Genomic DNA, 72089 nt, shown 5'->3' on the forward strand with positions numbered 1-72089 from the left:
TGGACAATTGAGATCAGCCTGTTTGGTTGGATATTAAAGGCAACAGTGTACAGGAGTTCTCTTTTCCCAGCTAACACATATCCTTCATTCAATCTTATCAAAATGAAATACTTGGTCATTTTTATCACTTGCTGCCTGAAATTGTTTGTCTGCCTTCATAGCAACGTTGACTAAGGAGAGGAGAAGGACGTTGGTTCGTGGGAACTGCCTCAGTGCATCAAGGCTGACTGGACTTTGAATAATGGCGCCAAAAATGGAGGCGCCCGCATGTGTAATATACGCAAAATGAATTTCACTGTGCAGTTGCATATGTGACAGATAAAGCACTATTGACTATTTCAAAAGAGACTGCAAATTTATTTTGGACACAAACATTTTTCTCTATTTTATTAAAATGTACATATTGAACAAACAGATGTTACATTCTTCTCTTAACGCCAGGCAGGTTCTTGCTGCCAACCAGAAAAGCTAACATTGACCTGATTCTGACCCTTGTATTCCCCTCTCCTAGCTCTCATTCCCCAGCTCTCCCACAGCCCACTGTCTCCACCCTCTTCCTTTCTTCTTCACCCCCCCCCCCACATCAGTCTGAAGAAGGGTCTCGACCCGAAACGACAACTATTCCTTCGCTCCATAGATGCTGCCTCACCCGCTGAGTTTCTCCAGCATTTTTGTCTGACCCTTGTATTGTTCGACTCACACCAGAAATTAATTTCTAAGAGGATTTAACTAATTCATTACACAGCACACACTCAAATTCAATTTGTGCTTTTTTTCCCCCCCACCAAAATCAATTCTACCATGTAGCAATAATGATGCACAACATCTACCTAGGACAAGGAGTTGCAAAGAGAGCAAACGGCATCCTTGGGCAATAAAGAATTAGCAACAATTCTCCATATTTTGAGGCCTATCATAGGCACAGATTTTCCCAGCATATTTCAGGTCAACTGCAGGTGGTTCACGGTTCTCTGCACATGTGCTGGGGTTTGCAACTTCCTCAGAAATTAAATCATGCGCCACAGGAATCAGTTCCTCATATTTAATCACAACAGATACAGTGTCCTCCTCAATCTTCTCCACAAGTGGGTTGATGGCCTTTACAATAAGTATCTGGGAAACAAAAGTCACATTTTTAAGGCAGAGATGGATAGATTCTTGATTAGTACGGGTGTGTGGGGTTGTGGATAGAAGGCAGGAGAATGGGGTTAGGAGAGAGAGATGGATCAGCCATGATTGAATGGCAGTGTAGACTTGATGGGCCAAATGGCCTAATTCTGCTCCAAACCCTTATGACCTTTTAATTCAGAATAGAGCAGTGAGATATTCAGTACCATCATACGTGTGAGGATTGACTAAACAACTATATGGTAACACTGCTGTGTAACATCTATGGAGTTATTTATAAACAAGTTCCACCCAATATTATGAGATTTCTTCCATGACAGATTGACCTTCAGTCTTCTACAGTGGTGAAATTTCCAGAGAAATGTAATAATCTTTTGATCAGTATGCAGAAACAGAATTTTGCTGTACCTTGGTACACATAATTAAGAACTATTGAACATTGAATTAAAGTATAAGTGTGCACTGTTTATTAAGTGCACATTTATACTTTAATTACATTCCTGTGAAAATGCCAGTGCTTTTGAAGACTGCAGAAGGTTAATCCGCCATAATATAGGTAGGAATTTAAATCCATTGAGACTGCTCTGGATTATCTCAAATATCTGAGGGTTATCTCAAATATCCATTATTCTTTTCACAACTCAATGGAATCCATGTTGACTGAGAACAGTCATGACTGCCAAATGCACCCAGCCTAAGAAAATGCTTGGTGCATTGCAGGTCTCCAAGCAGTCAATTTGCAAAGTCAAGGAATGTCCAGCTAGAACTTTACAAAGAGGTTTGCTTAGAACCCATCCTTTTCAACCACATTTGAATATTTCTGCATCCAACCCTCTGGCAGTATCGGATAGGTGATAATTGAGATTTTTTAAAGGACAAGCAGAAATAGACCATTGTCTATTTACTCCAGTGGAAGCTCAGATCTAATGCAAGGTCAAGATATTTCCATCATGGCTCTGAATGTCAATACGCAAAGAAATCTCTTTGGATGGCAGTTTTAAGAATAAGGGGTAAGCCATTTAGAACGGAGATGAGGAAACACTTTTTCACACAGAGAGTTTGTGAGTCTGTGGAATCCTCTGCCTCAGAGGGCAGTGGAGGTCAGTTCTCTGGATACTTTCAAGAGAGAGCTAGATAGGGCTCTTAAAGATAGCAGAGTCAGGGGATATGGGGAGAAGGCAGGAACGAGGTACTGATTGTGGATGATCAGCCATGATCACATTGAACGGTGGTGCTGGCTCGAAGGGCCAAATGGCCTACTCCTGCTATTGTCTAATTTTCATTATCCCAACACTGCCACTTCACCCATACCCTTGACAATGCTCTTGCCCTTGGCAGTTAGCCAAATTGATCCAACTTCTCCAGTTGAGATGCTGTTTAGTCATATATTGGACCATCTGGACTCTGTGCTGTAATTTGTTGAAATACAGCCATCTTCCATTACCCATGTAGTAGCCGCACAAAACACAAGTTGGAAAAATAATAGTAGAATTGATTAGTAAGGGTTATGGGGAGAAGGCAGGAGAATGGAGAGAATGAGGGAAAGATGGATCAGCCATGATTGAATGGTGGAGTAGACTTGATGGACAAAATGGCCTTATTCTGCTCCGAGCACCTAAGAACACTTAAGTGCGATAACTTGATGGATTGGTGCAATATTACATATTTTTGTTGTTTTAACTAATTCAAAATGTTTAATATTCTGGGTTGCAATAGATTTCAGTAAGGATACTCTTGTTAAAGCACAGGCTGAAAACCTTCTGTCTGACATGTATAAAAGGGAATTGCTCCCTGAACTTCAATTTTCCCACTTCCTTCTTCCCCTTTATTTCTGGTGCTGATTTACGTGCACTTTGCTGTGTAACAGTCTTTCAAGGTGAATCCACACATGTTTGAAAGCAACACGTGTGCGCAGAATTCTTCATATCAGGACAAAATCCTTTTGCACCTGCTGCACAACTCCTACAGTTATGTATAATTTGAAGCATCGAACATATTGAGAAACATATACCGACATAGTCGACATAGATAAATCACTATTTAACCTCTAATTCGAGAGCAGCTGGTTCCTTCCTGTGGCTGAACATTGCAGAATCTCACCCAATTGCATATGGGGGATGTTCTCCTTCCTGTTATTAGTCACAGTGTCAGTGTTTTTCTGCTTTGTACTGACTTCCAAATTTACATAAAAAGCAGAGTTGGTAAAGTCAATTTACAGCAGATCAATGGCTTAGGTGCAGACTAAAATAATGTAATGTGATCATGAATAATGCAGACACTCCAACTGTCCCCCGAGGCCTTTAATTTTTAATTTGCAGAACAACTTACCAATGATTTTGGCAATACCAACTTCTTCTTTGAAAGCTTCCAGAGAATGCTAACACTTGCAAGCCCCAAGATAAATCCAACCACAGCAAAAAGGACAATTAATGTATCTAGATGGGGGGGAAAAAACAAGTGGATTATCACTCACTGTGAGAAATTTTCTGAAAATAAAATTGGAATAGCACTGTCATTGTATTTAAAATGTAATGTAAAATACTGCAGAGTCTGAAGAAGTGTCTCGACCTGAAACGTCACCCAATCCTTTTGTCAAGAAATGATGCCTGTCCTGCCGAATTACTCCAGCATTTTGTGTCTATCTTCAGTGTAAACCAGCATCTGCAGTTCCTTCCTACACACGGCATAATACTGTTACGCAAGAATAATTTAATTTGAATCTATGTCACAGAACTTGTTGCAATATGGCACTTCCGTCAGATCATGGGTAGAAATTAATGAGTGTATCTAAAACCACTTCCAAATCTAAGTGGAAGCGCTGGACTGGTGGTGGAATCTTGAGCAGAAAACTGCTGGCGGAACTCAGCAAGCCAGGCAACTTCTATGGTGGGAAATGAATTGGGTTGGGATCATTTTTCAGACTGGAGAAGAGTCCTGACCCAAAACCTGTCTGTTCATTTTCCTCCACAAATGCAGCCTCGCCTGCTGAAGTCCTCCACAGGTTGAGGAAGTTTAGTGTGTATAATATTAAATTAAATTAAAATAAATATATATGCTGTACTGTATATCATACGTAATTGGAAATATAAACTATATGGTGCTGAAACATACTTAGATGCTTAGATGGTAAAGTGCAAGCATTTATCATTCAGAACTGCAAGCAAATGTAGGATTTGAAATATGCACGTGCATCTGAATTTGGGAGTCTCATATTCCACGAGTACGTCTGTCGGTGGACACAAAATGCCGTAGTAACTCAGCAGTCGAGCAGCATTTCGGGAGAAAAGGTCTCTCGATGTGAAGGGTCTCGACCCGAAACGTCACCTATTTCGTTTCTCCAGACAAGCTGCCTGACTTGCTGAGTCACCCTAGCATTTTCATAAGCAAGTGATAGGAGCAGAATTAGGCCATTCGGCCCACCAAGTCTACTCCGCCATTCAATCATGGCTGATCTATCTTTCCCTCTTAACCCCATTCTCCCGCCTTCTCCCCATAACCTCTGATACCTGTACTAATCAAGAATCTATCTATGTCTTGAAATTGTCCATTTACTTGGCCTCCACTGCCTTCTGTGGCAATGAATTCAATAGATTCGCCACCCTCTGATGAAAGAAATTCCTCATCTCCTTCCTAAAGCAATGTTCTTTTATTCTGAGGCTATGACCACATGGTAGGCTCTTCTGGAATGCTATATCGCATGGGATCCAAGGAGAGATAGATGAATCGACAGAAAATTGGCTCAATGGAAGGAAGCAGAGGGTAATGGTGGAAGGTTGCTTCTCAGACTGGAGGCCTGTGACTAGTGGTGTGGCTCGGGGTTCGGTGCTGGGCCTGTTACTGTTTGTCATCTGCATCAATGATTTGGATGAGAACATACAGAGCAAGTTTAGCAAGTTTGCTGATGATACAAAAGTTAGTGGTTTTGCAGACAGTGAAGATAGTTGTGAACGACTGCAGCAGGATCTGGATTGATTGGCCAGGTGGGCGGAGGAATGGTTGATGGAATTTAATATAGAGAAGTGTGAGGTGTTGCATTTTGTGACTTCGAACAAGGGCAGGACCTACACAGTAAATAGTAGGCCTGTGGGTAGTGCTGTAGAGCAGAGGGTTCTAGGAATACAGGTGCATGGTTCCTTGAAGGTCGAGTCGCAGGTAGATAAGGTGGTCAAAAAGGCTTTTGGTACTTTGGCCTTCATCTAGAGTATTGAGTATAGAAGTTGGGAGGTCATGTTGCAGTTGTATAAGACGTTGGTGAGACCGCATTTAGGATATTGTGTTCGGTTCTGGGCACCATGATATAGGAAAGATATTGCCAAGCTTGAAAGGGTTCAGAAAAGATTCACGAGGATGTTGCCAGGACTAGAGAGTGTGAGCTATAGGTAGAGGTTGAGTAGGCTGGGCCATATGTGAGGGAAGGCCCTATAGGGGAGGTATATAAAATCATGAGGAATAGATTGGGTAGATGTGTAGAGTCTTTTGCCCAAAGTAGGGTATCGAGGACCAGAGGACATAGGTTCAAGGTGAAGGGTGGTGGGTGTATGGAACAAACTGCCAGGGGAGGTAGTTGAGGCTTGGATTATCCCATCGTTTAAGAAACAGTTAGACAGAAACATGGATAGGACAGGCTTGGAGGGACATGGACCAAGTGCAGGCAAGTGGGACTAGTGTAGCAGTGACATTGCTGGCCAGTGTGGGCGAGTTGGGCCGAAGGGCCTGTTTCCACAATGTATCACTCTATGACTACGACTCTATGACCTCTGGTCCCAGACTCTCCCACTAGTGGAAACATCCTCTCCACATCCACTCTTTCCAGGCCTTTCACTACTTGGTAGGTTTCAATGAGGTACCCCCTCATCCTTCTAAACTCCAATGAATAGAGGTCCCATGCCGTCAAACAATTTTGTGTCTATCTTCAGTGTAAACCTGCATCTGCAGTTTCTTCCTATACCTAGTAAGTGTGTTAGTTGGTTCTGCCGTGGAGGCCAGTGACAGAGCACAAACCTACCCTGTTACTCCACAGCTTGATAGGTTTCTAAGCAGTATGCGGGGTTCTGCTCATATATCCTATGCCAAGTTAATTAGACAGCATTTGTAACCTATCAATGCATTTGCACTCATTTCATTGACATTTTACAACTGAATCAGAAATAAAGTTGATGTGTGATAATTATTTTTATGAAATCAAAACAGGTCAGATGTTTTCACAGAATCAAGATGAATGGTTACATGGATTAACATAATAATGAGCAACCAATACATTCTGTTTTATTTAATTTTTATATTTATATGTGCTTTGTTTACATCTACTTTGTTCAGGCATTTATTCATGTCAAGATATCATCTGTGAGATGCAAAAGGTTAAAAATAATTACTTTGACTACCATTGAAAAGATCTTTGTTGACAAATGGGAGTATTTAAATATCCATTAATAAACTGGATCTGCGGGTGAAACAGGTTGTTCAGGTGATTGCCATTTTACAATGACACCTGAATAGTGGCAGCATACGGTGTAATACAGAGTGCTATTCTAAATATGCAATATTTATAACCATGTTACCTTGTACATTCAAAGACTGAACTCGGAAGCATCTTTGACTTGACCACTCTGCTTTCATTTTCCATTTTTCTGAATTCACTTGAGCAATCACGCATAAGGTAACTCTCGATTGTCTTACACGAAGTTTCAATCTTGATCTCTTTATAGAGCAATTTTCCTTTTGTTTTAGGTAGTAAAATAAAAGGGGTGAGATTACAAGGTAGTTCAATTTAATGTTTAATGTAAACTAAAATGTATCCGATATTTATATGTTCCAGTTAGTCTGTTCTTAATCAAAGTGTCCCATTATATAAAATTATAGAATAGTATGCTGGTAAACAAACCAAAGATTACAGTCAAATGTGCAAACCTGAAACAAAACAGAAAATGGTTGAAATTCACAGATGGTCAGTGAGGGAGGGAGGGGAGAGAGAGTGAGTGTGAGAGAGAGAGAGAGGGAGGGAGAGAGAGAGAGAGAGAGAGAGAGAGAGAGAGAGAGAGAGAGAGAGAGAGAGAGAGAGAGAGAGAGAGAGAGAGAGATAGATATTCAGATTAAATCCCTTTCATTAACAGTGGTAACAAATAACTGTACAATTTCGAACATAGTCGATTGTTCCATGGTACTTCACAGGAATGCCGCTCATATCAAAATTAACACAGAATCAATTCAGATATCAGAATAGATGCCCAAAATTTTGATCTTGATCCTGTGCACAAGATGGAAGCCCCACCGACATCGAAAGGCAGATTGGTACAACAAGGGAATCTATGAGTTTGGTTGTTATGCCCCTGTCCCGCTTAGGAAACCTGAACGGAAACCTCTGGAGACTTTGCGCCCCACCCAAGGTTTTCGTGCGGTTCCCGGAGGTTTTTTGTCAGTCTCCCTACCTGCTTCCACTACCTGCAACCTCCGGCAACCTCCGGGAACCGCACGGAAACCTTGGGTGGGGCGCAAAGTCTCCAGAGGTTTCCGTTCAGGTTTCCTAAGTGGGACAGGGGCATTAGTCAGCATATAACACTGCAATAGAGAGGTAATGACAATTGGTGTACACGAGGCCAGAGGCAGAATATTGGAGGCTTTGTAGGTACAGGAAGTGACAGAGATAACTACAGAGTAACAGGCAGCTTGGACTAGTGTAGATGGGACGATGTGGGCAAGTTGGGCCGAAGGGCCTATTTCCATGTTGTATGACACAATAATGAACAATAAAGCTAGGGAAAGATTTTAAAATGAGAATGTAAATTTTAAAATGAAACTGTTGCTGAACTGGGATCAAACTATGTTAGTTAACACAGGTTTTGAATAAAAAGAACTTGGTGAAAACTGGATGTGGATAAAAGACTTCCAAATGAGTTCAAGTTTAAAGATGTTGGAAAGGGCATTGCTAACTTTGTATTATTAGCAAACTTGTCAGAAGACAGTTTATGAAACTCATCGTAGATTATAAATATTTGAGACTCCAGAAATGACCTTAATGACATCCACTAGTTACTGATTCAAATCTGAAGATGAGCTGTTTGTCTTTGTTCCATTTTTTCTGTTTGTTAACCAATCCTCTATCCATTCTATATATCACACCTCTTATGTGAGCTTGTAGAATACTTTCTGGAAATCCAATTACGTAACATCTACTGGTTCCCCTATCAATATTGCATATTACATCGACAAAAAGATGTGTAAACCGGACATTTATTGACAAAGATGTGATGGTGCAATGTAACTGGCATTTTAATGGAAGTAATAAGGAAACACAAGATGGATCTACAACAGATATAAATGAGAATAGCAAAATCATTATCTGATTTTATTGTATGTAGAAGGTCATAATGTGCTTGTTCCAAGAATTAAAGTGCTGATTCTGGAGTTTATATTGTAGCAGGCAGAATAAACATAGAAACATAGAAAACAGGTGCAGGAGGCCATTCGGCCCTTCAAGCCACACCTCCATTCATTGTGATCATGGCTGATCATCTCCTTTCAATAACCCGTGCCTGCCTTATCCCCATATCCCTTGACTCCACTAGCTCCTAGAGCTCTATCTAACTCTCTCTTAAATCCATCCAGTGACTTGGCCTCCACTGCCCTCTGTGGCAGGGAATTCCATAAATTCACAACTCTTTGGGTGAAAACGTTTTTTCTCACCTCAGTCTTAAATGACCTCCCCTTTATTCTAAGACTGTGCCCCCTGGTTCTGGACTCACCCAACATTGGGAACATTTTTCCTGCATCTAGCTTGTCCAGTCCTTTTATAATTTTATATGTTTCTATAGGATTCCCCCTCATCCTTCTAAACTCCAGTGAATACAAGCCTAGTCTTTTCAATCGAATATAATGGTAAGGGCAGAGAAATATAGTAACATGTGACTGGATGTTGTGGGGTATGAATGCTTGCGGGTTGAATGTTGATGTATTGCAAAAAAATCATTCATTCTGTGTTGAATCTCCCTAATTTCAAAGACAACCTTGTGAGCATTGACTTAAGCCTGAAAAAAATTCAGATGAATTAGAAATTTATTTCAAAGGGGCATTTGCAACCCAGGACAGTGGGAGGAGGGGGGGTGGGGGGGGGGGGGGGGAGAGAGATATCTCAGGTTTGCACTGCGCTGCACTGACATAGGAAACAGCCAGAGAAAGCAGAGGTGATGTCGGGTAGCTGAGGAGAGGACTAAGGCGTAGCTAAAGGAAAGGTTCCTTTCTACTGCTGAACGATAAAGGGAAGATGCATTTGGTAATGGTATCCAACTGGTAAAGACGTCATTGAACGCAAAGACTAGTGAAATGAATGTCATAATCAATAACCTTGGGGAATTTTTTATGAATGTAGCTGGTTGATGGATTGGAATATTCACAAAAAGTAGAAACTGAATCTATAATAGCTTTTTAAAAAGATTGTGGAGATCATTTTAATATTTCAATTAAAAAAATGGTCTAAACATAATGGTATACATTTTTTAAATAAATCTGCTTCAGTTATCTGGTTATGTACTGTTAATCACACAAACTTTAAGAACATAATAAGAAGCAGAACACAATTATAATTAACCTTGCTCAACAGAAGCAGTGAATTTGCATTTGCTAATTGATGCATATCAACACTTAGTTAAGGCATGAAATTATTTAATAGTACATACCAATATATTGTGTCCTTCCTGTCCAACACAAATGTTACATTTAAAGTCTTTGTTTACATTCAAGCCGGCCTCTGTTCTTGTTTCAATATGAGGAAAAATGCATCGTAGAGTAACATTTTGGCCATGGACTATGATGTTAACAGTTGGAGCACTTAATGTCCCTGTGTAAAATAAGGTACCAATGTGATTGAGCAATTTTCATAAGCCTTTTAAGTCTATGTTTAGCCCAGAAATTACAGCTCATAATAAGTAGCACAGGCTCTTTGTGATCTCTGAAGTGATAGACCCCATGATATTATTTCTAAAAGGAGCAGGGGAGTGATCCCTGGGGAGTAGAAGGAAAGATGGACTGGTTTTGGGGCTGGTAGGACCGCTGGCCTTGACCCCTACTCGTCCTCCGAAGATCGGAGAACTGGAGAGGAGGGAGCCGGCAACAGCGGATGCCACCAACATGTTCCTACTTGTGTTATTAATGCTGCACGTTTTCATTACATTCTTGGTATTCTCGCCGTATCGGACGATAATTAATGAGGGAGGAATATTATGTTTTCTCTGCTGCAATATGCCCAACATGCAGGGTGCCACAAAAATATAACGGGACCTCCAAAAATGGGACATTTATCTGTAAAAACTTGTTGGCAATTGTTCTGTTCCCAGTGGCAGCTGCCTGCCGCGTGCCTTTGCCATGTGAAAGCACAGTGCTTATTGCAGACATTCAAAACTGTGCACAGCAGATATATGTTGCAATCTCTGCTTGAATAGTAGACCCTTGTCTTGCCGTGGTACGAGGACAATCGGCAAGGGCAGAGGGATGAACCTGCACATACTGACGCCATAGCCTCATATTCCACCCTTCCACCCAAATTGTCTCTCAGCTCCATGGCAGTTGTTGCTGTAGCTGCTGTGGAGAGAGGCTCTTCGAGGCCGTGATCATTGTCCAAGCTTCCTTGCAGCAAAGACCCTCAGCAGGCTGGAAATGCAGCAATCTCTAACAATAGCTTAAAATAAGGCGCTCCCAATTTCAGGACCTTTTGGAGATCTACTCATCAGATGTTAGTGAAAAGTTACGGGATATTTTTAGGAAATATTTTTATGGCACCTGGGAGTTTAAAGCAACTGGTATAAAGTATGATGCAACAGAGCAAATATTCCTGGTCTATTGAACAAATCAGAGAACCATACTGCTGAGAAACAGGCCCTTGAGTCCTACGCATCCAGGAAAGGTAGGGAAGGGAGAGGGAGGGAGAGGAGAGAGAAAGTGGTCGAATATTGCGGTGGGGGAACAGGTGAGTGATGCAATATTGCGTTGGGGGTCTGCACTTGGTCTAGTGTTTTACTAAAGTTGAAAGGGATGTGAGAGGAGAAGTGAGATTGGTGGAGAAGGATTTGGAGTCTGCATAGACACAATGGGTGAACAATCTACTTCTGTGCTCAATGACTATAAAAGTCACCCCGCCAAGTTCTGTTAAGTGACAATATTAACTTACCATTCTCTTTAAACGAGAACCTGGCAGTCGAAGCAAACTGTGACTCGTGATAATGTGTAACCGCCTTGACTTTTGCATAGTAAGAACTTAATGCACTCAGGTTCACGCTGAAGGCTTCTGTGACATCACAGGAATATGATTGAATGTTTGAGCATGGTGAAAACAGCTGCGAGAGTGCAGTTCTGCAAACACAGAAACAGCAGCAGTCATTTCTGATTGACTTGCCGAAGCAAAAGTTTTGTGAAGCAGTTTTAAGCAGTTACAAATGCAAAACAATACACACCGGTAATTCATGGTTTCAACAGTAAACTTTGTTGCATTATGCGGCTTGTCTACATGAGCCCATGTTAAAATGGTCTTAAAATCGGAAGATGTTAAAGAGAGGTTCACTGGTGGAGGATGCTCATGATAACCTGCAAAATAAATAACATGAAAGTGTAAGGAAAATGAAAGAATACAGATTCTTGCATGTGCAACATTTTTTTGACAATGTTTCCACTTTTTTCAACAAAATTGGTTATTTTAGCTTAGTTTTTTTAGTTTAGCCACCAAATTCAAGTGCAGTTTCATGCCATTTCAAGCAGGGTGCAAGGCCACCAAATTCAAGTGCAGTTTCCTGCCATTTCAAGCAGGGTGCAAGGCCACCAAATTCAAGTGCAGTTTCATGCCACTTCAAGCAGGGTGCAAGACAATCAAATTCAAGTGCAGTTTCGTACCACTTCAAGCCGAGTGCCAGGCCATCAAATTCAAATAAACACTAATAACCCCACTACATTGTACGATGAGTTAAAAAAACCATGCCGACCTCGGAAAGTTTATACTCATACTCGCGGAAAGTTTTTCCGCGATCTTGCTGAGGCTGCGAGTATGCGGGAACTTCCCTCGAGCATGAAGGAGAGTTCCAGTGTCCTCATAGGACCTCCTAGGACCACGTGTCAATCATGCTGCGAGTTTGAGTCGAGGTCAAACTCTTCTAAACTCGCAGATTAGGTCGCCGCAGTGGGACAGCCCCGTAAATTGTTGGCTTTTGGAATTGTGGGCAAATGGCAATCTCATCTGAAGACTAAGGAAAGTTATTCAAATACTAAGCTTGTGTGTAAAATAGCAAGAACTTACATTTGAATATTAGGTTTGTATTTTCTGAAAATACAGTGTGGAAACTGGCCCTTTGGCCCACCAAATCCATGCCGACAAATGATCACCCGTACACTAATTCTATCGTATACACTAGGGGCAATTTACAGAAGCCAATTAACCTACAAACCTGCATTTCTTTGGTAGGTGAGAGGAAACCGGAGCACTCGGAGTCACAGCGGTCACAGGGAGAACATATAAATTCCATACAGACAGCACCCGTAGTCAGGATCGAACCTGGGTCTCCTGCGCTGGAAGGCAGCAACAATAATGCTGCGCCACTATGTCGCAGCTTATGACATCTTTGAAAACAGCTTAGACCATATCTAGCCCTTAACATTACTGTAGCCATTAATTTTAAATGGGGGAAAATGATGGTGAAAGTGCACAATTAAAGGATAACTTTAATCAGGGGTGTCAAGGCTTATGGGGCGAAGGCAGGAGAATGATGTTTGGAGCGTGAGATAGATCAGCCATGATTGAATGGTGGAGAAGACTTGATCGGCCGAATGGCCTAATTCCTCTCCTATCACTTATGACCGTTTGACCTTATGGACTGCAAATGAAGCAATCTGTTGGTATCTCATCTAGCAATACAGATCAGAATGCATTCAAAGCAAAAAAAAAGAAACCATGCTGATCCTGGAAATATGATGCAAAAACAGTAAATAGAAGAAATATTCAGTGTTTATAATATAAGAAATAGAAACAGGAGAAAGCTGTTGTTCTCCACAGTCATTTGTGGCAATGAATTCCACAGATTCACCACCCTCTGACTAAAGAAATTCCTCCTCATCTCCTTTCTAAAGGTACGTCCTTTTATTCTGAGTCTATGCCCTATGGTCCTAAACTTCCCTGACCATAGGATTGTATAAAGAGAAATACTTATGTTATACTTTATCCTGTATCTATACAGATACAGGATAAAGAGTGGATGGTTTGATTGTAAAAGTCAAGTTCAAGTTCACATTTATTTCTCACATGCACCAATGAATTGAAAAATGTGAAAACTAATGCAAAAAACAACACCAAGTGGCACACTATGGTGATAGATGTGGCCCGCTATCAGAACAAGGTTGCCGACTCCTGTTCTCGGACTCTATGACTCTAAAACAACCCTGGACTCAACTGTCTGCAAAGAATTACATTTATAAAGAAATCTTATGCATTTTGAAGAGACCTTCATTTAAATTATTTTATTCTGCTGAACACTGGTATTAAAAAATCTGAAAAAAATGAGTCCTATTATATCAACTTAATTAAGCTGAAAGCGTATGCTTTTCTCAAAGGAATGAAAAATCCCATGCTCTGCTGGACATCCTGTCAAAACAGCACATTGGAAAGTCCCTACCAACGGAAAAGGGTGCTGGATACTGTCCCAAGGATTAGCATGCAGCAGCTCTTAATGCTTCTTTGTACATAACCATACAAATATCAAGCAGGACACATCCCACCCTGCCAACCACCTTTTTACTCTGCTACCCTCTGGGAGGCGATTCAGGACTGAAGGCTCGCACCGGTAGACTAAAAAATAGTTTCTACCCATGTGCGATAAAAGAGCTAAATTCCAACTGAGAACGCTGGGGAAGCAAAATGTAATTCCAAGAAATGCCGCCAAATTATTTTAAATTCTTTTAAATTCTTTTAAAATACCTATTTATTATTTACTAATAAGTGTACATATGTGTTAATGGTTGTCGTGTTTGTATTTTTTTAATCGGAGGAGATGTAATGGAATTTTGTTGCACAGTATTGTGCAATGACAATAAACGTATTCATTCATTCATTCATTCATTGGCAGGCTGATCCAGAAATTATGTTGTGGAAAAGCGTAGGACATACACACAGCACAAAGATACAATCCTAACTCCCATTCATCTTCCTCTGTCAGCTTCCTTTGTTGAAGAAAGAATATGCGGTAGTGGAGGAGTAATATTGATGCATTTTTGGACCAAAAAGTAAAGAACACACACGTGAGTTTATTTTTCTATAAACCTTGATATCATTGATTTAGCAATTGGATTTGGGATATTTATATTTGTCAGAGAAACTGGATAGGGCTCTTAAAAATAGCGGAGTCAGGGGATATGGGGAAAAGGCAGGAACGGGGTACTGATTGGGGATGATCAGCCATGATCATATTGAATGGCGGTGCTGACTCGAAGGGCCAAATGGCCTACTCCTGCACCTATTGTCTATTGTCTAAACATCCAGCAGAAAAAAGATAGCCATTCAACCCACTGACGACAAGCCACCCATTGACTGAGCCTATATATAATCTTAGGTACACAAAATTGCTGGGGAAACTCAGCGGGTGCAGCAGCATCTATGGAGCGAAGGAAATAGGCGACGTTTCGGGCCGAAACCCTTCTTCAGACTGATGGGGGGTGGGGGGGGGGGAAGAAAGAAGGAAAAGGGGAGGAGGAGGAGGAGCCCGAGGGCGGGCGGATGGGAGGGTGGGAGGAGACAGCTAGAGGGTTAAGGAAGGGGAGGAGACAGCAAGGGCTAGCCAAATTGGGAGAATTCAATGTTAATGCCATAAGGACGCAAGGTCCCCAGATGGAATATGAGGTGCTGTTCCTCCAATTTCCACTGTTGCTCACTCTGGCAATGGAGGAGACCCAGGACAGAGAGGTCGGAATCGGAATGGGGGGGGGTGAGTTGAAGTGCTGAGCCACCGGGAGTTCAGGTAGGTTATTGCGGACTGAGCGGAGGTGTTCGGCGAAGCGATTGCCCAACCTACGCTTGGTCTCACCGATGTAAATCAGCTGACATCTAGAGCAGCGGATGCAGTCTCTGCATTATATATATTATATATAATCTTATTTCTTTTAATCACCCCACATTCTCAACTTCAGATTCTACCTTCAGATTCTCACTCACCAGGGGCAATTTACAGTGGTCAAATATGCAATTCCTTCCTACATACAGTATTCCGTCTTTTCCACTGCAAAATCTCTTCAAGGTATGTCTACTTTGAAGAAGTTCTCCTCCTCTCTCCGATGAGAGTTCAGCAACATCCTCTCCTGCTGCTCCCCGTCTGTGATGCCTCCTGCTCTCTGACTCTATGACTACGTTTTATCTCTCTACATCATCGTCTATATCTCTTGTTTCCCTTATCCCTAACCAGTCTGAAGAATGGCCTTGACCCAAAATGTCACCCATTCCTTCTCTCCAGAGATGCTGCCTGTCCCGCTGAGTTACTCCAGCTTTTTGTGTCTATCTTCGTTCAAATAAACTACATGGCTTTGGAAGGTGATATAAATTTGGACCACCTATATGCAATGACAAGGAGAATGTGCATACTCCACAACGACAGTTCTTAAGATCAGAATTTGATTTGCGTCCCTGCCACTATGAGGTAGCAGCTCTACTAGCTGCCATATTGTGCCGAATTGTATCTTTGTGTCATGATAAAACTGAGTGACAGAGATAGGGTGGTACAATAGTGCATGGGGAACTAGGAATGAATTTGCTGCTACCCATGTCATTTATTTATTCATATAAAGCTGGCTGAAAGGGACTCTCTATGTTTCAGCCTCCATTCCTCTTCTTCTTGTTGTTCTTCATGTGTGTCCCTTCGGCTGCATTAAGTGGGGAGGTGCCAGAGGCTAAGTATCATGATGGTGAGGTTATGCAGCATTCGGGAAATCACCTCGCCGAGAGGGAGAACATAGGAGGACCCGACGTGGGGTCCCGACCGAGGACTAAGGGGGGCCACAAATGGAATGTGTTAAAAACGGTTTGTGTTAAAATGGGATACTTGTACCGGCCCCCCTTTATGTGGCGAGCCTTTGTATACCTTGGATATGCAAAACAAAGAATATCTCTGTGACTTGTCACATGTGACTATAAAGTATCATTCATTCATCTCACGTTTGAGTTCTGTACGACTTTCTTGACAGGGGCCAGCCAGTTTTACCGTTGCTTTGGGATTGCATTGATGCATTCAATTTTCTGTGGCCTTTCTGTGGTTCTTGTTATGTGCCTGCTATGAACATTTGTGTCTTGAGACAGGTTACGGTGGCTAACACTTGCTTCCTGGTAGCCACTATGGTTTGAAGTGGTGGTTAAAGTACAGTTGGCACATAACACTGACGCAGAATGAAAGCAATGTGATTACTACCGGAAAACTAGCACTTACCCAAGTGTCACTGTGGTCACACACCAATGGTGTGTTGAGAGTGAAACCGTTTATGGATTAAATATATGATGGTGTCATCTAGAGGCTAATACCGATGCAGATAATCAAAAGTACTCTACAACATGGGGAATACTGCAAACCTCGCAAATCTCTCACACGGTCCGTACATTACCTTTCTTTGTTCATAAATTCTAGGAGCAGAATTAGGCTATTCAGCCCATCAGGTCTACTCCACCATTCAATCATGGCTGATCTATCGTTCCGTCTCAACCCCATTCTCCTGCCTTCTCCCCATAACCCCTTACTAATTAGTAATCAAGAATATAACTTCCTAATCAAGAATCTGTCAATCTCCGCCTTAAAACTATCTGTTGACGGCATCCACAGCCATCTGTGGCAATGAATTCCACAGATTCACCACCCTCTGACTAAAGACATTCCTCCTCATCTCTTTTCTTTGCACAGAAAACTTTTGTGACCTACTTCTGTGTTTAACGGCACTGGGCCTGCACTTGCTGGAGCTTAGAAGAATGAGGGGGGACCTAATTGAAACATACAGAATAGTGAAAGGCTTGGATAGAGTGGATGTGGAGAGGATGTTTCCACTAGTGGGAGAGTCTAGGACCAGAGATCATAGCCTCAGAATTAAAGGATGTTTCTATAGGAAGGAGATGAGGAGAAATTTCTTTAGACAGAGGGTGGTGAATCTGTGGAATTATTTGCCACAGAAGGCTGTGGAGGCCGTCAATGGATATTTCTAAGGCAGAGATAGATAGATTCTTGATTAGTACGGGTGTCAGGGGTTAAGGGAGAAGGCAAGAGAATGGGGTTAGGAGGGGGAGATAGATCAGTCATGCTTGACTGGCGGAGTAGAATTGATGGGCCGAATGACAATTACATTAATGAATAAATAACCATCTCCTGATTGGCCTTCTTCCCTGAGTAGTCAGCAAATAATGTGAAAGTGCACTCAAATCTGAATGCTTTTTCCAAGGGAAGTTGTCGGCTCACTCAAACATAGACCATGAACATAAAAGCTTTTAGGAGCAAGGGGGATGTGAGCATGGAATAAAAGTGATTTGTTTATTTTATTGATAGGTACTCATTTTAATTAACACAACTGAAAATGACTAGAGGTGATCACAAAAATATGCATTTTTATCTTCGGGTGCTGTCTGTACAGAGTATGGCCATTTTCCCTGGGGGATTTCCTCAGTTTCCTACCACACTCCAAAGATATACAGGTTTGTAGGTTAATTGGCTTGGGTTTGTAAACTTGGTATAAGTGTAAATTGTTCCTAGTGTATGTAGGCTTGTGTTAATGTTCGGGGATCGCTGGTTGGTGCGGACTCGGTGGGCCCCTGTGAGTAACCTGGTTTTGAATACTTTCATTCACTTTTGAAACTACAGGAAACATTTACTTGTTTCACTGGTGTACATTAGTCAGTTTCAGGTGTGTCTTCATTTTAATTTTTTTAACAGATGACATTTTGTGCCTCATTCCCCATCAAAGGAAAAAAATTTGAGGCACAATCGGTGATAAAAAGGCAGTGATGATTAATTTGGTATCTGGCTGCGATCAGTTATGTGGGTGGATATTTTGAAACAAGCATAAAACATCACGGAAACTTGAACGACACAGTCTTTTGAGGTTCCGTGATCTTTACTGCTAGTTTGTATGGTTTGGGGTAAATAGCTTTGGAAAAAATAATGTAGCTATCTGATGGAAGCCCCATCTCTGGTAGTTTTCAGTGAGCAGGCAGAACCCAGAATGTCAACACTAAGGAAACTAGGTTAAGATATTTTTTCTTTTTTTAAAAATATTTATTAATACAATTTTCCAATACTGTATGCACAATGCTCACATGTCACACTCTACAGGCCAAACCGTGCCATTACATTACATTACGACAGCTTGACATCTATTTTCCATTGCATATATTCCTTGAATGAACAGTCTGAAGGATTATTACACAGATGTGGCAGAGATAGCTAGATTCTTGATTAGTACGGGTATTAGGGGTAATGGGGAGAAGGCAGGAGAATGGGGTTAGGAGAGAAAGATTAGCCGTGATTGAATGGCGGAGTAGACTTGATGGACCGAATGGCCTAATTCTCCTCTTATCACATGAACATGTCAGGCTCTCAGTGTGCAAAGCTAGGAAGGCAAAAAGGGGTGACTTTTCTCATAAAACCATCAAAATTCAATGAGTCTCTCAGCATTTATTCCTGAATCATGGAACATGCTAGTCCTGTGTCACACAGCTGGTTAGTTTTAAAGATACAGCGTGGATACAGGCCCATCGGCCCATCGAGTCCGCACCGACCAGTGATCCCCGCACATTAACACAAGCCTACACACACTAAGGACAATTTACACTTATACGAAGTTTACAAACCCAAGCCAATTAACTGACAAACCTTTATATCTTTGGAATGTTGGAGGAAACCGAAGATCTTGGTGAAAACCTACGCGGTCACAGGGAAAATGTCCAAACTCTGTACAGACAGCACCCGTAGTCAGAATCTAACCCAGGACTCCGGCGCTGCAAGCGCTGTAAAGCAGCAACTCTACCGCTGTAACTCTACCGCCCGTGTTCCTGAAGGACTTATACAAATAATGTTTCAACACTTTCCAGACCATCTCAGCATTGGCGGAAAACCCGGGGGGGCGCCAGGGGGGACGTGTCCCCCTCACGTTACAAGCTTTAAATCTAATTCAGGCCGCACGGCTGAAGCTTCCGATGCCTCGCGTGTGTGCGCATGTGCGCGCAGCCGCCAAGAAATAGTCCCCCCCCCCCCCGACCCATGGTCCCCTCCATGTTTTGAAAGCGGATTCCATCTCTGCATCTCAGCAAGTGTGCTTTCAAGAGGCGGATGAACGAAGGTCTCATTCTCAGCAGAGCCCTGTCTGGTGATCATTGTTCAGAGCTAATGATACTTCAGCTGTCCCTGAAGAGTCTGATAGGAAGGAACCTTCTCACTACCAGTTGAGAAGGGACGTGGGCTTGCTGTTGCAAGCTCTTGAGGTCAGCATTGAGAGAGCGCAGGTATTCATCTATAGACTGACAGTGGATTCAAACGGAACAGAGTAAAGCTGTCGATGTTCAGGCATGTTTTCACTTGAGCACCTCCGCTGCCTGGAATCATTATACGGCATCCTGCCTGATGGATTTAGTCATAGGGCTATATAACATGGAATCCGGCCCTTCAACTCAAATTTGTCCATGCTGACCAAGTTATGCCAAAGTCTTACTACATTGTTCTGTACAAACAGTACTTTCCTGTTTCAGCTCTTCCTTATATGGAGTGTACCAGCAGTATCAATGTGACTTTGGAATGAGCAGCTACATCATAAGAATAGGTGAAACCATAGTCCGCTAATCCTGCAGTGGAAAATGACTGGTATTTTTGTTTTAACTAATACCTCCATGACTGAAGGAAGCATGACAAAGCCAGATCTGCAACAACTTATTCATCTCAGGACACTTAATCAATGTAAACTCTAAGATTATCAACCCAGATTTTTTTCTATTGTTTATGTCATCAGTGTTGGACTTGAACCAGTAAACACGTGCCTCAGAAACAAGACCAATGTCAATGGAGACGCGGCTGACACTTCTATATGCTCCTTCCCATGGACCCACAATAATCTCTAAAAGTAGCACTTTAAATTTGATGGTGCGCAGAAATTCATCTGAAGTCAGAACGTTAATATGAAGAAGAACTGTGGAGTTCCGCCTGTAATGCGGTTAGATTAAATAATACATTTTTGATTCAATTTTCACACCTAGCTTCTGCACGAGTATCACTTACAGGTTTTATTCCCTTAAATATGAACAAAGTGCTGGAGTAACTCAGCGGATCAGGCAGCGTCTCTGGAGAACATGGAAAGGTGACGCTTTGGGGTGGGACCCAAAACATCACCTATCCTGTTCTCCAGGAATGCTGCCTGACCCGCTGAGTTACACCAACACTTTGTGTCTTTTTTCTGATTTAATGCATTGTCTACATGACCACACTATTCTGGAGCCTATATTTACAACTACCACCAATGTTTTCAACCCCTAGCCGTTCATAATTTCTGCCAAAACTGATTTTACTTCCCCGTTATTTAAGATAAATACTTCTTACCTCCTGTTTTTAATCTATTCTTCCATATCAGAGCTGTCTCATTTCCTTCATCACTTCCCTCCTAAAAGTTAACAATTCTGAAATAATTGCTTCCTAACCTTGCACATGTCTGCAATGGTTATTGAACAGTATCCATTTATTCCAATTTGAGTCATTAATTCAGCCATTTGTTGTGTGCATTCAGATAAAGAACCCTTCAATTTTATCTTTTTTACCATTTTCCCTGGACCATCAATTTCGCAGATGCTGTCGTTCAGATGCAACATTAAACCAAGCCTGGCCCTGTGGCCGAGGGATGATGTAATTGAACACATAGTGCTATTTCAAAGAAAGCTAAGGGAGTTTTTCCAAGTATCTTAGAGAATATTCTGCCTTGAAACAAAAGCACTAAAAGCATTATTATCTGATCATTACACAGTGTTGGTAGTGGGAACTTGCTGTGTGAAAAATGATATCATAGTTTGTATTTTAAATCAGTGAATATACCTCCAAAGGATTCTTTGTAAAGTGCATTGGAATAACATAGCCCTCGTGTTTTGTTAAGCATATATTGTGTGCCTTTCATTACCTCAGTTCACCCCAAATTGTTTTAAAGGCAACAAAGCACTTTGAAGCCAAGACACAGTTGCAACATAGAAACATAGACAATTGGTGCAAGAGTAGGCTATTCGGCCCTTCCAGCCAGCACCGCCATTCAATATGATCATGGCTGATCATCCAAAATCAGTACCCCCTTCCTGCATTTTCCCCATATCCCTTGATTCCGTTAGCCCGAAGAGCTAAATCTAACTCTCTCTTAGAGAGTGAATTGGCCTCCACTGCCTTCTGTGGCAGAGAATATGACTTTGAAATAAATGTAACTGCAGTTTTTGGAAATCAGAAATAAAAACAATAAATATTAGAAATAGTCATCAGGGCAGGGAGAATTTGTGGAAAGAGAAAGGGTTAATGCTTCATTGTTTATCTCTCATCAGAATCTATTTTTAACTAAGAAAGTCCTGCTTATGGATCTCTGGGAGGAGATAGACATGGGCATGAAGGGCAATGGGAGTGGAGGTCGCGGACCAGGGGAATTTAAATCAATAACTTATTTGGGGGGATGGAGAGGGGGGGGGGGGGGGGGGAAGACAGTGGTCCGATGCCCAGTAGCAGGGCCATGAAGGGGAGAGGGTGGGATAAGATATCAAAGAAATGGCATTCTTTGAGTCAAACCATCGCGTTGATTTTGCAGATTTTGATGACATTCTTGAGATTGTCCTACTGAGAAGAGTGCTGTGAGTTCAGAGGACAGTGAGCTTGAAAAGGAGCCATGGTCAATGTTAGACCAGTGATCAGCAAACAATAGACATAACAAAGACAATAGGCTGAATGTAGGGGTCCAGGGCGATTGTGAATTTTGAACAGGATAATGAGTCCATGGTCAAGTGTGAAGACTCCTAGCCAATGAAGTGTGGAGATGAAGCTAGTGGGAGAAGAGCTATTCATTGAGAAGGCTTCTGGTTAAAAAAAACATTGACCTGAGATATTAACTCTGCACTCCATCCACAGATGCTGCCTGATGTGTTGAGTATTTCCTGCATTCCAGCATAATAATATAATATTTTATGGTTAACTTGATGGGTTAACATCAACCAGAAGAGGGAGGCACCTGGTTTTCATAAATAGTGCTGCAGAGTTGGAATAAAGTTCTGCTTAGCATCTTATGCTCAGGACTGCAAGTGTCCAACAATGTGACCCATCCTTGGACTTTGATTCGAGATAAACTACTCAAATCTAAGCAGAGGATATTGAACTCAGAACGTTCATTCTTAATGTAATAATATTTTGAGAAAGTCAAGAATAACATCTAAGCAACGTCTGAAGTGGAAGTAGTCTCGTTAAAGTAAAATTCCCTGGCATTATTTCAGTTCTACTGTCAAGCTGGTGGGTTTAGAATTGAAGAAACTCTAAGAAACAATAGGAGCTGAGACTATCTTCTTTTGACTCAAGATTAACAACCAAATTACAACATGTTACAATATTGTATCACACATGTGACTCATTTACGGAAATTTACCACTGATTTCCCTGTAAAAAGGAAGTCTTGCATCTACTCAACAGCTGCAGGTACAATGTATTGATTTGCTACCTCAGATAGATGTTAACTATCTGGTTCTCTGGTGTACTTTCTTGTTCTGAGAAACATCCTGTCTCATTCTTCCAGTGCAACACTTTTGATTATTCTGATAGAAACATTAAATAAAACTGAACTATATCCAAAATCAATGTGATTTCTTCCATGTTATTTTGTTGTTTAGGTATTTTCAATGTTCTCATTAGTCAGAGTATTGATTATAAAATGCTGCACCCGTTGAGTTTCTCCAGCAATTTTGTCTACCTATTGATTATAAAAGTTGGGAGGGTGTGTTGCAGTTATATACAGTGGCTTGCAAAAGTATTCATACCCCTTGAACTTTTCCACATTTTGTCATGTTACAACCACAAACGTAAATGCATTTTATTGGGATTTTATGTGATAGACCAACACAAAGTGGTGCATCATTGTGAAGTGGAAGGAAAATGATACATGGTTTTCAAATTTTTTTACAAATAAAAAACTGAAAAGTGTGGCATGCAAAAGTATTCAGCCCCCCTGAGTCAATACTTTGTAGAACCACCTTTCGCTGCAATTACAGCTGCAAGTCTTTTGGGGTATGTCTCTACCAGCTTTGCACATCTAGAGACTGAAATTTTTGCCCATTCTTCTTTGCAAAATAGCTCAAGCTCAGTTAGATTGGATGCGTCTGTGAACAGCAATTTTCAATTCTTGCCAGAGATTCTCAATTGGATTTAGGTCTGGACTTTGACTGGGCCATTCTAACACATGAATATGCTTTGATCTAAACCATTCCATTGTAGCTCTGGCTGTATGTTTAGGGTCGTTGTCCTGCTGGAAGGTGAACCTCCGCCCCAGTCTCAAGTCTTTTGCAGACTCTAACAGGTTTTCTTCAAAGATTGCCCTGTATTTGGCTCCATCCATCTTCCCATCAACTCTGACCAGCTTCCCTGTCCCTGCTGAAGAAAAGCATCCCCACAGCATGATGCTGCCACCACCATGTTTCACAGTGGGGATGGTGTGTTCAGGGTGATGTGCAGTGTTAGTTTTCCGCCACACATAGCGTTTTGCATTTAGGCCAAAAACTTCAATTTTGGTCTCATCTGACCAGAGCACCTTCCTCCACATGTTTGCTGTGTCCCCCACATGGCTTGTGGCAAACTGCAAACGGGACTTCTTATGGCTTTTTTTCAACAATGGCTTTCTTCTTGCCACTCTTCCATAAAGGCCCGATTTGTGGAGTGCACGACTAGTAGTTGTCCTGTGGACAGATTCTCCCACCTGAGCTGTGGATCTCTGCAGCTCCTCCAGAGTTACCATGGGCCTCTTGGCTGCTTCTCTGATCAATGCTCTCCTTGCCCGGCCTGTCAGTTTAGGTGGACGGCCATGTCTTGGTAGGTTTGCAGTTGTGCCATACTCTTTCCATTTTCGGATGATGGATTGAACAGTGCTCCGTGAGATGTTCAAAGCTTGGGATATTTTTTTATAACCTAACCCTGCTTTAAACTTCTCCTCAACTTTATCCCTGACCTGTCTGGTGTGTTCCTTGGGCTTCATGATGCTGTTTGTTCACTAATGTTCTCTAACAAACCTCTGAGGCCTTCACAGAACAGCTGTATTTATACTGAGATTAAATTACACACAAGTGGACTCTATTTACTAATTAGGTGACTTCTGAAGGCAATTGGTTGCACTGGATTTTATTTAGGGGTATCAGAGTAAAGGGGGCTGAATACTTTTGCATGCCACACTTTTCAGTTTTTTATTTGTAAAAAAATTTGAAAACCATGTATCATTTTCCTTCCACTTCACAATTATGCGCCACTTTGTGTTGGTCTATCACATAATACATTTACGTTTGTGGTTGTAACGTGACAAAATGTGGAAAAGTTCAAGGGGTATGAATACTTTTGCAAGCCACTGTATAAGACGTTGGCGAGGCAGCATTTCAAGTACTATGTTTAAGAATGAACTGCAGATGCTGGAAAATCGAAGGTCAACAAAAATGCTGGAGAAACTCAGTTTCAGGTCGAGACCCTTCTTCAGATTTAAAGTATTACTAGACCAAGTGCAGAACCGTTGGGTCTGTTCCCCCAACGTGCGGTTGCGGGGGGGCGGGGGCGACATGTGGCGTCACACACACTAACTAGCACCCCGCACACACACTAACTACCCCCCTTGATATTATATTAATATTATTAATTTGCTCCTTTTACCCCATAACCACCCTATCCACTGACGTATAGCCCCCAACTCGCAGGCTCGTCTAGAGAGGGGGGCATAGAGAGTGAGGGCAGAGAGAGAATGTGGAGAGACAGAGAGAGAGGGGCAGAGACAGAAGGGCAAGAGACAGAGGGAGAGGGGGGTGGAGAGGATGGGTGGGTGAGGGAGGGAGGGTGGGGAGGAGGGGAGATGGGGAGAGAGTGAGGAGGGGGAGGGGGAGATGGGGAGGGAGTGGGGAGGGGGAGATGGGGAGAGAGTGGGGAGGGGGAGGAGAGGGGGGAAGGGAGAGAGAGGGGGATGAGGATGGGGAGGGGAGGAGAGTGGGAAGGGTGAAGGGGAGACAGTGGTAGGGGGAAGGGGGTGGTAGAGGGGGGAAGGTTGGGTGAGGGGGGTAGAGAGCGGTGGGGGAAGGGTAGGGGAGAGGAGAGGTGAAGATGGGGAGAGGAGCAGGGTGGGGGAGGAGGGGGAGAGTGGAGAGGGGAGAGGAGAGGGGGAGGGGAGAGGTGGAGAGAGAGAGGAGAGGGAGAGAGTGAGACACGATTCCCCACGCACAAAACCATGCTGTGATATTGATTCTGAAATGAGATCGCCATGATCTTATTGAATGGCAGAGCGGGCTCAAAGATTCAGTGTGGATACAGGCCCTTCAGTCCACCGAGTCCACACCGACCAGTGATCCCCGTGCACTAGTACTATCCTATACACTAGCGATAATTTACAGAAGCCAATTAACCTACAAACCTGCATGTCTTTGGAATGTGGGAAACCGGAGTACCTGGAGAAAACCCTGTTAAATCTTCCCCTCTCACTAAACTCATGTTCCCTGATTCATGATTCTCCGACCATGGGTAAAAGACTATACATTCACCCTATGTTTACCCCTCATGATTTTACACACTAATTAGGCCATAAGGTCATGTGATATTAGGCCATTCGGCCTATCATGTTTACTCCGCCATTTGATCATGGCTGATCTATCTCTCCCTCTTAACCCCATTCTCCTGCCTTTTCCCCATAACCTCTGACATCTGTACTCATCAAGAATTCCTGCATTTTCCTGCGTATGGTGTGCAGAACTTGTAATAACTAAGCATGCAGCCGTGCAATGATCCGGTGTTAACAGACAGTTCTTAAAGGGGACCTTTTTACTGAAGGATACTGCTGCTGAAAGTAATTTTGAGTGCTCCTGTCGAGTTGGCTGGAAGGAAAGTTCAGTTGGGAAGGAAGTGAATGTCATTGTTCACGTATCAAGCTTGCTCAACGTTGTTAAGTTTCCACCAGGTATTTCTGGTTTATGGTAATTGGTGTAATTCAGCAAAACCATATCAGCCACAATCTTACAGTATCTATCAGATCCATGCTTCCTGCTGTTTATTTAAAACAGGAAGTGGGTTTACAGTTGCAAGCACATTGAGTGCATTTAATATCGACACAGTACTTAATGGGTACTTAACGGATGGTATTGTTATGGTGGGCCAAAATGATCGTTTGGCTGTTGTATGAGTTTATGATGCCGTCTCAATTTCACCACAATTAAAGAGGAATTTTTATAAATATGTACTGCAGACTACATAGTACCCAAAACTAATAATGCGAGTTTTGGTGACTAAAACACATTGTCACACAGAAAACAAAATGGATTTTTGGCATTTTAATCTTGCACTGTGGCTAAAAATATAACATAATCAGTTATAATGGTAAAAGTACAGCCTATAATAAAATGGCATGAAAAAATTAAACATACATTGCGTTAAATAAAACTGAATTTGAGTGGTTGTTAAAAGATGATGTGAAAGTTGAAAGTTGAAAGTCGAGAGGCAAAGGAGATAATGAAACTGGAACATAAATACATAAAAAATAGAAATGTGAGTAGGCAATGTGGTCCAAGAATACATGGATAGGAAAGGTTTAGAGGGATATGGTCCAAAAGCAGCCGTATGAGACAAAGCCTAGGTGAGGCATCTTCATCTTGGTCGGCTTGGACGAATTGGGCCGAAGGGTCTGTTTCCATGCTGTATGACTCTACATCTCCATAGTGAATAGGAAACCAAGTAGCAGTGTTATCAGGAGAAGCAGACATGGGTTACTTACACATCTTTAGTTACTCAGAAAAGTGGTGGATGATTATCCACAAAAACATGACTGAGCAGAATTGTTGAGAATTTTGCAGCTTCTAAACGTTATTCACAGCAAATGGGGGGGAGCAACATTAGAAATGATCAAAAATGATAAATTTGTTGCAAATAATTTCTAATTATTTAGCTTGACTTGCACATTAACCTTGATTGATACATGCACATCTAGCTCCCTTTGAAAAGCAATCAATAGTTAATCTCTTACCGCTGAATTTCTGTTTTGTTATGTTCACCAAAGCGGATGACCTCACATTTTTCCACATAATATTCCACCTGCCATTTTCCCACCCATTCATTCACTCCACTTATCCATATCCTCTGAAAATCGCTTCTATGTAATAGAGTCCTTACGAGTTGGGAGAAAATATAATCAATGAAGCTGTGGAATTTTAGTTTAGTTTAGTTTAGAGATACAGTGCGGAAACAGGCCCTTTGGCCCACCGGATCCGTGCCGACCAGCGATCTCCGCACATTAACGCTATCCTACACTCACAAGGGACAATTTTTACATTTACCAAGCCAATTAACCTACAAACCTGTACGTCTTTGGAGTGTGGGAGGAAACCGAAGATCTCGGGGAAAAACTATGCAGATCACGGGGAGAATGTACAAACTCCGTACAGACAGCACTCCGTAGTCAGGATCGAACCCGGGTCTCCGGCGCTGCATTCGCTGTAAGGCAGCAACTCTATCGCTGCGCCACCGTGACCGCCTTCGGATTGCATTGGTTATTGGGTGACAACCTGTGCCGGCAATGCAAATTTTGAAAACTTGGAAGGGTGATATCTGAAACATAAACTGTGAAGGCAGAGAGGGGGGAAAAGTTGATGAAATCTGCCAGATCATGCATAAAAGAGAATGCAGGACAGAGGTGAAGAATAATGAATTTGTAGGATCTAGCATAGAACTGGACAGTGTTCTGCGTATCTTATGGAAAAATTACTTTGCTCAAATCTATAGAGGTTCCCACGGCAGCACTATTCATTTGGAAGAAGTTGGAAGGATGAAAGTAACGTTTGGTCAATCTATGACAATTCATGATCAGAATGTGGTGATGGTGGATATCGGACCAGGAAAGAAATGATAGGTAGACACAAAATGCTGGAGTAACTCAGCGAGTGAGGCAGCATCTCTGGAGAGACGAAATGGGCGACATTTCGGGTCGAGACTCTTCTTCAGTAACAGGTTAGGTTGGGAGTTGAGGGAGATATGCTTAAGTAAATGAGAGTGGTAGAAAGAGGTGGAATGGTGGTGCCGTGGTTAAGTTGCTGCCTTACAGCGCCAGAGACACGGGTTCGATTCTGACTATGGTGCTGTCTTTACAGTGTTTGTACCTTCTCCCCATGACTGTGTGGGTTTTCTCTGATGCTCCGATTTCCTCCCACACTCCAAAGACCTATATGTTTGTAGGTTAATTGGCTTTGGTAGGATAGTCCGGTGGTCAATTCTATTTTTCTCTTGAAAATGTTTCGAGGTGAAATAGCAAGAAGGAGGGTAAAGGAAGAAATGTAACCTCGGATCCACCAGACCAGTGAGGCAGATCCTGGCCAGAGGAGTGGGAATAAAAGTGAGAGTAATGAAAGGGCTTATGGAGGTGAGGCATCAGGGGACAACGATAAGACTTTGGCTAAGAAATTACCACATGAATTGAAAAAAAAGAGAAAAGGAAGTTATTGGAAGGAATGATAGTGACAGGAAAGTTGAAAGATAATAGGCTTGGTGGGCAAAAGTTTTAAATATTGCAACGCTAGCCAAAGTGAACGAGGATGTTGCCAGGTTGCCGGGAATCTTTTACAGGGATGTTGCCAGGACTAGAGGGTCTGAGCTATAGGCAGAGGTTGAATAGGCTGGGACTCTATTCCTTGGGAGTTCAGGAGGATTAGGGGTGATCTTATAGAGATGTATAAGGTCTTGAGAGAATAGATCGGGTAGATGCAGAGTCTAGAGCAGGTGAATCGAGGACCAGGCAACAAGATGAAATGGAAAAGATTTCAACTTTTTCATACAAAGAGTAGTGGGTGTATGGAACAAGCTGCCAGAGGAGGTCGTTGAGGCAGGGGCTATCCTGACATTTAATAAACAGTTAGACTGGTACATGGGATAGGGCAGGTTTGGGGGGGGCGATATGGACCGAATGCCAGCATGTGGGACTAGTGTAGCTGGGACATGTTGGCCGGTGTGGGCAAGTTGGGCTGTATCATTCTATAACTATGACTATGAACATTACCTGTGCTCAGACATGCATAACATGTGTCAATGCAAGAAAAGAATCACCTAAAATGCTTTTGTTTAGAAATATTGCTTCTGGCATGTCTTTTGAAATAAAATATCAGAATAATGCTGCCCAATGCATTCTCTGACATTTTCTATCATGGTGCTGAAATATTAAGTTATTTTAACTATGTGTCTGCATGCACTACGTAATATCCCGACGATAAATGATCATGTTTTAATTTACAATATTTGAGCAGATTGATTACTGTTTCCAAATAACATTACGGAGACTTGAATGGAGAGAATTAAATGTCCCGGTAACAGACCCAAACATTGCAGCTGTGCAGAAATGTCGCCATCTGATGATTATAATTGTCACTGCTCCATTGTACAGTGGAGTTCCCAATCCGTCTCATGTCTGTAAATACACGTTGAAAGCCCATTGGGAATCGGCGGAATTTGATTATCAGCAAAACGTTGCTTTTTCAAGAAAATGTGTTTTCACCAATTAATTTGCAATGCTACAGAATGTAAAGGGATAGTTATGAATGGAGGGGGCGGGGGGGGGGGGGGGGGGGATAAATTGCAACAACAAGGAACTGGAGATGCTGGTTTATACCAAAGATAAATAAACACAAAATGCCTGAGTAACTCAGCAGGTCAGGCAGCATCTCTGGAGAAAATAGGTAGGTGACATTGTGGGTCGGGACCCTTCTTCAGATCAAAAATTAAATTGCTTTCCTTTCACAACAAAAGCTTTTCGCAACTGAACTCAAACTAAACTGAAACTCGTTTAAATAGACACATAATTTTGAGTCGAGACCCTTCTTCAGACTGAGACTCAAGGGAGAGGGAGACTAGAGATGGAATATGAGATATTTCACACCTTACCCTTACTGACCCACTGAGTTACTCCAGCATTCTGTGTAAACAGCATCTGCAGTTCCTTCTAATGCACTGCTTTCCCTCTTACAGCCAAAGAGGATACAGATAACAGATAATCCTCCGACATTTTCGCCACCTCATTGGTTCTTGGTTTCTTGGTCCTCCAAAATATTCCAAATGGAATTTAAACTGGAGGTGATCCCTCCAACGGGATCCCACCACTGGCCACATCTTCCCATCTCCTCCCCTTTCGGCTTTCCGCAGAGACCGGTCCCTTCATAACTCCCTGGTCAATTCGTCCCTTCCCACCCAAACCACCCCCTCCCCTGGTGCTTTCCCTTGCAACTGCAGGAAATGGACACTTGTTGCTTTACCTTCTCCCTTGACTCCATCCAAGGACCTAAGCAGTCTTTCCAGGTGAGGCAGAGGTTCACCTGCATCTTCTCCAACCTCATCTATTGCATCCGCTGCTCTAGGTGTCAACTGCTCTACATCGGTGAGACTGATCGCTTTGTCCAACACCTCCACACAGTTTGCCTTAACCAACCTGATCTCCCGGTGGCTCAGCACTTCAACTCCCCTTCCCATTCCGAATCCGACCATTCTGTCCTGGGCCTCCTCCAAGGTCAGAGTGAGTCCCACCACAAATTGGAGGAGCAGCACCTCATATTTTGCTTGGGTAGTTTACACCCCAACGGTATGACATTGACTTTTCCAATTTCAGGTAGTCCTTGCTTTCTCCCTCCTTCCCCTCCCCTTCCCAGCTCTCCCACAGCCCAGTATCTCCACCTCTTCCTTTCTTCTTCCCCCCCCCCCCCACCCGCACATTAGTCTGAAGAAGGGTCTCGACCTGAAACGTCACCCGAAAAGGCTCCATAGATGCTGCCTCACCCGCTGAGTTTCTCCAGCATTTTTGTCTACCAGGAATGAGTAGGTTAACCTATGATGAGCGTTTGTCAGTACTTGCTGGAGTTTAGAAGAATGATTTTAGAAGAACCTCATTGAAACGTACAGAATAGTGAAAGTCCTAGATAGAGTGGATGTGGAGAGGATGTTTCCACTAATGGGAGAGTCTAGCACTAGAGGTCATAGAAATAAGGACATGCTTTTAGGAAGATGCGGAGGAATTTCTTTAGTCAGAGGGTGGTGAATCTGTGAAGTTCTTTGACACAGAAGGCTGTGGAGGCCAAGTCAGTGGATATATTTAAGGCAGCAATTCTTGATTAATACGGGTGTCAGAGGTTATGGGGAGAAGGCAAGTGAATGGCGTTAAGAGGGAGAGACAGATCAGCCATGATTTAATGGCGGAGTAGACTTGATGAGCCGAATGGTCTAATTCTGCTCCTATCACTCACATGAAAATGCTAGGGTGACTCAGCAGGTATCTCTTAAGAACTGCTTAATGCAGTTACGGGTAGAATGCACAAACTCTGTACAGACTGCACCCGTAGTCGGGATTGAACCTGGGTTAAACAACAACTACCGCTGTGCCACCGTGCCGCCCAACAAACACAAGGCCCAAACTAATTTTTTCTCTTCTCTGTTCAAATGCCAACATATCATTTGATGTAGAAACAAAGAATGGCTGATGCTGGTTTATACCAAGATAGACACAAAGTGCTGGAGTAACTCAGCAGGTCAGGCAGCGTCTCTGGAGAAAAAAGGATGGGTGATCTTTGATTGGACGTTACTGACTTTATCACGCGCTAAACTTTATTCACGTTATTCCGTTTATCGTGTATCTGTACACTGTCAATAGCTCGATTGTAATCTTGTATTGTCTTTTCACTGACTGGTTAGCACGCACAAAAGGTTCTCACTGTACCTCGTACACGTGACAATAAATAAACTAAGCTAAAACTAAACTAATTTAATATCATGGGAACAATCAGAGTTTCATTATAAGGCCCATATATGGTTGAAAACATCAGCTAAAATTTGTCCAGAATTTCTAGTTTCAGATCAATAACCAGATGCTTGGTCTGCTGAGTATTTTCAATACTTTCTGTTTTTATTTTTAGAAATAGTTGTTACTGTGTTTCATTTCAAGAAGAAGTGCTTGCAAATTAGCAAGACTGAAATACCTGCTTTAGGCCCTTTTATTTTAAACTGCCAGTGGGACATCAACCGCCTCAACTTTTCCACTCCCCTTTCTCACTCTAACTTCCCCTCCCCCGAACACCCACCCCTCCACTCACTCTGCAACAACCCCGACTGGGTGATCAAACCTGCCGAAAAGGGAGGTGCCGTGGTAGTGTGGCGCGCTGACCTCTGAGGCCAGGCGCCAACTGTCAGACACCTACTTATCCTTGGACCATGACCCCACAGACGAGCACCAGGCCATTATCTCAAACACCATCACTGGCTTCATCACTTCCGGCTCCCTGCCCTCCCAATACTCCAACTTCATCAGGAAGAAGGGTTTCGGCCCGAAACGTTGCCTTTTTCCTTCGCTCCATAGATGCTGCTGCACCCGCTGAGTTTCTCCAGCTTTTTTGTGTAACTCCAACTTCATCGTTCCCCAGCCCCGCACGGCCCGTTTTAACCTTTTCCCCAAAATCCACAAACCTGACTGTCCTGGCAGATCCATTGTTTCTGCTTGTTCTTGTCCCACCAAACTTATTTCCACATACCTCGACCAGCCTATCCCCCCTGGTCAAATCCCTCCCTACCTATGTCCAAGACACCTCACACACTCATCGTCTCCTCCATTACTTAAACCCAGCTCTCACACAACATTCTGTCTCTGCCTCTTCCTTTCTTCTTCCCACCCCCACATCAGTCTGAAGAAGGGTCTCGACCCGAAATGTCATCCATTCCTTTGCTCCATAGATGCTGCCACACCCGCTGAGTTTCTCCAGCATCTTTGTCTACCTTTGATTTTCCCAGCATCTGCAGTTCTTTCTTAAGCAAGACTGAAAGAACCTGATGATACATCATCAACCTGTAATGCTCATTTGTGTTTCTTTGTGTACATTTCCTAGCGCATCAGGAACAAAGTGACTATATAGGTGCTGCAAATAATTGGGCAAATTGATCATCGGCTTCAATTGCTAGGAAGTTGGCATCTAAATATTGGTAAGTATTTCGTTTTTAGTTTAGTTTGGAGATACAGAGCAGAAACAGGCGCCGCACACTTTAACACTATCCTACACACTAGGGACAATTTACAAGTTTACCAAAGCCAATTAACATACAACCTGTACGCCCTCGAGTGTGGGAGGAAACCGGAGATCTCGGAGAAAACCCATGCAGGTCACATGGGAGAACGTACAAACTCTGTACAGACAGCACCCATGGTCAGGATCGAACCCGCAGTTTCTGGCGCAGTAAGGCATTAACTCTACCGCTGCACCACCGTGCTGCCTGTGTCATTAGCATGCTGATTCCTCCAGTTCTTTGACCACAAATGTTAACTCTGTTTCCACAGCAATTGTCTGACCCACTGACTCTTTCCAGCACTTTTTGCCTTTACACTGATTTCAATAACTCGTTTCACACACACCATTTCTTAACAACTGGGAGGCGGTGCTCTGACTCTCAGTGGCTGGCTCTTCCTCAAAACTACAATTTCATCAACCCACAGGCAGTTGTGCCATTGCCATTACTTGGATTTGGTTCCATTGAGGAGGCCTTTTTTTGGTATTTATAGAGGTAAAGTGAAGAATGCAGTTAAGCCAGAGATGGTACAATAAACATTCACGTGACTATTGTTTGGACTGGAAGTCTTGAGTTATAATGAGAGATTGAATAGGCTGGAACACTTTTCCCGACTCTGCGTCCAGAAAGCAGCCAACATAATCAAATATCTTTCCCACCCGGGCCATTCAATCTTCATCTGCTTTTTTTTGCCTTCCATCACAACGATGTGATGGATGTTTGTGTAAACTGTGTTGTGTCTCGGGTCTTTTTGTTTTGTAATGTATGGCTGCAGAAACGACATTTCGTTTGGACCTCAAGGGGTCCAAATGACAATAAATTGAATTGTAATTGTATTGTTGTATTGTATCCCGCTCCTGTTGGCCAGAAGAAGCAGAAGCATGAAAGCATGCAAGGCCAGACCCAGGAATAGCTTCTTCCCCTCAGTTATCAGACATTTGAATGATCACTCCATAGGCTAGGGTACACTGATTCTCCTTTACCCCATTGGACTTTGTCTGTGAAACTGTTGCACTACGATGCCTAGAACTAAGGGTGGCATGGTGTCGCAGCGGTAAAGTTGATGCCTTACAGCGCCAGATAGTCTGTGGGCCGAGGTGCTTTTTCGTTTAAGTTCATGACTCAAATCACGTAACTACCTGAATTTTTAACATATTGTGTAAAAATGTTATATAAATCATAACTGAAACTCGTCAAGAACAAAACCTGCACATATTTTTAAAATATGAGAAAAAACTCAAATTTTCTGAGTAGTAATTGTCCAATCAATGCATGTTTGACATTGCGTCAGGCGCCAATTGACCAATCATGCACTTTGTTTCATGGTAGCTAGCAGCGAGCACGCTGGGATCATGCCTACCTCCTAATTACATCAAAACAATAGCAAGGTTTCGAAGGAATAAAGGTAATGCTAACCTTGCTGATAATGTTGTTTTACAATTGATGTATCTTTGTAAAGTTATGATTTGAACTGTTAAATACAAATTATAAATGACAAATACTAGGGTTAGGATCAGGATTAGGGTCAGTCAGTTGGTCGGTCAGTCAAGTCGGTCAGTCAGTGAGGTCAGAAGTTGGTCAGTCAGTCGATCAGTCAGGCTGTCGGTAGGCCAGTGAGTGCTGTGCAGGATTGGTCGGGCTGTCGGGCCGCCGGTGGGTGCTGCGAGTGGTCGGTCGGGCTGCCGGTGGGTGCTGTGAGTGGTCGGTTGGGCCGCCGGTGGGTGCTGTGAGTGGTCGGTCGGGCTGACGGAGCCGGTGCTGTGAGTGGTCGGTCGGGCTGATGGAGCCGGTGCTGTGAGTGGTCGGTCGGGCCGCCGGTGGGTGCTGTGAGTGGTCGGTTGGGCTGACGGAGCCGGTGCTGTGCAGGATTGGTCGGGCTGTCGGGCCGCCGGTGGGTGCTGTGAAGGGTCGGCCGGGCTGCCGGTGGGTGCTGCGAGTGGTCGGTCGGGCTGACGGAGCCGGTGCTGAAGGCGGCCCGGGCGGCGTGCAGGGCAGGCTTGCTCCCCGCTATCATCACCATGATGATCCGGAAGGGCATGCTGGGCGAGGTGGACGCGCTGAGAGGCCACACTTACGGAGCCCACAGCCGGTCCCAAAGCGGCTCCTGCTCCAGCCGTGGGCAGCTCTGGAAGGGTGGGGGGGGGGTGAGTTAAGGTTAGGGTTAAGCATTTTCCTGTCAGTGGAAGATGCCTTAGCCTTCCCCCAGCCTGGCACTGCCCCAGTCCCACTATGGCCGTGACCCCCACTCTGCACACTGCCAGTCATGGGGTTCAGTAAACGGGGCAACCCACAGGAACTGCCCTCATCCATTAATTAGGGGGGTTCAGGAGCCAGACCTCTGCGGCAGTCTCATTCTAAATACACACTCACAATTATGGTTTAAATAGACAGCAGCATGGAATTAGGCTCCCCATGGAGTAATATGAGAATTGAACGCTAGATGGCGCTTACATTTTCAATCTCACTTTCTAATTAGCGTAATTAATTAATGTGCAACTTTTGGCACTGACTAGTTATGACTTCCTTCTCAATTATATGTTATCTAAATCTGTGCAAAATTTCAAGTAGTTCCCAGACATGGGTCACGAAAGTTAAATTCGAGACACATTTTCGATGCTCGGCCCTCAGCCTAAGAGACCCGGGTTCAATACTAACTACGGGTGCTGTCTGTATGGAGTTTGCACGTTCTCCCCGTGACCTGCGTGGGTATTCTCCAGGTACTCCAGTTTCCTCCCTCACTCCACAGACGTACAGGTTTGTAGGGTAATTGGGTTGGTAAATTTGTAAATTGTCCCTGGTGTGTGTGGGATAGTGTTAGTGTGTGGGGATCGCTGGTCGGCGTGAACTTGGTGGGCCGAAGGCCCTGTTTCTGCACTGTCTAATCTAAACTAAACTAAATTCTGCTCTCTGTATCTTTGCCTTCATTCTATCAATTGTACTTGAGTTTGCCTTGATTGTATTTATTGTATTGTTTGATTGTATTATTTGATTTGATTGGATAGCATGCAAAAAAAAGCTTTTCTTTGTACCTCGGTCAGTACATGTGACATTAATAAACCTAAACCAAAGAAGGAGCTGAGATTTATAAAATTATGATGGTCATAGAAAAGGTTGATGGTCGCAATGTTTTCCCAAATCGGCAGGATCTAAGGCCAGGGAGCCTCGGCTTAGTACAAGAGAGGGAAGATTTAAAGAGGATTTGAGGGGCAGGTTTTACACACCTGGATGTTGGGTACAGGGTATGAGCTGCCAGAGTGCATACATATATCTCTGAATTCTCCTAAATCATATCTGCCAGTTTTATGTCACGTCCACTTTTTGCCCTACTGATTTTCATCCTCTATCCCCGGTACTCCTCAGGGATGCACAATTCCATTGCCTCTCCTAACCCCTGCCTCCTTTTTCTTGTCCAGAGCCTCATTCTTTTCTCATCATCTATGTGTCCTTATTCCTACGTGCCGTGCCCTTTGCTCAACAGGAACATGCATGCGTTGAATACTCGTTATCACACATTTAAAAGCATCCCACATTCCTTTTGTCCACAAACAACCTACTACAGTCAACTTTTGCCAGTTCACATCTAATACCATCAAAGTTGGCCTTGCCCCAATTTAAACTTGACATCCATAACTATTTTAAAGCTAATAGAATGGTGGTCACTGGACAAAAAGGTTTGTCCACTGACACTTTTGTCACTTGCCCTTCCTAATTCCCTCAGCATTGGTCATGCTTTGTCCTCTGTCCTGTAGATCTCCCTACACGCCTGAGGAAACTTTCCTGAAAATCCCTCCCCTTGGCATTATGGCAGTCCCAGTGTGTAACCCCTACTCCGACAACACCATTGTAGCTGCCTGCAATCTCTTGGCATATTTATGCTCCCATTGAATTTGGAGGCATATAGTCCAATCCCAACAAGCTAAGGCGTGAATCAGGAATATGATAGTTGTAAGTAAGTAACTGTTCCTCTACTTTTAACTGCAATACATTTTTAGTTTTGTTTACTGTCACGGGTACAGAGGTACAGTGAAAAGCTTCTGTTTGCGTGCTATCCAGTCAAACGAAAGACTATACATGAATACAGTCAAGCTGTTCACAGTGCACAGATAAAGGAGAAAAGGTACAACATTTAGTTTATGCTACAGATATAGCTCGGAAACAGATCCTTTGTCCCACCGAGTCCGTGTCAACCGGCGATTATCCCATGCACTAACACGATCCTACAAACTAGGGACAATTTGCAATTTTTACCAAATACAATTAACCTACAAACCTGTATGTCTTTAGAGCGTTGGAGGAAACCGGAGCACCCGGAGAAAACCCACGCGGTCACGGGGAGAAGGTACAAACTCGGTACAGACAGTACCCTTAGTCAGGATCGAACCAGGTCTTACATGGCGCTGTAAGACAGCAGATGTACCGCTGCGCCACTGTTCCGCCTCAGTGCAAGATATAACATTGAAGTTGGATAAAATCCAATTAAAGATAATGCAGAGGTCTCCAATGAGGTAGATAGTAGGTCAGGACAGCTTTCCAGCTGATAAGAGTTGCCTGATAACAGCCGGGAAGAAACCGCCCCTGAATCTGGAGATATGCACTTTCAAACCTCTTGAGTGAAGGGGGGAGTGATGCGGCTTTTACACGGGGCGACTTGACGCAAGAGTTAACCAGAGTTCAACATCGTGGGAACCTCGTGCGATAACAGTGCGGCATTCGTGGACCACCGTGGACCACCGTAGCGCTAACGGCAGGTCATCGTGTAACTTGGTCACTCGGGAGAAAATTCAAGAAAATTGGAATTTCTCCAAGAGTGACTTGTACACTTGTGGTTGAGTATTGCAACATTATATGAACGTAGTGGCCAGTGCGATATCCGTGCGATATCCGTAATAACTCTTGCGGGTACCGTGGGAACTCCTGCGAACGGTGAACCCGGAAGCTGGACAGAGGGGACAGAAGGTGATTAAAAAAGGTGGTCTCAAAAGGACACATGGGAACATGTGTCCTTCGAGGACGTCCCACCTAATTGTCATTGTTGGATAATCTTTTTAACAGGAACACTTGCAGAGATGGCTCCCAGAAAATCTCAAAGGAAGGGGGAAAAGCGGGTCAGAGATGTTTTTGCCATGCAGGAGAATGAGGAGGAGACGCAGCAAGAGAGACAGGTGGAGAGGCAACAGGAGATGCCACAGATAACACTGCCTGTGGGCTCCTTGGAGCAGGGAGAGGGTGAGCAAGGTGCAATTCAGATTGCCTCCCCAGTAGCCGTTGTAGGAATAGCCTCTACAGACGCTTATGTAAAGGGAAGATGGCAGAAGGTAAAGCCATATAACTTCACCAGGGAACAAGAGGGGGAACTTGTAGAATGGTTCCAATTTAACGAGATTCTGTACGATAAATCCAGAGAGGATTATAGAAACAGGGAGAGGAAAAGGAACCTGCTGGAGACGAAGGCTGCCGAGTTTCCCGAGTGCTCATGTGAGTTTATATAACGATATATAAGTTCATCAAGAGGAGAACCATTTAATGTTATCCAAGATTTTAAAACATACATTGCTATTGATGTAAAAGTTCTGTGTTTGCAGTAAACTTAAACTTCTCTTATAAGTCTGTCTGTCTGCCCTGCAGCTGCAAAGTAAAAAAGTCGCAGACAGCTTTTACACCCTCTGTGTTTGAAGTTTAAAGAGCCATAAAAAGAATTATGCATGAGGGCAGGCAATTCTCACTTGTAATGCTTGCCTTTAAAAAGGCCATCTGTATTTACCAACTTGTGCTCAGGTATCCAAGAAGCACAAGAAATAGCACATTAAATGCGGAGGGCAGGCTCTATTTACTGTTCAGAACTTTTAATATAACGGAATACATCCAATGCTTGAAGTTCTATTTAATTCCACCACTCTACGTCTCCAAATGAGCCGATTCAACCAAGGGAGGATATATATAGTGTGTGAAAAAAAAAGTTACATCATTTGTGTCACGTGTAGTTCACGATGTTCATTCAAGATTTAACGCGACTGCTCGGGAAACGGCCAAGTAACTCGCACGAATAACATAAATGCCGAGTACCGTGGGAACTCTTTATCTACTGCCGTTATATCGTGCGAGACTCGTGCTGGACCACGACCTCTTCACTCTGGTGACATCTTGCGTCAACTCGCCCCGTGAAAAGGGGGTTTGACCGGGGGGGGGAGTGACCGGGATGAGTCTCGTTATTCTTCGGAATCCAAGGAGAAGTACGTTGAAAGCCGATTCACTAGAAAATCCTTTCAATTTCGTTTCACATCGACGCACGGCCAATTTACCCAAAAACTGAATGAAATGCTTACTTTTTCCGCGTCCGAATAATTTGCACAGATAAAGCAGTCAAACTGAGATCAAAATGTAACTCACACAGTGGACCAGTGTGCAACCTGAGCTATTTGATGCCTCGGTTTACATTTTACTTGTTTAGCAAACAGAACAATAAGAATGTCCTGACAATGACACTAAGAATCACCGACTGTCCTGAAAATAGAACCGACCTGAAATATTCTGTTCCAATAAAGAGGCCGAATAATTTCTATTTTACAAAAAAAAAATCCTGATTATTATCGACCTCGCTAACAATCTGGCGCGATCGCTTACCCGAGTTTTCCTGTCCAAGTGCCGAAACCACCAGACCGTCCTTGGTTAAACAACAAAGGCAGAAATAAAGGCTCACAATCCCAGTCCCAAACATGCCGCCCGGCCGTCTTCAGAGAGTCACCCCCCTTCCACAGAACGCTCTCCGCAGGGTGGCAGATCGCAAAGTTTCGCTTTCACTAAATGATTTCCCAGCTCGCCAGCGCCTCGGATTTTATTACTAAAGTATCCGGGACTTCCCTACTCCATGCAGTAGAGAGGAATGAGACGTCAGCCGCAAATTTACCCCACGGCTGTCTTTACTGGCAAATCAGTACTTTTTTATACAGTTTAAAAAAAAATGGGCATTCCCCTGTCCAGGATATCCAGCCTTTCGCTGGACAGAAATGGGCTGATTTTCATCTTGCCCAGAGGGGGATAATATGACACCTACTTAACGTGAAATTGTGTAGACTAAATCCGCAGGCACACAATTCATCAATTCATCAATTATAGGAGTAGGATTAGGTCATTCGGTCCATCAAGTCTACTCCGCCATTCAATCGTGGCTGATCTCCCTTTATCTCTCAACCCCATTCTCCTGCCTTCTCCCCATAAACCCCTGACACCCGTAGTAATCAACACAGCTACAGTGGTGATGGAACTCAGCCTTCCTGTAAGGGATCAATTAGGCTGCTCATTCACTTGGACATCACATCAAGCCTAGAAAGCATTTATATCAAGAGTTCAAGCAGGAACTGCTTCGAAGGTAGATCGAAGGTATACAAAAATGCTGGAGAAACGCAGCGGGTGCAGCAGCATCTATGGAGCAAAGGAAATAGGCGACGTTTCGGGCCGAAACCCTTCTTCAGACTGATGGGGGGTGGGGGGGAGAAGGAAGGAAAAAGGGAGGAGGACGAGCCCGAGGGCGAGAGGATGGGAGGAGACAGCTCGAGGGTTAAGGAAGGGAAGGAGACAGCAAGGGCTAGCAAAACTGGTAGAATTCAATGTTCATGCCATCCGGACGCAAGCAACCCAGGCGGAATATGAGGTGCTGTTCCTCCAATTTCCGGTGTTGCTCACTCTGGCAATGGAGAAGACCCAGGACAGAGAGGTCGGATTGGGAATGGGAGGGGGAATTGAAGTGCTGAGCCACCGGGAGTTCAGGTAGGTTATTGCGGACTGAGCGGAGGTGTTCGGTGAAACGGTCGCCCAACCTCCGCTTAGTCTCCCCGATGTAAATCAGCTGACATCTAGAGCAGCGGATGCAGTAGATGAGGTTGGAGGAGATACAGGTGAACCTTTGTCGCACCTGGAACGATTGCTTGGGTCCTTGAATGGAGTCGAGGGGGGAGGTGAAGGGACAGGTGTTGCATTTCTTGCAGTTGCAACGGAAAGTGCCCGGGGAGGTGGTGGTACGGGAGGGAAGGGAAGAATTGACAAGGGAGTTGCGGAGGGAGCGGTCGTTGCGGAAGGCAGACATAGGGGGAGATGGGAAGATGTGGCAAGTGATGGGGTCACGTTGGAGGTGGCGGAAATGGCGGAGGATTATTTGTTGTATTTGCCGGATGGTGGGGTGAAAGGTGAGGACTAGGGGGACTCTGCCCTTGGTGTGAGTGCGGGGATGGGGAGAGAGAGCAGTGTTGCGGGGTATGGATGAGACCCTGGTGCGAGCCTCATCAATGGTGGCGGAGGGGAATCCCCGTTCCCTGAAGAACGAGGACATTTCCGATGCCCTGGAACGTCTCATCCTGGGAGCAGATGCGGCGTAGGCGGAGGAATTGGGAGTAGGGGATGGAGTCTTTACAGGGGGCAGGGTGGGAAGACGTGTAGTCCAGATAGGCATGTGAGTCAGTTGGTTTGTAGTGTATGTCGGTCAGAAGTCTGTCCCCTGCGATGGAGATGGTGAGGTCAAGGAATGGAAATGGTCCAGGTGTATTGGAGTGCCGGATGGAAGTTGGTGGTGAAGTGGATGAAGTCAGTCAGTTGTGTGTGGGTGCAGGAGGTGGCCCCAAAGCAGTCGTCAATGTAACGGAGGTAGAGGTCGGGGATGGGGCCCTGGTACGTATTGAACAAGGATTGTTCAACGTACCCGACAAAGAGCCAGGCATAGCTGGGGCCCATGCGTGTGCCCATAGCTACGCCTTGTGTTTGGAGGAAATGGGAGGAGTCAAACGTAAAGTTGTTGAGGGTAAGGACCAACCCCGCTAGGTGGAGGAGGGTGTCAGTGGCTGGGTATAGGTTGCTCCTCTGGTCGAGGAAGAACCGGAGGGCTTTGAGGCTATCCTGGTGGGGGATGGAGGTGTAGAGTGACTGGACATCCATGGTGAAGATGAGGGGGTGAGGGCCTAGAGAGTGGAATGCGCGGAGGCGGCGGAGAGTGTCTGAGGTGTCTAGAGCATAGGTGGGAAGGGATTTGACCAAGGGGGATAGTATGGAGTCAAGGTATGTGGAGATGAGTTCGGTGGGCCACGAACAAGCAGAGACAATGGGTCTGCCGGGAGAGCCGGGTTTGTGGATTTTGGGGAGAAGGTAAAAACGGGCCGTGCGGGGCTGGGGAACGATGAGTTTGGAAGCTTGGTCGGGCAGGGCGTGGAAATTGATGAAGTCGGTGATGGTGCTAGATATGGTGGCTTGGTGCTCGTCAGTGGGGTCATGGTCCAAGGGTAAGTAGGAGGAGGTGTCCGAGAGTTGGCGCGTGGCCTCAGCTTTGTAGAGATCGACGCGCCAGACTACCACGGCACCTCCCTTGTTGGCTGGTTTGATAACCCAATCTGGGTTTTTGCGGAGTGATTCAATGGCAGTGCATTCAGGGGGGGAGAGATTAGAGTGAGACAGGGGAGTGGAGAAGTTGAGGTGGTTGACGTCGCGGCGGCAGTTCTGGATAAAGAGTTCCAGAGCCGGGACTTTATGAGAGGGGTTCCACGAGGAGGGGGTGCGTTGGAGATGGGAAAAAGAGTCATCATTGGGGGGCGAGGACTCCTTCCCATGGAAGTGCGCTGTGAGGCGGAGGCGACGGTAGAAGCGCCCCAAGTCATGGTGGGCGCGGAACTCATTGAGATGGGAACGGAGGGGGACAAAGGTAAGACTTCTGCTGAGGACAGACCGTTGGGTGTGGGAGAGGGGGAGGTCGGGGGGGATGGTGAACACCCGGCAGGGATGGGAGTTGGGGCCAGAGGAAGGCAGGTGGGTGGACTGGGGACAAGGCGATGTGTAGGGGGGGGGGGGTTGTGGGTGTTGGAGGGGTGGTGGGTGGTCAGGGGGTGGGGGGGTGAGAGGGCTGTAATTTGGGTGGGGAAGAGCGGGGGTGACATAGTTGGAGGGGGATGGGGGAGAGTCAGTGGAACAGCCACTGAGGTTAGCAAGTCTGGGCAGGCGGGCACTAGGACCCAGTGGAGTTAAGCCCAGGAGAGTTGGAGTAAGCAGCGTGGAGGCTCCAGGCCCAGTGCAGAGTCCAGGCTCCAGGTGAGGCGACAGCTGTGGGTTGCTGGAGGGGGGTGGAGTGGCGCGGGTTAACGGACCCGGTGGTCGGAGTCCAGTGGCGCGGGTCACCGGACCCCATATATCAAGAGGACTGGAATACAAAAACAGAGATGTGATGCTGAGGCTCTATAAGTAGCAATGTTACAAAATTTTGAGATTTAAAAAATCAAATCTGTAATTTATCCCATCAGATAAAGCATAAAAAGAAGTTTAATTTGACACCTAATTCACTTTCATATCTCAAGTATTTAAAAAGTTATGGCCATTTTCATACTGGGAAATGAGCATCTTGTTCCCTATTGATTTTCTATGGACATAACAAAAAAGCTGTGATCGTGAACAGTCAAAAGCCCATAACTTTCTTAAAAATTAAGAGAACTGAATGAAATTTTCAGTTATCGTAGATTGAACCATTCTGAAACAAATATAAAATAATCTTACTTGGATGACCTGAAATTAAAGCATATAATTAGTTAGTTACCCAAGTGTAACTAATTTCAAACTTCAATTACTAGATCTAAACATCTATCCATTTCTTAATAAATGATTAACATTTTTAAATAGCCTAAGTGTCCAAATAATATTCATAAATAATTCACAATAAAACATGATTTTTAAATCTCATTTACATTAATTTATAGGCCAAATGGAAGGAATTTAGTGTTTAATTGCTGTAAATTAAAGTCCATTTTAAATCAGCTTTCTAGTGGGATCCTGTGAACGCGCTGGTTTAGAACGTTCACATTGCGGTAGATTTGTGCCCTCAAATGCCCAGAAAAATACTGCGGGATATAATGGGCCCAAAATGAGCTACTCGCAATATTAAACTTTGTATAAAGGGATCTTAAGAAGCCCTTTTTAATGTAAAAATAAGCAGCCTACCTTCCGTTATTTGCTCTATGCGACCCTGACAGCTGCCGGTGGTCGCGGGTTTAGAGATTGATTTTTAAACTACTATAACTATTATACGAGGCCTTTAAAATTAATAATAGCTTTTGCGACGGGGTCTTCTAGCGATTTTTCATTAATAATTAACTAGGCTGAACATCTTCGATTTGAACAGCCTAGAGAAAATCGCGTTTTAAACCCGCCCCCTCTAAACGGTGCCAAAATCGCGCACACCCGCAGCGACAGATTTTCAGCGACGCTTCAGGTAGGCTTTGCAACATACCTACTATAAGGCACTGGTCAGATCACGTTTGGAGTACTGTGAGCAAATCTGGGCCCCATATCTGAGGGATGTGCTGGCTCTGGAGAGGGTCCAGAGGATGATTCCGGGAATGAGTGGGTTAGCACATGATGAGCGCTTGACAGCACTGGGTCTCTACTCGCTGAAGTTTAGAAGGTTGAGGGGTTGAGAGAACATTGAAACTTACAGAATAATGAAAGACATCGATAGAGTGGATGTGGAGAGGATGTTTCCACTGGTGGGAGAGTCTGGGACCAGAGGTCATAGCCTCAGAATGAAAGGGTGCTCTTTTAGAAAGGAGGTGAGGAGGAACTTCTTTAGTCAGAGGGTTGCTAATCTGTGGAACTCATTGCCACAGAGGGCTGTGGAGTCCAAGACAGTAGATATTTTTAAGGCAGAGGTAGACAAATTCTTGATTAGAATGGGTGTTAAGGGTTATGGGGAGAAGGCAGGAAAATGGGATTAGGAGGCAGAGATCAGCCATGATTGAATAGTGGAGTAGACTTGATAGGCCAAATGGCCCAATTCTATTTCTATAACTTGTGAATTTGTGAGATTATTGTCAAATGGACAAATGCCAATGGACAATGAAGGACCTGGCTTGAGGGAACGCCGTGAGGGGGGGGGGGGGGGATTTGTAACTTTGTAAGCGCCCTTTATGAGTGACTATTTGCATACCTTGGGCATGCATGCAAAGAATTCCACTGTGACTTGTCACATCTGACAATAAAGCATTCAATTCAGTACAGTGAGGCCATGTGGCAGTTGTATAAGACATTGGTGAGACCGCATTTAGAATATTGTGTTCAGTTCTGGGCACCATATTATAGGAAATATGTTGTCAAGCTTGAAAGAGTTCAGAGAAGATTTACGCGGACTTTGCCAGGACTAGAGGGTGTGAGCTATAGGGAAAGGTTGAGTAGGCTGGGTCTCCACTCGATGGAGCGCATGGAAGATAAGGGGAGATCTTTTAGAGGTGTATAAGATCATGAGAGGATTAGATTGGGTGGATGCACAGAGTATTTTGCCCAGAATATGGGAATCGAGGACCAGAGGACATAGGTTCAAGGTGAAGGGGAAAAGATTTAATAGGAATCCGAGGAGTAACTTTTTCACACAAAGGGTGGTGGGTATATGGAAGATGCTGCCAGAGGAGTTAGTTGAGGCTGGGACTATCCCATTGTTTAAGAGACAGTTAGACAGGTACATGCATGGGACAAGTTTGGATGGATATGGACCAAGCGCATGCAGGTGAGACTAGTGTAGCTGGGACATTGTTGGTAGGTGTGGGCAAGTTGGGCCGAAGGCTCTGTTTCCACACTGTATCACTCTAATGAATCGATGACTCTAGATGTGATCCAAATGCAAATGTGTTGGTTGTTGGATTGTTTATCTCTGCCTATTGCAAGTACTTTTTGGCATGTATCTACCTTTGCACAAGACTGGCAGTTCAGAACTTTTGCATACACCCGATGTTGTTCCTGGCAAGCCCTCCGTTGAACCATAATTGATCCTTTGGCTTGATAGTAAAGGCAGAGGGAGAGAACTGCTTGGATATGAGGTTACAGATTGTGCTGGTGTGCACGCCTGGTACTGCTGTTGGTCCACAGTGCTCTAGATTTGAGAAGTCAAATCAATTTTGAGTCTATTCCATTCACGACGATTACAGTGCCACACATCACAGTAGTGGGAAGCTCCTAATAGCTCCATGATGAAGCTAATTTTGATTGCTGGGATAAATGAACACATGTCTCTCATGGAGGTTTAGGCACCAAATAAGTGGGCTACTTCTCAAGTGGACATGATGAATGGTTGCGGAGAATCATTTTCTAATGACCTACCTGATCCGATTGGCACAACTTAATTATCATTAATTTGGAAGGAGACCAGAGAAGAGTTATAAGGATGTTGCCAGGACGTGGGGCTAAATGATAGTGAGAATTCAGCAGACTAGGACTGTATTCCATGCCGTGTATGAGGCTGAAGGGTTATCTTCTAGAGGATTATGAGGGGAATTGATAGGATGAATGCCCAGCCTTTTAACCAGTGTAGGGAAATCCAAAAAAAGAGGACATATGTTTAAGGTGAGCGGTACAAGATTTAATACGAACCCAAGGGGCAACTTTGTTACTCAGAGAATGGTGCATATATGGAACGAGCTGCCAGAAGAGGTAGTTGAGGCAGATACTAAAACAGCGTTTAAAAGACACTTGGACAGATACTTAGATAGGAAAGGTTGAGTGGGATATTAGCCAAATAGAGGCACATGGAACTAGCTTAGATGGGTCGTCATGGACAATTGGGCTAAAAGGCCTGTTTCTGTACAGTATGAATCCATAATTGTTTTCAGTTTTCTCACTGATCAGCAGTCTAGCAGAACCAGCATACAGTTCTGAGGCACGGCAGGTACATAGGAACATCGTGGACTAGCCTCATCAATCCTTGAAGTAAAATGAAGAATAGAGGCCTTTCAGGCCCTGGCTGTTGTGCGATGAGGACTGCATCAGTTCCAGGAGGATTCAGAAGAAAAAAATAGTAACTAATGATCCTCTGGTATAATGAGTTCTATGAGCATAATCTGGATCAGCGACCAGAATCTGGACCATTGATTCAGAGGAATTAGGGGAATTTAAATTTCAGGTATTTGAATCTGGTATTAAAACTAAACAATCTCAGTAATACTATAGCAAAATTATAGGATTGTCTAAAAAACATTTGGTTCATTGACTTCCTTTGGAGGAAGAAACCTGTTGGCCTTATTGGCGTGGCCTATTGTGTGCCTCCAGGCCACTTACATAGTTGGTTTGTAGCTGCCAAGTCAGCTCGAGATAACATCCACTGCATTGTAGGGAGCTCTGTCCTTTGAACAAATTTAACAAAAGTCCAGGTTTAAAGACACACATCACAAACTTGTCACAAGGAAAAATAAAGTGGAATGAAAGATTAGTGACAGTTTATACACTGGGCATCTTCGGCTTTTCCGTGGCATCTAACTTCATAAAACATCAATTTTATGAAACAGTGATTAATGTCATCAAAAACAAATTGCATTAATATAATATCTATGCAATTAAGCAACTCAATTTGCTTAACAGTGGTATAAGTAAACAACAAACCAAGATAATGTAAAGTTACAGAAAAAAGATATCAAATCAGAAGATTAAAGACTTGATCAGAGAGAATTTAAAAGACCATCTTAAAAGGAGAAGATTGGCACTAAACTCAGGGTTTAGCGCCAATTTCCAAGGAAGCAGCTATTCAAAAGCACAAAGAAGGCAAATGCACAGGGACCGAGAACCTTGTCGGGCTGGAAGAAGGCAGCAGAAGTGATAGAAGAGGTGTTGGAGCCACCTGGCAGTGATAGAACGACTGCACAGAGAGATTTGAAAATTTAAAGGTTTTGTTGAAGAGGTAAACATACAGCAGCATTGATATGATGTAGGTTCTATGATTGCCATCCCATCAAAGAAGGATCACGATCCGAAACGTCACCCATTTCTTCTCTCCAGAGATGCTGCCTGTCCCACTCAGTTACTCCAGCATTTTGTGTCTATCTTTGGTTTAAATCTGCAGTTCCTCCCTTCACATTTCTTCATTTAAAATTGTTTGTCCATTGATTGTCTGATTCCAGAAGGTAAATAAAATGACACCACATAATTCTCAGTTGCAAACTATTTGCAGGCTCCTCAATCATACCCTTTGTTTCCATGGCCCCCAGTGCCATCTGATAATTAGACAATCTGAAGACCGAATAAACTTGAAGTGTAAAACTGATGGAGCTTTGTTTTTACAGAAGTCTGCTTATTACTTTCTCACACCTATGGTTAAACAACAGCAGGTGTGAAACCAGAGAAACCTTCTGCAGATATTCTTAGACTTTCCGTCTAACCTCAAGGCATCCTGAAACCAGCTTCTTAAAACCGCTGTTACATTGCAGGTTTTGTATGAATGTAGTGACCCAACAACTAAAGCGCACTCTCATTGAAAGCCTCATGAAGGTGAAACAATCCTACTAGTACACATAATATCTCACTTGTCCTTCACTGAGCTTATTACTGCTTTTCAGGGATTCATCATTGTATGGGTAATTGCTTAAATGGACAATTATTAGCGCTGAATTTGCACGGCGGGTGCTAAGTTAGGTAACACATTTTCTGGTGAGTGGGTTAGTAAATCTTTTGTGAATAACTTTTCACAATATCCCACCCTGTTCTCACGTTTCACGATCAGATCCCAATGGTTCAATTGGTTCGATGCTTTCTTTATTGGCATGTGTGCAGAGATACCACCGGGTGGCGCCGCGATGGCAGCCTTGCCACCAGTCTGTCTGTCTTTTTGTCTTTTTTTATTATTTTTAGTGTGTTTTAAAAGTTTGCGTTAATTTTCTCTGGTTTGTTTTATGTTGGGGAGGGGATCGGGGGAAACTTTTTTTTCAATCTCTTACCTTGCCGGAGATCCGATTATTTTCCGGGTCATATCTCCGGTTGGTCTGTGGCCTAACATTGTGGAGCTGAAAGTCTTGCTCGGGACTGACTGTGAGCCCCACCGCGGGGCGTGGACTTACAATTGGAGCCGATTCCTTCCCTGGGATCGAAGCTCCAACCAGGGCCTGCGGAATTTAACATCAAGGAGCTTGAAGTCTCGGGTAGAGACCGAGTCGGGAACTCCAAAGTCGCAGAAAGTTTCGACCCGGGGACAGATCGCCCGGCGCAGGGTGCTGACATCCCCCCGATGCAGGAGCTTGATCGCCCCAACGCGGAGGGCCCACCGCCGGCTAAGTGAGTCAAGATCGTCCCATCAACGGAAGGCTCGAGGCCCCCGACAGCGGGAGAACAAGAGAAGAGAGTGAACTTTTTTTTGCCTTCCATGACAGTGAGGAATGTGGAGGGGTCACTGTGGTGGATGTTCATGTTAAAATGTATTTTGTGTGTTTTGCTTTTTAATGGTATGACTGTATGGCAAATTAAATTCCTCGTATGTTGCAAAACATACTTAGCTAATAAAGTATAATTATGATTATGATTATTATGATTATGATGATACTGTGAAATGCTGGTGCTGCATGTTATCCATCAAATCATACCATACTTGATGGCCTTATGGAAAAGCATGCAGAGAGTTGCCACGTTCCGCTGCTATTTTGCAACTTCCAAGTCTTTGCAGCATCCGATCTGGGCCAAAGGATACATGCAATTCTTACATTTCTCACTTTAAGGTCTGGTGTCCTGGTGTCACTGGGTTGATGATGTGGGGAATGGCTTGGCCCAGTGTATTGCCGATGACTCCTTCCACCACCATTTCTGCCAATGGCAGAAGCTTTCTGTGGGCATGGGTGGTGAGTTTCCAGTCACAGTCAGCGACTTTGTTGGGTTTGAAGGCACCTCCAGTTAGTAAATAAATTGCATGGGTAATTGCCCAAACGGACAGTTATTATGTGTGAAATTGCATGGCGTGTGCTCAGTTTGCAGACACATTTTCTGGCGAGTGGGTTAGTAAATCTTTTGAGAAAAACTTTTTACAATATCCCCATCCTGTTCTTACGTTTCACGATAAGATCCCAATGGTTCAATTGGATCGATGCTTTCTTTCGATTGTTTACAGTGTACTATGTTTAGCAATGTTACAAAATTTTGAGATTTTAAAAATCAAGTCTGCAATTTATCCCATCAGATAAAGCATAAAAATAAGTTTAATTTGACACCTAATTCACTTTCATATCTCAAGTATTTAAAAAGTTATGGCCATTTTCATACTGGGAAATGAGCATCTTGTTCCCTATTGATTTTCTATGGACATAACAAAAAAGCTGTGATCGTGAACAGTCAAAAGCCCATAACTTTCTTAAAAATTAAGAGAACTGAATGAAATTTCAGTTATCATAGATTGAAGCATTCTGAAACAAATATAAAATAATCTTACTTGGATGACCTGAAATTAAAGCATATAATTAGTTAGTTACCTAATTGTAGCTAATTTCAGACTTCAATTACTAGATCTAAACATCTATCCATTTCTTAATAAATTATTAACATTTTTAAATAGCCTAAATGTCCAAATAATATTCACAAAGAATTCACAATAAAACATGATTTTTAAATCTCATTTACATTAATTTATAGACCAAATGGAAGGAATTTAGTGTTCAATTGCTGTAAATAAATGCCCATTTAAATCAGCTTTCTAGTGAGATCCTGTGAACGCGCTGGTTTAGAACGTTCACATTGCGGTAGATTTGTGCCCTCAAATGCCCAGAAAAATACTGCGGGATATAATAGGCCCAAAATGAGCTACTCGCAATATTAAACTTTGTATAAAGGGATCTTTAGAAGCCCTTTTTAATGTAAAAATATACAGCATACCTTCAGTTATTTGCGTTATGAGACCCTGCGGTTGCTGGTGTTCGCGGGTTTAGAGATTGATTTTTAAACTACTATAACTATTTTACGAGGCCTTTAAAACTAATAATAGCTTTTGCGACGGGGTCTTCCAGCGATTTTTCGTTAATAATTAACTGAACATCTTCGATTTGAACAGCCTAGAGAAAATCGCGTTTTAAACCCGCCCCCCTCTAAACGGCGCCAAAATCGCGCACACCCGCAGCGACAGATTTTCCGCGACGCTTCAGGTAGGCTTTGCAACATACCTACTATGTTTACATATTCTGTTGTGCTGCTGCAAGTAAGAATTTCATTGTTCTATCAGGGACATGTGACAATAAAACACTCTTGACGCTTGACCTTAAATTCAATTAAATAAATTGAATTAGTGATTCAGTATCAAATGAGTGACTCCATAATTTTTTTGAGAGGAATGCACTGTGCTCAACTTGCATGTATCAACTGGTCAAGACAAGTCTAATTGCTTGAGGAGTTTTTAAAGTCAGATTTTAAAGGAATCAATGGAGTGTTCATGGAAATGTGGCTACTTTTGGACATTGAGTTTAATATTATTAAAAACTATACTGTAATTGTTTCATTGCTTCATTTCATTTGTTTATTTTGATTTTTTGGACTAATAAATAATCAGGTCCTTATTTCTAAAATTCACTTAATATTGGCAGTTTTATTAGTCACGTAGCGAGATACAGTGAACATCTTTGTTTTACATATCATCCTAGTAAATCATACATTACAGAGTGCAATCATACCATGCTCTTGCACAACAGGTATTCCAAAAAATAACATAGTGCAGGATAAAGGCTTACAACTGCAGAGAAGGTCCAGATAAAAAGTGCATGGACTGCAAAAGATTGATTGGAAGATCAGAAATAAATCCTTGGTTCAAGAGCAGGACATGGAGGACAGTGAGGTCAGTCAGAATGATCTGGAGGACAATGGGATCAATATGGAGAATACTAATATGCAAGGACAATTTGAGATCAAGAAGGAGGTGGTGTTGGGGCCCGAGAAGAGCATTAAGATAGATCCATTCCCAGTGCCTGAAGACATCTATGTCAAGATATTAAGAGCGCTAAAGCCCAAGCGGAAGAGTAGTGAACCGGTTGTTGGGAGTAAGTGTGACTTAATAGTACAATTGACAACAGCTTCCATTATTCTGCCGATACAGAATCATTGACATCAGCATTATTGGCAATGGGGATGTTGTTGGTGGTTCCTCCTCTTATTAGCATTTCATTGTTCACTATCATTCATGATTGGTGCGGCATGACCTTGGACATTTTTTTGCTGTCTTGTTAGTTTATCAATTCCAAGCTGTTTTTACTATTTAATGCTCAGATAGTCTTTATTGCAGCTTTGTGTAAGAAGGAACTGCAGATGCTGGTTTAAACCGAAGATAGACACAAAAAGCTGGAGTAACTCAGCGGGATAGGCAGCATCTCTGGAGAGAAGGAATGTGTGACATTTCGGGTGGAGACCATTCTTCAGACTAAAGATGTGTCTGATTGCTCTCCCAGCAGATCCTTCGGGATTCTTCATTAAACCACGGTTGGTCCTCTGACCAGATTAGGCATTCTGCATCCATCCTAATCAACTAGAACCCACTCCAAACCAGAGTGAGCATCAGGGACCACCAACAGCTGACTTGTCACTCATTAGAGATGTTAGGGGTTAAACAGAAGGTAAATCGGATTACAACACAAATCAACCAATGCATGATTAAATGTGGGACTGACACAAGAGGCCGAATTGCTGTTCCTGTGACTAGGCACAAATTATTGGAACGTAGGCCCAATCATCACTGCACCAAAATCATGCATTAGGCTACGCCATTACATTCCACTTGGTGTCACTGTGATCTTGTCTATTGGACACTGACCCAAACTGTTAATGTAAACTTTATCTAAAATGCCACCGCTGCAGAAGGGTTTTGTAGTGAGACTAAATAATATGAAAGGCTGTGGATGTATTACTGATCACAAAAATCTTTTAATTCATAGTCATAGAGTTAAACGGCCTAGAAACAGGCCCGATGGCCTACTTGGTTCTTGCCGACCGTGATGTCTATCTACACTATTCCCATTTGCTTGTATTAGACAAGTATCCCTCATTTCCTTCCTTTTCCAAGTATTTGTCCAAATAACATATAAATGTTCTAATTGTTCGCACCTCAACCAATTACTCAGCCAGTTTGTTACATATACGTATCACCCTCTGTTGAGAAAACATGCCCCCCAGATCTCCTGTAAATTTCTTCTCTCACCCATTTAACTTGTGTCCACAGCTTTAGACCAGCTAGGTAAAGGATTCTGGCAATCTACCCTATTTATGCCTGCATCATTGTATAAACCTTTATGCCATAGAGTATACAGCATGGAGAAAGACCCTTCGGCCCATTTCATTGGTGTTGGCCAAGATGCCTAACTGAGCTAGTCTTGCCTGTTTTTGTGCCTGGCCCATGTGCCTTTAAACCTTTAAACCTTTCCTATCTATGTTATAATTTCTACCCAGGGCACCCTTCAGCCTCCTATGTTCCAATGAGAAATAAACCTAGATTGGTCAATCTTTATTCATAAATAAAGTCCTCATCCTGGTGAATCTTTTCTGCAGTCTTTCAAGTTGTCCGGTGATGGGTCTATGTTATTATGTAAAAACTTAAGGAAACACTACAGTGAAGTGCATCCTACATAAGGGCTAAAAATTGGTTAGTGTTCAGCTAAGTATACAAATTGAGCAGCTTTTCTGCAGCGTGCTCCCAGATTTTCTGAATCTGGTCCTCAAACATAATAGTAAGATTAAACGAGAACTTACCAGTTTGAAGTTTGATCTGTATTTTATGAGGAGTTACGATGAGGGATTACGTGAAGAACCCCGCCACGACGCATGCGTGTCATTCTTCAAAGCAGCGGTGTGAAATCACAGATAACTGTAATGACTAAACATAGTAAGATTAGAGAAGAGATACCAGTTAAGTATATGATCAAGGGTGGGAGCGGAGGGCACGTAATCCCTCATCGTAAATCCTCATAAAATACAGATCAAACTTCAAACTGGTAAGTTCTCGTTTAATCTTACTATTTTACTTCGGAGTCACGTGAGTGACTACGTGAAGAATTTAAAGCTCTGTGATTTCATGCCGTGGAAACGAGTCCATGCATCACGTCTGCCTTGATGACTGTAGGAGGAATTGTGTTAACATAATTTGGACATGAATTCGACATTGAAATCATAAAATTTATTAACACAAATTTATAACCCCTTTTTATGGGTTTAAATTAATATACAGAACTTAAATTTGTTTCTGCAAACGTTCCAGGTTTCATTACTGGTTTATTGTAAAATAATTGGAATGTTTTTTCCCCCAGACCATCCTGCTGCCTTGAGGATTTGGTCCATTGGTACATCCAACTGTATCGCTGCCGATGTAGCTGCAGCCCTGGTGGAATGAGATTTAAAAATATTAGTATCCACCCCAGCCTGTTTCAGCCATCTTGAGATGGTCTGGACCGTCACTCTTTTGTGTGGTTGCTAGTGGCTGACCAAAAAGTGCCTTCTGATTGCCTCTTAGGATTTTCGTTTTCTCCATGTATAACGACAGATGTCTTATTATACACAGGCGGTCATCTGTTGGGTATGACCTAAATTGTATGTTGAGGCCTGCTGATCCCTGTCTGTTCTGCTTACTAACTCATAGATATGAAACGTATTTTCTGTTGAGGAAGTCATGTTGTCCAGTCTTAATTTATGCAGTGACTGTACCCTCTGTGCCGTGACCAATGCCATTAGCATGACTGTTTTTAATGTCAGTCTGTGTAGGGGCAGAGCTGGTGCTGGATACCAATTCATGAGCATCTTCAGGATAATACTTACATCCCATATTTGGGAGTACCTGGTTCTTGGGGGATTAGTATTAAAAATTCCCCTCATAAGTTTTGTTACCAGTGGGTGAGTCCCAACAGAGTAACGCTCTGTCCCCTGCCATAGGTAAGTTGATAGGGCACTTCTGGCGCAGTTGATGGCACTGTAACTGAGCCCCTCATCATAGTGGAGGCCTGCCAGATATTCCAGAACAGACGGGATGTTCATGTCTCTGTAGGTGATGTTGTTTTTATGGCAGTGCGTCGCCCACTTCCTGATATAGACCAGATACTGTTTTTTGGTTGACTGTCTTTGGGCCGCCGAGATCATGTTCACTGTTCGGTCCGTCAGTCCCAGTTGTAGTAGAGGTGTTTTTAAAACTCTACAAATTAATAAGTTCAAATGTTTATGGCATGGGTGGCTATCCCTTGTTACGGGATGTAGCAATAAATCTGGTCTATGTGGGATGGTGATACATGGTTCTAATACCATGTTTAATACCACTGGGAACCATGGTTGAGTAGGCCAATCGGGTACTACCAATACCAGACGCAGAGTCTTGTTGTATTTTCCTTAATACCCGACTGATGAGGCAGGAAGGAGGGAATGCGTAAATAAACAATTTCCCCCCCAATGCAGCGAAAATGCATCTGTCGCCGCTGCCCCAGGGTCTGGTTCCCATGAAACATAATTTGATAACTGGTGGTTAAGTCTGGATGCAAATAGATCGATATCTGGTGTTCCATATTTTGCTGTAATATCAGCAAATACTTTTTTATTCAACATCCATTCGGTGTTTTCATTAAATTTGCGTGACCTGGTGTCTGCCACTAAATTTAGTCTTCCTGGTAGGTAAGTGGCTGATATCCAAATATCTCTCTGGATACACCATTGCCAAATTGTATTAGCCAGATTGTCACATGATGTCGATTTGTGTCCACCCATGTGGTTAATGTATGCTACCACGGTGGTATTGTCTATCTGTAGTCTAACATGCTGGTGATATGATCCAGTACAATATGACTTTAGGCCATGGAATGCACCCAACATTTCCAGGTAGTTTATGCCCAGTGTTATGGAGCTTTTGCATTTTCAGCTTGAAATTGTGCAATCTGGTGCATACTGTAGCAAGTTTTTTTAATTTACACTTGAATGCAACATTTATGCTTTAAATTGGATTAGCTATGAATAAGGTTAGGTTAAATTACATTCCTAATTACATTCCACAGTAGATCCAGTATAATCAAACACTTGGCCCATGTTGACTAACCTGGGTCTCACTGCACACCTGGTACTACTCCTGACCCTGTCTCCAGTTGCATACCTTCTCTCATTCCTGAACCTGTCCAGCCTTACACCTGTCCCCTATTCTACCCTGATCATAGCTGCTTACCTGATTAGGTTCCCAGTGCTGAACACTCCCATTGTCCCAGCTTTGACTGCACACCTAGTACTATTCCAGACCTTGACTCTGGATGCACACTTGGCCTTGCTCCTAGCCCCTCTGCACTGACAATATATCTGGCCCACACATAACGCCCCATATCTGACCCCCCTGGACCTAACCTATTACGTTCAAGTCCACAGGTGCTTATCTAATGCAGTAATCTTTTATGGGGCACTTCACGGACCAAATTTTGTATAACAACATTTGCTACATCCATTGGCTTCCTTGTTATCTAACATGCTAGTTACTTTGTCAAAGAAGTCAACAATTGGTTGAACACAATTTCTCATCCATAAAATTATACTCACTCAGCTGTATAAGTATTCTGTTACCATTTCCTTCATTTTCCTAACAAACTGTCCTGAAGTAATTTTCACCCCCAATATTTTCAGTATTTTGCTGTCTTCCTCTCAGCTGGGACTTTTCTGAAATGCAAAGACCAAAAACAATATATATTTAATGCAATAATATTCTATTTAATGTGATCTTGAGAGTACAAAATATTTTCTGTGGTATTCATAACACTTCAATGATAAAACATGTCTTTGTTTTGATTGCACCTACCAACATGCATACATTATTATATTACAGTTACCGAGGGCAAATTTTTGTTCCAATGCTCCCCATTCCCAATTACTTTTACATTGAAGTGATTGAAATCCAAGTGAGATTTAAATGGCATCAGAAATATAAAACCTCCGGAATGGATGATATTCATTACGTGGTTGGTTGGAGTCAGTATCAGCACAATTACTTTATTAAACTTTGAGTCTTGTGATGTCCTGGTTCAAGCTAAAACTAAAGACAAATAATAACCTCCTCACACATTCCCCTGCAAGTATCTCTGTCGCTCCTTTAAAATATGCCCCTTCTTTGAACAAGCTCTTAAACATCACATCTGAATCAGTTTCCATTTGATTACACTCCTTGATGATGTTCATCTACGTGTTCAATAAATAAAACAACGAGATTGGGGACATTTCTATTCAACTTGTCAAAGGAATTTGGGGGGGGGGGTTAGAAATAGTCAGTGAGGTAAACAAACAATAGTTGAGTGGCAAACGACAATAGGGTTACTTTCCCAATATTTAACTGAAGGAAATAATGGGTTATCGGGGCTGTATGTTGTGACAGACTGCCTGCACCTTCAATGTCATTTTAATGTTACACTTATCCCATTCCCCTGAATATTCCGGATTAATAAATTAAGGTTTTGTCAACTAATTACAAATCAGGCTAATTACAAATCAATAACATTAGCCAACTCTGAAACATGAAGCGCTGAGTATTGGGATCCAGACATCATGGACAACTGGCCTTAGTTCCCCGCTAACATCTGGCAGTGCTCTCCATCTGAACCAGGGGCCGCAGAGCGTTTTTGAAAGTGTGGGGGGGGGGGGGGGCTGAGCGATCAATGATCACTGGCCTTGGGAGTACCCGGCGAGGGAGTGGAGCGACCGAGTGGGGGGAGGGAGAAGGAGGGGGGTGACCCCCTCCCACGGTAAGGACTTTTTGAAATTTAATGTATTAAAATCATGTTTTAGTGCATTGTAGAAGTATGATTTCAATGTTTTTTGTTTGAAATATTTTTAAGAGGTAACTTTTTAAGGGGTAACCTTTTCCACACAAAGGGTGATGGATGTATGGAACAAGCTGCCTGAGGAGGTAGTTGAGGCAGGGACTATCCCAACATTTAAGAAACAGTTAAACTGATACATGGATGGGACAGGCTTGGAGGGATATGGACCAAAAGCAGGTAGTGTAGCTGGGACATGTTGGCGGGTGTGGGCAAGTTGGGCCGAAGGGCCTGTTTTCACACTGTATCACTCTATGACTACATTATACCACCACCATGCATGAATGCTTCAAAATCAAGTGGTCGAGTTTTATTGCCATATACTCAAGCATAGAAACATAGAAAATAGGTGCAGGAATAGGCCATTTGGCCCTTCGAGCCAGCACAGTCATTCAATATGATCATGGCTGTTCATCTAAAATCAGTACCTCTTTCCTGTTTTTTACCCATATCCTTTGATTCCGTTAGTTAAATGTAACACTCTCCTGAAAACGTCCAGTGAATTGGCCACCACTGCCTTCTGTGACAGAGAATTCCACAGATTCACAACTCTCTGGGTGAAAAAAGTTTGTCCTCATCTCAGTTCTAAATGGCCTACCCCTTATTCTTAAACTGTGACCCTGGTTCTGAACTCACCAACATCAGGAAAAAATTTCCTGCAGTTACAGTAAGTGAAAATCTAGCAGGCAAACAGGATGCTTTCTCCAACCACCCCCATTGGAAGGCCACTATCTTCCACTGCTTCTACCCAGTGCTTGCTACCTACTTCCAGCAGGCACTAGTTGTCCTCCAGGATGCTCTGAGTTGCCAGCCCAGCAAACACTCGCCAGCCCTGGTTCCCCATCTGCATCTCCCCCCGCCGCTGCTTCTGCTTCCATCCCTCCCTCCGCCCCGGCTCTCCAACACCCACGACCAGGTTGCTCAGAGCACAGCAGCGCCTCGTCCAAAGCCGGAGACATTGAAACATGTCTAGCCAAAAACGTGGGGATGGCTGCAGCCCCCCAGCACCCCCGGTTCCACGGCCCATGTACCTCTCTCCTGCTGCTCGGCGGCCTCGCTCATGTCAGCCGCTTCCTGCAAATCCTTAAATTCCGACTGCCGCTGGGAGCAGGACATGGCCTTACTTGTTGCGTTGGGTGACACTCATTCACAGCCCGGTCTGTGTCTTTCAACGCAAATTTGCATGGGGGCATGCTTTGGAGGTGTGTGACGTTCGGTCAAGTGAGAATAACAGAGAATAAGAATGCTGCTGTCTCGTCAACAGACGCGCACACAAGCTGTTGATATTAGTTTTGAACTTCTCGTTGATCACAAAATTTCTCACGACAGAGCGTGAGAAATTCCGTGATCAGCGTGAGAGCGAGAGAATTGGGTGAAATGCGTGAGTTTCACACTCAATGTGTGCGAGTTGGCAGCTCTGCAGTTGAATGCAAAGATCTTAGAGCAGAGCAAGATGGGCTACTCCTGCGAAATACAATGGGCTGACGTGTAGTACGCTACGGAGGGGATCCTGGGCATATTTCCCCGCCCATTTTAGTAACCGGAGCCTACCTGACGCGACCCGACTCGCAGTGTAATCAATGTTGCGGGGCAACAGTTTGTGTGTGTGATTCATAATTCTGTCAGTTCATACTTCTTGTCAAGAATAAAATTTGACTCTGGTATTGTCTTTTTTAATGTTTTTTAAATCATTTCTTTTTAAATGGCTCACAAGCAGTGTTTGAGTTGATTTTGTAGTAACCGGAACCGACCCGACTCGCAGGGTAATTGACATTGCGGGGGAAGTGTTTGTGTGTGATATAGGGTTAGATTCATAATTCTGTTAGTTCATAATTCTGTTAATTCTTGTTAAAGAATAAAATGTTTATGAACACACATACATGAATGTGATATAAATGTATATAATCATATAACACACACAATTATATTTCTTCTGATCCAATGATGAACTTTATTTCAGACTAGACAAGGGACATTAAATAAGAAACATTGTAAACCTCCCCGCAACTTCACACACACTAGGCCTTATCCCCCCCCCCCCCCCCCCCCCCGGCACTCCCTCGCCTGCCCCCACACTACAATGTCTCCCCCCCCCTCCTATGCCACTCTCCCCGCTGCCCCGGGCCCCACACTCCCTCTCCCCGGGCCCCACACTCCCTCTCCCCGGGCCCCACACCCCCTCTCCCCGGGCCCCACACCCCCTCTCCCCGCTGCCCCGGGCCCCACACTCCCTCTCCCCGCTGCGGAAACAAAGATCCGATCTTTGGCCGGAAGCAAGATGGCGGAACAAGATGGCGGGGACTGGTTGCTAAAATGAGTCCTATAATCACCCATGAATCCGCCCATGAGCGGACTACACGTATGCGTGAGAGTAACCCATCTTGCTCTGCTATAAGATCTTTGGTTGAATGTTTCATGCTGTGAGTGGTGAATGGGCTTTCATGCTGATAAAGTGGATGACAGCCCCACCTAGTGTTCAGTTGAAGAACACCTGGGTAAACAGAGACTGTCACATCACTTGTCCCAATTTTATCCAGGTCATTCCATTAACAAGGAAAATTCCAGCCCAACAGTATCAGGACACTCAAATCATTTGAAACAGTTATGCAGGAATTATGGTAACCAACAGAGGAATATCTCTTTAGATAAGCATGCAGCTATGCAGGGGATGGAAGGATAAGGGGTTCTATGCAGGTAGATATGTGATGGACTTGGCATCATGTTCGGCACAGACATTGTAGGCCATAGAGCTTGATTTAGTGTTGTACTGTTCCATGTTCCATGCTCAGGTTTCATAGCAAATCACCAGTTTCAAATGTAAGCCAGTCAAAAATATAGTAAATAAAAGTTGGGATTCCAGTGAGTTGATCTTGAATTCTCCAATCCCCTCTCCCATTCCATCCTCACCTCCTCTGAACACCAAGCTCTTTACTCAATGCTGGCGTTTATTTCAAGAGGGCTAGAATACAAAAACAGGGATGTAATACTGAGGCTCTATAAGGCGCTGGCCAGACCGCATTTGGAGTAATGTAAGCAATTTTGGGCACCTTATCTGAAGAAGGTTGTGCTGGCCCAGGAGAGGGTCCAGAGAAGGTTTACAAGAATGATCCCAGGATTTAGTGTAATTCTTTGCCACAGAAGGCTGTGGAGGCTGTCAATGGATATTTTTAAGGCAGAGATAGATAGATTATTGATTAGTATGGGTGTCAGGGGTTATGGGGAGAAGGCAGGAGAATGGGGTTAGGAGGGAGAGATAGATCAGCCATGATCAAATGGCGGAGTAAACATGATAGGCCGAATGGCCTAATATCACATGACCTTATGGCCTAATTAGTGTGTAAAATCATGAGGGGTAAACATAGGGTGAATGTATAGTCTTTTACCCATGGTCGGAGAATCATGAATCAGGGAACATGAGTTTAGTGAGAGGGGAAGATTTAACAGGGTTTTCTCCAGGTACTCCGGTTTCCCACATTCCAAGTCTATCGGTGAAGTAGACTTGAAGGTCCTATCACTTATGACCTTGTGACCTTTACTCACTTGGCACCAATCCCAACCTAGTCATCAAACCCACAAGCAAGGGGGTGGTGTTGTTGTCTGACAGCCTGATCTCTATCTAGCAGAGGCTATATGGCAGCTCTTAGACACCTCCTCATACCTCACAGCTTTTCACTGTTCCTTAGTACACGTGACAATAAACCAAACTAAACTAAACTAAAAAGCAGAGATGAGGTACAAGATCAGCCATAATCTTACTGAATAGCAGAGTAGACATGAGATATTAAATGACCTATTCCCTTTTCTATTTCTTATGTTCTAACTGAGAATGATCCCTGTTGCTTTGGTCTGAAAACTTCACACTGCTCTAACATGAAACAGAGAGAGCTTGTTCGTAGTCCACAGATACAAGGTATTTTTACTTTAGCATGTGCCATCCATAGACTTCATCCAGCTAACACCAGTCAGGTTTCTGTTGATACAGAACCTGTCCCGAAGTTAATAATTATGCTCGGAAATGGGGAAGGGTGAGGAATAGCAGGACAGCTATTGGAAAAGACATCAAACAGACTTTTGTATTTCCCTAAATAATTGTCATAGTCATAAAGTCATATAGTGATACAGTGTGGAAACAGGCCCTTTGGCCCAACCTGCCTAGACCAGCCAACATGTCCCAGCTACGCTAGTCCACCTGCCTGCATTTGGCCCATATCCCTTCAAACCTGTCCTAACCATGTACCTGTCTAACTGTTCCTTAAACGTTGGGATAGTCCCTGCCTCAACTACCTCCTCTGGCAGCTTGTTCCATACTCCACCACCCTTTGTGTGAAAAGGTTACCCCTCAGCTTCCTATTAAATCTTTCCCCCTTCACCATAATCCTATGTCCTCTTGTCCTTGATTCCTTTACTCTGGGCAAGCGACTCTGTGCATCTACCCGATCTATTCCTTTCATGATTTTATAGACCTCTATAAGATCACTCCTCATCATGTTTATTACATTTGAGTTATGGCAAACTATTTTGATGCACCACTGTATGTTTACATTCAAGGTTGGCATTATCAATCGTGTTCACATTTTCCAGCCAAATGGATAAGGCTGAATGGTTCTGGAAGAAAATAATAGTCCAGATTAAAGTTAATTTTAAAAAGAATAAAATATGCTTGTGAAGTGCTTCCATTTTACCCATCCCTTTCTCAAAATAAAACCAGTTGTTATGGTATTAGGGGGCCCAGTATTACGAGTTAGATTATGAAATATTTTGCCATTAATAAAACTCTGATACATGAACAAGCTATTGGTGAGAGCTAACTAGATAACAAATTACAGCGGCTACTAATTGTATGATAAACATTCGCAGTACCCCAGCTCACTTTACATACTGAGTAATGTCATTGAATCCATTCTTTGAAATCGTTTTCCCATTTACCACCAATATACATTTTCACAGAAGTTACATATGTAAGCTGTTTCGCACTGAGATCACTTCCGAGCACAATTTGGTTACTTTTTTAATCGTGTATTGTTGCTATGGTGCTTTGTTGAGTTTTCAAGTGGCTCTTAGAGCTGTTAAGTCACACCAGTTACTGGTTTTACCAATTACATAATACAATAAAGTATAATGACGTTTTAACAACGTGATCCAGGAAATGATTCAGTGTGGGATTAAGATTGGATGTGTTGCAGCTATATTAACCAATAGCATCAACTTTGTTTGCAGTTCATAAATGCCTTTGCAAAGTAATTTAACTCAAAACTACTCAAAACCATTGACGGTCTCCACAGCCCTCTGTGGCAAAGAATTCCACAGATTCACCACCCTCTGACTAAAGAAATTCCTCCTAATCTCCTTCCTAAATAAATATCCTCTAATTCTAAGATTATGACCTCTGATCCTAGACTCTCCCACTAGTGGAAACATTCTCTCCACATCCACTCTATCCAAGCCTTTCACTATTCGGTATGTTATAATGAAATGCCCCCGCGTTCTTCTAAACTCCAGTGAGTACAGGCCCAGTGCCGTCAAACGTTCATCCTATGTTACTTGTATCGACTTGTAACATCAATTCGCAGGATTTCTAGCCATCATGTGTTTTATTTATTTTAATATTCATTTGGGGAAAGTGAAAAAAAATCACACAATGTTCCAAAACTGAGGGCATAATTGAGCAAAAAGAGCTTTGAATATAACAATATTCAAAGCTCTTTTTGCTCATTTTATGCCCTCAGTTTTGGAATATTGTGTGATTTTTTTTCACTTTCCCCATTATTGGCTTCCAGAAAATAAAACTAAGAAATAGAAAATGACCCCTCAGTATTGGTCCCCAACCACCAATTAAGCTCCCCAATTAAGTCTCCCATTAAGAACACAAAACTTCACACAAGTAATCATTTATCTAAAACATGACTGGTGGAAATGTTTCTGCTGACAAGCCTGGAGCAGAGAACTAGTAATATATTTTCTGCACAAAGTACATATGGACAGGTACATGGATAGAAATATAGGATGGATATAGAACAAATGGGCCAAATGATGGAAAATGTAACTACAGTCTCTCTGTTTAGCAACTTGGTCAGTATGGATGAGATGGGCCAATGGCCCTGTTCCTATGCTGTACAACTCCATGCCTCTAAAGTAACTAATATTTGAAACACAGGAAAGTAACATTCGCTTTAGTGGTTTTGAAAATCCTACCGTCAAAAATTTAGAAGCAATCCCAGTCTGCCAAGGATGAAGGAATTCATGGTTTAATGTACATACTTCCTCTCTGGGAGGACTTAGGTTGGATGGCCAAAGTAGCATATCATTCAGTGAATCGTTCACTGAGAACTAGTGGATAGACACAAAGTGCTGGAACAACTCAGGGGGTCGGGCAGCATCTCTGGAGAAAAGGAACAGGTGACGTTTTGGGGTGGAAGCCTTCTTCAGACTTCAGAACTAGTGGGCTGCGGCTGTGGACTGAGCATCCCAGGTGAGCAGGCCTATTCCCAGTCAGTTTCACTTGTGGGCAAGCAGCTGAGAGGAGAAGCAGTGCGTGAGATTTAAGAAAGTCCTGTTAGTACAAGGTCAGGTCAGTCTCACTGGCAGATTTAGGTTTATTATTATTATTATTGTTATTATTATTATTATTATTATTATATGTACCGAGGGTTTGTTTTAAATGCTATCCATTCAGATCAGATAACACTATACATAAATACAATCAATTACAATAGGTAGAGCGACAGAAAATATTCAGAGTGCAGAATGTACTGTAGTTCCCAGCATTGTGGTGCATTAGTTCCATAGACAAAGTCCAATGTCCGCAGTGGGATAGAGGAGAATCAGACAGCTGAGAGGCGGTTGTGTGTTGAGATGAAGTGCTGTGTAGGGTTTGTTTGAGGGTAGGTCATTGAGTCATACAGCACAAAAACAGGCACTTCAGCTCAATACGTCCATGCCAACCAAAGTGACCCCTCCAAGCAGCACCTATGAGAGGGGAGGGCAGGGGGTACATCATACCCAGGTCCGGGTACGATGCTTAAGGAGGGGGGCAGAGAATTTCCTGAAATGTCAGAAAATGTTTGCATATATTTTGTGAAGTCTAGCATTCACATTTTGTGCGTTAGCCTACACGGTTTTATATATCGTAATTCATAGAAATTATGATCCATAATGTTATGTAGTGTTGGGAAATGTAGAGATATAATGAATAATATTATTTGCTTTCATCATAGCATCACTGCATCAGTATGATTTAATGAGGATTTAATGGGGAAGCCATGGAGTCAGTGTGAGACCGCCCGCTGGCCACATCGCTTTTGTTCGATTTTGTTCGCAAAGTATTGATGCACCCTTTAATGGGATATAATAATACCTACGTGTGCTTATAGAATTAAATTTGATGGCCAAAACAAGAAATTAAGTCCATGGAATTTTATTATATGTGACATCTTTTGCACAAAGAAATGCAACATTTACCCTCAGTACATAAAGCAAATTTTGTAAATGCACAGTTAAAGCCATTAGATCGTTGAACTTGTTAACAGTGTACAGACTCGGTGACCTGTTTCCAAATGTTTGTGTTAGCTTAAGAATACTATTAACAATTTCAGCAACAGTAGTTTCTGCAGAGAGGTCATTTAGCAAACTCAAGCTGATTAAGAATTATTTAAGGTCTACAATGTCTCAGGAACGTCTTGTGGATTTGGCCAGGTTAAGTATTGAATCAAACATTGCCAGAACAATACATTTTCATGCTGTGATTCGAAAATTTTCACTAAAAAAGGCCACGGAAAGCTCTTTATTTAAAGTAAATATTCAGCCTATCTACCTTTTTTTAAAAAAACTTTTTACTAACAATTATGTCTTCTGATGAACTGATCTGCATTGAGATCTAAAAGGATGTTTTAAAGTGAATTATTTCTCCTTTTGTATTCTAGCATAAACAAAGATGTTTCGAACAAATGTGTTTTCTTCTCTCTGATCCTTTTATTTTATTTATATTTATTTATATTTATCATGGAGGGAGGATAGGAGCAAAAGGCCTCAAATGCAGAAAATCAACAGAGCGCTCCATTCCTCCCCTCTCTCATCTTCCATACCCTTTTTGGCCTTACAGGCCACAGCTCATGGCATCAAACCATAGTGGATAAAAACAGGATGACTAATGGAGAAGGGAAGGGGGCCCGAAATAAACTTTGTACCCACTGATAAAATTCATCTCGATGCCCTGCCTCCAAGCATTTACCTGCATTTTGCCCAAATTCCTCTAACCTTTCCTATCTATGTACCATTCCAAATGTCTATTAATGTTGTTATTGTACCTGCTGCAACCACTTCCACTGGCAACTTGTTTAATATATAACGATACAATAAGATACAATATATCCATCACCCTCTGTGTGAGTTGACCCTTGGATTCCTATTAGATTTTTCCCCTCTAACCTTAAATCTATGCCCTTCAGTAATTGAATCCTCTACTCTGGGAAAAACTCTCCGTGCATTCACTCAATGTATTCCTCTCATGATTTTGTACAGCTCAGTCCTATCACTCCTACACTCCAAGGAATGAAGTCTTAGTCTACCCAACCTCGCCCTATAGCTCAGGCCCTCGAGTCCTGCAAAGATCTTCAGAGATATATGAGATAACACCAGACACTCAAACATGCTTCACATGTGTATACACACGCGCGCATGTTCACATGTGCGCACACACACACATACGAACGCAGACACAAATCTCTTCCTCTCTCATCTTGTGTTCCACACACAAAAAATGCTGATTTAAACAAACGCTCCTTTCTTGCACTTGTTTCGTTGCTGACCCCCAGAGTGGACGGTTTGTTTTGGGCTTGCATTCAGTAGCTGAGAAAAGCCGCTGCTGTATTTGTTTACTTATGATACTCTCTGAGGAAGGGTAAAGGGGAAAGTCCAGCAATGGGTAGAAACAGCGGAATCAACTAGTTTTTGTAGGAAGTGGAGGTTTAAGTCGCAAACACTAAAACCAGAAATGTAAGTGACAGATACTTGGGTGATTCATGATGTTTGATATTCCTGTAAAGGCAATGATAAATATATGTAACTAGACCCTGGGCTTTTTAATTCATTTTTTTAGTTGCTGTCAGGAGTGGTGAGGTTGGCAAAAAAACCCCCATGTGGTTTAGTTTAGTTTAGAGATACAGCATGGAATATGCCCATTCGCCCACTGAGTAATGGAACCTCCGATGCCCGTTCACACTAGTTCTATGTTATCCCACTTTCTCATCCACATACGAGGGGCAATTAAAAATGGCCAAGTAATCTACAACAACTCGTATCTTTGGAATGAGGGAGGAAACCAGAGCACTGGGAGGAAACCTGCGCTGTCACAAGGAGAACGTGCAAACCCCACGCAGCCAGAACCCGAGGTTAGGATCGAACCTGGGTCTCTGGCTCTGTGAGGCAGCAACTCTACCAATGCGCCACTGCGCTGCAGTTACAACTCTATGGTACATCATGCTGTGAATACCAGCATCCCACCGCCTCTGACCTCTCATATTGATTGTAAGTCTGTAAGGATCCATGATGGTCATAACTTGAACAAAGCAGATGGGTGCCAAAGAGCACAACTACTGCTAACACTATGCTCGAGATACTCTACCCTAGATACCTACCCTAGACTGCCAGCAACAATCCTTAAATCAGTCTTCAAGTTGGCCAAACCAGCCTCCTATATGAAAAAGCTATGGAAATGATTTACACAAACACAGTCTCTGGTATTTTAGATGTGAATCAGCTTTTACATGCAAACCTTAACTGTCTGTCTCAGTGGTTATCTTTATGTAAGCATTTATATAGAAAGAAATCAAAAGCACAACTAGATATGTGATGAGTTTAAGTCCTTGACACACTATCACTTGATTGTAAAATCGTTTGATGTTTTCTGCTATTTTACAAACTAAAATACAAATTTTATACAATACAATCAATTGAAAAAGTATACATACACACTGTCTATCCAAAGACAGTCTGAAGAAGGATCCCGACCCAAAAGGCCACTTATCCATGTTCTCCAGAGATGCTGCCTGACCTGGTGAGTTACTCCATCACTTTGTGTCTTTGGTTGTAAACTAATATCTGCAGTTCCTTGTATCACTATCCAAAGACAGGCTGCATTTTCCAGCCATTACTTTCCTGGTGGCACTTAGTACAAGCACATTACATAAGCAATGTCCTTTTGTACACCATGGACAACGGAGGTTTGGATAGTGCAAACCTCTATGCTGACAGTCTTGGTGAACTTTAGTGTCTGTAAATACGACTTCTTGGAGAGATCAAGGTAGCAGCCTGGGCCATCCCTGATTCCCTGAGAAGATGATGGCTCAGGAAGAATCTGGGCGGAAAAGGTCTAAGATTGCAAGGCCCCTAGTGTCTCCTACCCCTGGTCCCTGTGCAAGGCAATCCTTGTAGTTCAGTCCAAGTTTCGGAAAACCAACAGGGAAGCTATACACATGCACCCATTCTGAAGAGCTTCAGACTTCTGAAGTATAACTCATCCCCGATGCTAGATTAAGGACCATAAGGTCCTCACAACCAACTGCCATCGCTTTCAATCTTAAATCATGCATGTGATGACTAGGTAGGAAGGTGTTCGTCGACCAGACTTTGGAATGTGGACCTTTTATTTTTCTTTTGTAAATGGCGCCAATATATGTTGATGAATGCAAGAATTTCACTGTGCAGTGCATACATGACTGTAAAGAACCATTGAAGCATCAGAGGCTGGAGATATATTAGGTTCATTGGACCATCACCAACAAGTAAACAAAGAATGAGCTTTGGTTATATATTCAACTAACAATTTCACAAATTAGGTTTGGAGCCCCCACAAAAGAAACTCGGAAATAATAAATCAGAATAATTAAACATTTATTTGCATTTTGCTGTCATAAGCCGGAGTGATAAATTGAAAGCCTAAAGATCTTCAGAATGGGTGCATGTGTATGACATCCCTGTGGGTTTTTTGAAACTTGAACTGAACTACAGGTATAGCCTTTCACAGTGAGAGGATTTGAGCATAGGAGCATTCATAGCAAGAGGATTTGAATATAGTTGTACAGCGCCCTGGTGAGAGCGTACCTGGAGTATTGTGTGCAGTTTTGGTCTCCTAATTTGAGGAAGGACATTCTTGCTATTGAGAGAGTGTAGTATAGGTTCACCAGGTTAATTCCCGGGATGGCTGGACTGACATATGATGAAAGAATGCGTCAACTGGGCGTGTATTCACTGGAATTTAGAAGGATGAGAGAGAATCTTATAGAAACATATAAAATTCTTAAAGGAATTGGACAGGCTAGATGCAGGAAAAATGCTCCCAATGGGGGAGTCCGTAACCAGGGGTCTCAGTGTAAGAATAAGGGGTAGGCCATTTAAGACTGAGATGTGGAAAAAAAATTTACCCAGAGAGTTAAGGGCCTGTCCCACTTAGACGATTTTCAGCGGACTGCCGGCGAGTGTCATGCTCGCGGCATTCGCTGAAAAACCGGGAAGTGGAACGACGACTGTCAAGAGTGGAACAAACACACGCACACGCACACACACACACGCACGCACGCACGCACACACACACGCACATACACACACACACACACACACACACACACACACACACACACACACACACACACACACACACACACACACACACACAAACACACACACACACTGCAAAGGCGGGGGCTAGGGAAACGGAGGAGCGCTGTCTGAAATTCACATGCAGCAAAGCCAAGTTGATTTGATTTGATTTGATTTGATTTAATTTATTGTCATTGTCTTCAATGAAGAGACAACAAAATTATTTTTCCTTTACAGTCATACAAAAAAAATAAAATTAAAAAAATCCCACAAAGCACAGAACACAGTAGTCCACAACACAAACATCCCCACAGCGGCACCAAAGTTCCCCACTGTAAGGGAAGGAACCAAAGTCCAGTCAACCTCCTCGCCGATGTTCCCCAATGTTCACCCATGGTCGGGGCCTCCCGAGCCCCCCATAGTCGCCGCTATGGGCGGCCCGATGTTCAGGCCCTCTCACCGGGAAACTCTCGTCGGCCACCTTCCACCAGAGTCCGCGGCTCCCGATGTCCACAGTCCACTGGGCAGAGATTTGCGCTGGCGACCCCCGGCAAAGGGTCCCAGAACTCCGCGATGTTAAAGTCAGCGCCACCCGATGTTAAAGACAGCTTCATGATGTTGGAGCAGTGGCCCAGCACTCCGGAGTTCCAAGCGGCGATCCCAGGAAGGCCTCGACTGCTCCTTGATATTTCCAACGCCTCGCCGTTGCTGCTGAAGCTTTGGTCCGGTCCCGGCAGGAAAGGCCACGCCAATCCAGTTGGTCGGCTGCGAGGGGGGGGGGGCGAGGACATGGCTCAGATAATAGCCGCATCCTCGCCAGGAAGCGACTGAAGGATGGTTTCCCCCTTACCCTACCTGCTTCCCCCCACATAAAATAACGAGAAAAAACTAAAAAACTAAAAAAACACACTCTAAACATAACAGTATAAAAAAAGACAGCCAGACCGTGGGCGGAGGCAGCTAGCAACAGCGCCATCTGATGTACAAAACCAAGGTGATACAGACACACAAGTAAAGGAAGGTTAAGGCAGTTAGCACAGTGTACGGTGAGTCCTTTAAAAGAGGTGGGGGCGGGGGGTGGGGGAGAAGGGGGGAGAAGGGGGGAGAAGTGGGGGAGAAGGGGTGGAAGAAGGGGGGAGTGGACACACTTTTAAGAAGCCAGACAACTTTTAATAAGCCAGAGATACACAGCTGTGAAGTTTAGCGGGCATTTAACATTACCGGTCGGTTTTCCTTGGTTCTGAAAACTCGTGCTTATGTTTTTTTCCCTCAATGAGCCAATGAAAATGACCAGTCAGCAAAGGAGATTAACTAAAACTACCTACGACTACCTCGACTACCTACAACGACATGGCGACCCCACTACCACTGCACCTACGACTACAAAAGTATCGATTTTCTCCATGGCGACTATGTTGAAAAATTTGCTGCGACCATACTGAGGCCGCGACTAGTTCCCAGAATGCGGGAACTCCTCGCGACCATGAAGGAGACTCACCAGTGAACATGTGGCGACCATGTGGAGATCATGAGGCGAGCACAGAGTCTCCTGCACTCGCCTAAAAAGCCGCCTAAGTGGAACAGGCTCTTTATGAATCTGTGGAATTCTCTGCCACAGAAAGCAGTGGAGGCCAATTCACTGATGTTTTCAAGAGAGAGTTAGATATAGTTCTTGGGGCTAACGGAATCAAGGGATATGGGGGAAAAGCAGGAATGGGTTACTGATTTTGGATGATCAGCCATGATCATACTGAATGGTGGTGCTGGCTCGAAGGGCCAAATGGCCTACTCCTGCACCTATTTTCTATGTTTCTATGAAAGGGAATGAGAAACTTTCATCGTTAGTTCTTCATCCTCACTGTGTCCAAATACTGGAACTGCCAACCACAACATACTGGGGGAAACTTCACTCGAAATTCAAGTGATTCAAAAAGATGATTCACCATTATCCTCTCACGTCAATAAGATGTGGACACAATGGTGACTTTCCCGTAATCCCGCAAATGGATATTTTTTTAAAGAAGTATCACGTTGTAAAAATGTGTCATTGAGCATTTCGCGTTCGCCAATTTTAAGAATAAAGACTGTCATTATCCGTAGTTGTAATCGATCCCGACTACGGGTGCTGTCTGTACGGAGTTTGCACGTTCTCCCCGTGACCTGCGTGGGTTTTCTCCGCGATCTTCGGTTTCCTCCTACATTCCAAAGATGTACAGGTTTATAGGTTAATTGGCTGGGTAAATGTAAAAATTGTCCCTAGAGGGTGTAGGATAGTGTTAATGTGCGGGGATCGCTGGTCAGCGAGGACCCGATGGGCCGAAGGGCCTGCTTCCGGACTGTATCTCTAAACTAAACTAAACTAAAATTAAGGAGGTAAAACACAGCGGACTATGATTCAAGCATGAAAGATGTGAGTCGTCCATATGCCAGATGGCGGGTATCTCTCCCTGTGGCACGTCAGTTGGATTCATTCAATGGTCTTGGCAGCTTTCATCGGAATTGCAGAAGCAGAACTTCAGTTACTGGATATACTGCATTCCAT

General features: G+C 43.3%; 1 protein-coding gene across 1 annotated transcript; it reads right to left on the reverse strand.

The window, feature by feature from the left end:
• Positions 1-355: 355 nt before the first annotated feature.
• Positions 356-40307, reverse strand: LOC116973174 (interleukin-10 receptor subunit beta-like). Its single transcript, XM_033020980.1, has 7 exons — positions 40029-40307; positions 11568-11697; positions 11285-11466; positions 9798-9958; positions 6687-6843; positions 3457-3563; positions 356-1113 (listed from the first exon to the last, which is right to left on the reverse strand). The coding sequence occupies exons 1-7, from the start codon at positions 40120-40122 to the stop codon at positions 883-885; spliced, it is 1062 nt and encodes a 353-aa protein (XP_032876871.1). The 5' UTR covers positions 40123-40307; the 3' UTR covers positions 356-882.
• Between the last annotated feature and the right edge of the window lie 31782 nt (positions 40308-72089).

Source organism: Amblyraja radiata, chromosome 5, assembly GCF_010909765.2.
Source record: "Amblyraja radiata isolate CabotCenter1 chromosome 5, sAmbRad1.1.pri, whole genome shotgun sequence".
Classification (NCBI taxonomy): Eukaryota; Metazoa; Chordata; class Chondrichthyes; order Rajiformes; family Rajidae; genus Amblyraja; species Amblyraja radiata.

Excerpts from the sequence above, each read along its gene's own strand:
- LOC116973174 (XM_033020980.1), bottom strand. The coding sequence starts at position 40,122 with ATGTTTGGGACTGGGATTGTGAGCCTTTATTTCTGCCTTTGTTGTTTA. Across the intron at positions 6,844-9,797 it reads AGGAAGGACACAATATATTG|GAAAATTGCTCTATAAAGAG; the intron begins GTATGTACTATT and ends CTAAAACAAAAG. Across the intron at positions 1,114-3,456 it reads TGGTATTGCCAAAATCATTG|ATACTTATTGTAAAGGCCAT; the intron begins GTAAGTTGTTCT and ends TTTGTTTCCCAG.